At 39.9% G+C, this 72089-nt stretch overlaps 2 protein-coding genes and 1 pseudogene across 3 annotated transcripts; 2 read left to right on the forward strand and 1 right to left on the reverse strand.

Annotated features, from left to right (window-relative positions):
- Window positions 1-857: 857 nt before the first annotated feature.
- Window positions 858-34581, forward strand: DYNC1LI1 (dynein cytoplasmic 1 light intermediate chain 1). The gene is made up of 13 exons (XM_079795099.1): window positions 858-1108; window positions 1312-1385; window positions 14866-14982; window positions 15697-15927; window positions 17921-18090; window positions 20585-20678; window positions 23853-23988; window positions 24503-24614; window positions 25960-26019; window positions 26423-26467; window positions 28725-28845; window positions 29489-29644; window positions 31514-34581. Exons 1-13 carry the CDS (start codon window positions 963-965, stop codon window positions 31624-31626), a joined length of 1575 nt encoding a protein of 524 aa, XP_079651225.1. The 5' UTR covers window positions 858-962; the 3' UTR covers window positions 31627-34581.
- A 4514-nt stretch (window positions 34582-39095) lies between these two features.
- On the forward strand, window positions 39096-60897 carry CMTM6 (CKLF like MARVEL transmembrane domain containing 6). Its single transcript, XM_079795633.1, has 4 exons — window positions 39096-39342; window positions 51349-51525; window positions 55960-56058; window positions 58265-60897. The coding sequence occupies exons 1-4, from the start codon at window positions 39205-39207 to the stop codon at window positions 58397-58399; spliced, it is 549 nt and encodes a 182-aa protein (XP_079651759.1). The 5' UTR covers window positions 39096-39204; the 3' UTR covers window positions 58400-60897.
- LOC307113742 (large ribosomal subunit protein eL42-like) lies at window positions 46410-51338 on the reverse strand (annotated as a pseudogene). Its single transcript has one exon. The product of its transcript is annotated as a large ribosomal subunit protein eL42-like (transcript).
- Window positions 60898-72089: the final 11192 nt, after the last annotated feature.

Consider the following 72089-nt stretch of genomic DNA (forward strand, 5'->3'; position numbering starts at 1 on the left):
TCTTTGAGCCTTAAACCGACAACTCTTTCTGTACATGGGGCTCGACATTCAAATATTTTTAACCAGTCAAGTTTCGATAGAAAAGGGGGTTATTTTACAGCTATTTTAGGTCACTTCTTTTCCATCTGTGTATTCCCAGTACCAACTGCGCCTCCCATTATGTGTTGAATAAAACGTCTGTTGACTGGATGGATGAATAACTCACCTAGTGGATCTTTTCGAATCTCATCAGGAGCATCTCCTACAAAATCCTGGCCATTAAAACCAGTCTCGCCAACACACTTTTTTGTCATGCAGCTGCTTAGGAGCTGGGGGAATCTGCTCCTGATGGGGGACAAAGGCTTGAGGAATACGTTGCCACCTGAGAAGGCAGAGAGCCCAGAAATCGGGGACCAAATCAACACTGCAGACCCCGGGCTACACAACGGCGGCCTCTTTTGCAGCGGAGCGGCCCGTTTCCCTGTAGGCGCCGGTGAAGCCCAGGTGTAGGCTGGGACCCAGGCGCTGAGCCTGACCGGTGGAACGGCAAGGGCAGCGCAGGAATTCCAGGCCGGCTGCGGCGTTTGTGGACCCAACTGAAGACTGGGAGGGAGCACTGTTCACCTGACACACCCCATTCCGCCCGGATGCAGCCCAGGGCTGCGAGCGAGGAGGCGCGGAGCAGTTCAACGTGCTGAGCTCAGCGGAGCCGGGGCTGCAGCGCACCTCGGGCTCCGCGTCCGTACGCGGCGCACGCGCAGGCGCACGCACACCCTCTCTGCGCCCGCCAGCCTGTGGCGCACGCGCAGTCCGTGCTCGTAGCCTCCCTCAGTCCCTGCAGGGCCCGGACCCCGCCCCCACAGGCCACGCCCCGCTCCCGTGCGCCGAACGCTCCATATCCGGGTTCCCGCCGCCGCCTCCGCCGCCGAAGCGGCCGCCTCGCTCATTCAGCTTTGCCGGGAGTGGTGTGATTCCCGACCAAAATGGCGGCTGTGGGGCGAGTCAGCTCCTTCGGCTCTTCTCCGCCGGGATTAGCCTCGACTTACACGGGCGGCTCCTTGGCCAACGAGCTAACCTCGGGCAACGGCGGCGCCGCAGCAGGCGACGACGAGGACGGGCAGAACCTTTGGTAACGACCCCACCCCTCCCTGGGTCCCCGCTAGCACTCCCGGCCCTGCGGGCGCCTCGGGATCCGTGCCCGCCCGAGCTCGGCGCCGGGCCCAGGCCGCTGCGTCCTCCGCAGCCCCCGCCCAGGCGCGCCGAGGCCGTGTCCATCCCTCCCGCGCTGTGGCCTCAGCTCCCGGCCTCAGCGTGCGCCTTGCTCCCCGTTAGGTCCTGCATCCTCAGCGAGGTCTCCACCCGCTCGCGATCCAAGCTCCCCGCGGGGAAGAACGTCCTGCTGCTGGGTAAGTGTGCCCCCCCTGCACCCCCTCGCCTGGCCCCACCCCGCCCCGCCGGGGTCCGATCCGCCCGCCGCCCGCCGGCTCGCTTTGTGCGGACTGTGGACCCTGGCCCCGCCCCGCCCCGCCGCCGACCTGTGGCTGACAGCTGGGGGAGCCGGAGAACCCGGACCCCTGCCCTGGGACCTGCTGGGACCCGCCCTTCTACCTCCTCTTGATGTGGGGAGGCCCTAACCACCACCTCTGGCAAGGACAGCATCCGATAGCCTATCGGAGCGATTCTAGTTGGCTTGGGGTTTGTCTAGAAAAGAAGGACGTTTTTTTCCTTTCCTAACAAAAATCGGTAGCAGGAGGCTCTTCCTTAAAGAGCTCCAGTGCAAATGGCAATGCCATTAATATTTAATAGCCGACTCTTTGTATAATTGACAGAGAAGCTAGAAATGGGACCTGGTGCTCGGGGTAAATGTTCTTCTTCAGCTTTTCCACGTACAATGGGCTCATGTTGCAGCTGCCTTTTTAACTGTCACTTACACGATTGTGAAATTTATAAATGGCAGTGGAACACCTTTATGGTTCAGTCCCTCGGGCCAAATGGATGTACCGGGGAGAATGGTCTAATGTCTCCATTCTTCCGCTTATTCTGTATATCTTCTGTTCTCTGGAAGTTATGTATTTTGTTTCTTTACTGATTCTGGGGGTGGGGTAGAGGACAGCGAGGGACAACAATTCACAGGTTTATATTTTTTTTACAGGCGTGGCTCCTGAGTCATTTAAATGTGATATTTCTTCCCTATTTTATATTGGCTTATAAGATGATGGTTAAATTTTAAAAGCTTGGTAGTGAGGTCTCAAGACATTTTTGCTATGTACATCTAAAAATAGGAAACAAGTCAAATCTATTTGACAGGGTCTGCTTTTAATAGGTGTGTTTAGATAGAAGCACATTACTTCTTTTGCATGAACTGCTGCCAAGCTAGAATGTGAAGTTCTGTTCTTTAAGGGTTACACATAGCTAGTTGAAAAATTAGTTTTTACCCTACTGGCTGAGTGATCTTAAGCAAGTTTTTACATCTATAAACCTCAGTTTCTTCATCTTTAAAATGGATGTTGTAGAAATAATAATGCCATCCTCCTAGGGTCAGGTCAAATAATAACAGCACAGTGACTTTTAATGGTGGATTTGTTTTAACTGGGTTAGAAAATATTTTATCAGAACTCTTTTAAAAAAATTGAATTAGTGCCTGCATCAGTGATATTTATATGGCAAGGATAGATTAGGATCCAAAAGCAAAAATAAATAAATAATCCAGAAAATACTTTAAAATTTACTAATTTAAACAAATTACTATTGATCAATATATTAGAGTGGATTTAACGACTTCATTGGAGTGAATTATATTTAATTACTTTAAATAAGACTTCTTTTCAAATATTGCCATTGTAAAGATAAGATTCCTGAATTTTGTTTTCATTTTATAAGTTCCTCCCAGTTATTCCTGTGCATTAGATATTACTTGGATGGTTCTGTTTGTCATGAAACAAAAGTGACAGTTTTGTTCATTTCTTGATGTTTCTGATTTGCACTGAAGTTGCACCATGTTTGCTTTTTTTAGCATGCTTAAAAAAACACCTGCTTTTGACTCTGGGTCAGTGCATGGGACTGAGTGTATTTAGAGGCCCCAGACTCTTCCATTCCTCCATACTTAGGATAGATTAAATTTCCTTTTTTTGTGAGCTTAATAGTTTATAAAGCTCCATTTAGTATCAAGTTATACAAGCTTGAAATGCAAAATTTTTATTTGAGTACTATTGGGATTTTCATCAAAGTCTTTTTAGCTTTGGAAGAACCTAATAGGTTTGTATACTGATTGTAGAAATATGATTAATTACCTAAAATACCCCTAAAGATTTCTTAAAGACATTTTACTATCACATATTATGGTAGCATTCAGTCTGTGCTGGTTGAGGGAATAAATATATACATAGGGATTGTGGTTTTCTTTGTTATGAGTTTGAAGCTGTTAGGCAGGAGGAGGATTGACCCTAATATGGCTTTCATGAATTATGGGGAATCTCTGGAGTCCCATATTTAAAAAACCAAATCTGAGACTACAACAAGGTTTTACATTTCCAGAAACAACCTAGAATAGGAATGATGATCAAAGCTTAATGTATCCCAGACACAAATGGCAGTTTAACCTTAGCTTGCTACTTGTCCTCTTTTCCCATTGCCTATGGGAGAAAAGGGTCAGGATTGGCAATGTGTGAGCTATTCTCGAAGCATTTTCATATAAATCTTAGTTTACCTCCTCATTCTCCTTGTTCTCCCCCCCTCCCAAAGAAAGTCAGGGAGATAGATGTTAGCACCAGTTTTTGGATGAGGTAATGATTTTAGAGACCTTTAAGTGAGTGTTCCAAGGTCCCATAGCTATAAGATCTTGTGTTCTGTGACTCTGACATGACTTTCCAACTCGATAGAAGTTCCTGCAAGGGAGAGTGCTATGTACTCTTTCTACTGGATAACTTTAAAAGGCTGTCTTTGGCCCTGGCCAGTTTGCTCAGTGGTGAGAGCATTGGCCCTTGAACCAAAGGGGGTCGGGTTCGATTCTGGTCAAGGGCAGTACCTGGGTTACAGGTTTGATCCCAGGCCCCCAGTCAGGGTGTGTACGGGAGACAACCAACCGACGTGTCTCTCTAACATTGATGTTTCTCTCCCCCGCTTTCTCCCTCCCTTCCACTTTCTCTAAACATCAGTGGAAAAAATATCCTCAGGTGAGGATTTAAAAAAAAGGTTATCTTTGAGTGAAATTGAAATCCAAATATTTGTGGAATTCTAGGATGTAGCCTATTAAGGGACACCACTCTGGCTGTGTCACTTGTGTTTAAGCAGTCATTTAACTACCTAGGCCTGATCCCTATCAAAACCCCCAAACACTGTGACATTAGTGTTTAACCATTGAGAAAGAGCTTCAGCAAAGTTTGTTTTTGAACATTAAAGGCAAAACGTCTTCTGTATGTTTTTTGTGTGTTTGTGCATGTTTATTAAGTAGGATTTGACTTATAAATTGTCCTTTTAGGGATTTTTTTCAACTTTACCCTTCATGTTTAATCAATTTTTTACTACAGTGATTGTAATTACATTTTAATAGCTGCTTTTAAGAGTACTTTCTTCATATTTTGGTTACTTTCCCATGTTTTGATAAGAAAACTCCCTATGGGAAATAATAATAATAATAATGACTAATATTTATAGAATACGTACATGTACTAGCCATGTATGATTGTTTATATATTCTGATTTTTCCTTTAAACATCAGGAAGTAGACACAGAGCTATTAAGTAAATTGCCATAGGTTACACAGCCAGAAAGAGGCAACGTAAGAATTCTAAATTGTGCAGCCTGGACCCAGAGTCAGCATTCTTAACCTATACGCTGGACTATCTCCCTAGAGGAAAAGAGAGCTTTCTTTGTAGGAAATGTAAGAAGGTGTTTAGCAGTTATTAAGGAATTTAATCTGATTCTTCTGTTGTATCAGTTTCATTGTAAAAAATCTCATTGCTTTAGATTAATTGAATTCATTGTCTACTAAGATAACTTATGGAGACCTGGACCCCTGGCTTATAGATAGGACATTAATATCACTTTCTGAGTTGAGGTATCTGAATTAATGAAAACTAGCTGGCCCTTTGGTAAATCATGTAAGTTTTATCTTTATCATCTGTAAATTAAGATATTTAGATTTAAATCTGTAAAACTTTCAACAATAAAATTTTTAAAAAGATATTTGGATTTAGTGTTCTCTAACGTCTGATCTGACAGTCTATAATATTTTTAAATTCTAAAGCTTTTGAGTTATTAAATATATTTAAAGGGATATTTTGAAGAATTAATATATTATTTAATGAAGTATTTCCTTGTAGCTGTGGGCTGTTTGATTCCACCCAGGGAAGAAACCTAGAGTCTCCAGATTTTTCCCTGAAGGCACTAGTTCAGGATAGTGTGCAGCCAAAAATGCCACATAATGCTGAACATCATCAGGAAGTATGTTTGAAACAGTCTTCTTTCTTATTCAAGAATAAAACTAGCTTCTATTATGCTTGAAGTATTGCAAGTAGGAAACCTCAACATATACATACATGGTGGAACTAGAGATCTGTTTAGAGAAGTAACTTGTCAAGAAGTGGATGGTTGTTTTGTTTTTTTTTAATATATATTTTTTATTGATTTCTGAGAGGAAGGGAGAAGGAGAGAAACAATGATGAGAGAATCATTGATTGGCTGCCTCCTGCACGCCCTCTACTGGAGACCGAGCCCACAACCCAGGCATATGTCCTTGACCAGAATTGAACCCAGGACCCTTCACTCCCCAGGCCCACACTCTATCCACTGAACCAAACCAGCGAGGGAGAGAAGTGGATGGTTTTCTATGTGAGGCCTGACTCTAAAGATAATGAGATTGTTCAATCTGAAACTTAATCTTGTGAGAAACTGGGATTAAAGACCATCAAGGTAGGTAGAATGGTAATTCGGCTGGTGTGAAATCCACATGAGAGAATGTCAGCAAAAGAACTTTGAAAATGCAAAACTGAGAAGAGCTTCAGCATGGGACTCTATCTTTTATTAATTAGTGAGTGACCATGAACTAACCTTTTTGGGCTTTATTTTATTTGTAAAACCAGAGCAGTAGCTGTTAAAAAGACCTCACAGGTTACCTCTTTATTCATTTATTCATCAAACATTCATCAGAACGTGCTGTGCATAAAATACTTGGCTGAGTCATGTGGGGAAAACAGGGCTAGAACTTGGTCCCTACCCTCCAGGAGCTTATAAACTGTGGGAAAAGATTCAAAGTAGTAAAAATCAAATATGTCAGCATGAAATAATTGGTAAAAGGGTCACATGTTATTTTGATGAAATGGTGTTATCTGAATAAAATTTTGCTAAGTAGAATGGGGAGGAGAAAACACTGGAGGCTGTGGACAAGGGAACGTGCTGCAGTAAAAACTTGGAGAAAGGGACCGTGGCAGCTCAGGTTTGGTGGAGTCCTTACCTAGACTTACCGGGTCTGGTGGTCAGCCTTCTACCTTTTGAAGCTGGGGGATTGTGGGCAAATAACAACCTCCTGACTTGCTCATTGAGATTCTTTCATACTTCATGGGATTAAAAGAATTAAAAGAAAGTATGTCTAAAACATCTTCATCTCAAAATTAGGACTCATTATTTTAAATTATAAAAGTGTTACATATTTTTTGCTAGAGAGAAAAATTTGACAAATCAAAATAATGTATGATCCCATCATCTAGAGATAATCACTTCATTTTTTTTCCTATGTGTGTATTTATTTAAACAAAATAGGCTCATTCATACCTTATATACTGTTTTGAAATCAGATTTTTAAAATTTATGAATCAGGGTTTTTTTTTTTAAATGGCAGTAGATATGGATTTCTCCCTTCCGTTGACTGAATAACAACATTTATGGGTATACCATAATAATAATTGATTGGTAGATTATTATTGTTATACTTTATTTTCTATTTGCTCAGTATTCTTTGGGATAAATTCCTATAAGTTGAATTGCTAGGTTGAAAGTATATATCTTTTAAGCCATTATATATATTACCAAACAGTCCTCTGGGGATGTTGTACCATTTACATTCCTACCATCAGTAATTGAGAGTATTTGTTTGTCTAGCATAATTGCCAATACTGAGCATTATTCATTTTAATCTTTGCCTATCTGGTAGGTAGGTTAAAAATTGCCAACTTAATTTAAAGGCAATTTAATTGTAGAATATATATCAAATCTGTTGATTAAGCATTATTGCTTTAGTGTGACTTTGACCTTCGGGAGCATAGGAACTGTTAATAACCATTGGGATTAGCATTTATTGGCCTTTGTAAATGTTTGTTGAATTAAACAGTAGTTTCCAGTTCATGTCTAGTCAGTCTGTGAGACTGAGGGAAATGATATAGTACAAGTTCTTATTTTCTTAATGTAATGTGGATTGCTGAATGATGGTATTCAAAGGTAGGGCCTTGGCCAGCCAATGGGATGGAAACATGTATTATTCCTGTTACTTGGGTGTTCTGATAAGTGTTTTATTATATAGCATGTTCACTGTTTTACAGAAGAGGATTTTGAGCCCCAGCTGAGCTAGGATTCAAAATTGGGTTTGCCTAACTTTCCATTATACAGGCACTCCTTAACATATTGGAAGGATGTAGTCTTGAACAGCCATGCATAAATGTTTATCTGCAACCACTGGGTGCAGATGCTGCAGCTCGTTAACAACAGCCTCTCCCAGTCTTGCTGACTGACACAAAGGGAGGTGACACTCTTTGTGAAATGGGGAGCAGACCAAAGCCCCCACTTTGCCTGGGTCATCCGATAACCTATGGGAGGCCATGCAGAAGGTCTGAGTTCAAAAGTAGTTCCAGTGAAGACCCCTCATAGCTTTTGTTGTCAGAGTTTTCAGATAAAAGAGGATGATTTACTTTACGTCATGCAAGGCCAAATCAAAAATGTCAACTTTACAATGTTGATATCTCACTTGGATAAAGAAGGAATATGGCAGGGTAGAATTCTCTCTGTTCTGATTATGATTATCATGATGCTATGAATCATAATGTATCCAACAGAGGTATGGAAATGTGAATCAAAGCTCTGTGTAGAATGCAGGCATCAGGCACACAAACCTGTGTGGAGCAAGAAGAGTATAGTACTTTAGCCTCAGGACAACAGGGGAGGAAACGGAGAAAAGGAAGGCAGAGTACCGTTTAATTTTACCTTTGTCAGCCCTGCTAATCTTGAGCTGGTCAAGACTAGAAGCTGCTCTAGGAACAATGGTAGTGTCATAGGGTTTAGGAGCATTGCTGGATATAGATCATAACCTTTCTTTAGCAAGTTGCTTAATCTTTCAGACTATAATATTTACCTTTTAGGATTATCGTGAGGATTATATGAGATGTTTGTAAAACACTTCAAACAGTGGCATACATTGAAGTGTTCAAGATAACTATTATTAATGTATTGTATACTTAAGTGTTTTGCTTTGACTGCTCATTTTCACATGGTTAATGTTTTTATGTCTTTTTAAAACACTGTTTACTTGTAAAGGAATTTTATTTCTGATATATCACTGATCAAGAAGTAATGAATAATAATAGTTATAGAACTTTAAATCCATCACCATAGAGATTGTCTGGTTTTACCACCTCTATTTAGAACGGGGGTTGGGGGAGAACAAATGGAAATACCTGACTTGTCCAGGTTCATTCAAATAAGGGTACAATGTTGCAGTTAGAAATTATATCTTAATCTTCTTGTTTTTAATCTGTTTATAGTTATCATTGTAAAGTTTATGGACATTACATCCTGTTGTTGAATTAGAGATCTGTTGGGGAGATAAAACAGTATTATGAGCACACCTTTACTCCTACACTGTTTTGGTGACTGTTTAAGGAGATTTTCTTTTGTAATCAATTTGGCTTTCAAATTTGAGCGAAAAAGACGTGAGAATTGATGGCTGTTATTGCTTTATGGTAAAACTGAAGTACTTGGATCTTATACTTGGCTCCCAGAGAGTGACTAATTTGGACTGGGTTCAGACAAATTTGGAATACAGGTTTATTTGCTATGGAGAATTTCACTGTAATCTGATTAACAAGCCTTTCCTCCTTTGCTCTATCTACTGGGACAGGCTTTGGCCTGTATGCTGTTTTTATATGGCCAGCAAGCTAAGAATGGGGTTTGTTTATTCACATTTTTAAGAGTTGGGGGAAAACACAAAGATGAATATGTGACAGAGACCTTATGTAACCTGCAAAGCCTAAAATATTTGCTACCTGGTCCTTTATAGGAAAAATTTCCCAACACCGGGATGAGGGCGTGAAAAAAATGGCTTTATTAGAATAGAATTTGATCTAATGAAATGTTTTGATTTGTTTTAAAGATATCCTTTTTTAATTTTTAATAGATTTTATTGATTTTTTACAGAGAGGAAGGGAGAGGGAGAGAGAGTTAGAAACATCCATCAGCTGCCTTCTGCATGCCCCCCTACTGGGGATGTGCCTGAAACCAAGGTACATGCCCTTGACCAGAATCGAACCTGGGACCCTTCAGTCCGCAGGCCGAAGCTCTAGCCACTGAGCCAAAACGGTCAGGGCTAAAGATATCCTTCTTTAAGAAAATGTAATATAAGTGCAAATTTAGATAAAAATATTTAGAGAATAATTTTAACATCATCACTAAAGGGTTATTTGCTTTCTAGAAGGACTTTTACATTAGCTTGTGTAAGTAGGAACTCTCTGCTTGTGGAAGTGTATGTTTACAGATCATTAACTATTTGGCTGGCACATGTAAAGCTGGTATGTCTGTTTCACTGCCAGCTGAAGGCCCAGGAACTGAAGATAAAGCTTTCTTACAGTTGATTGACATTGGCTGATGAATTCTTTCATCAATGTTTGAAATCACTCAGTCTCCATTGCCCTACTTGCCACTTGAAAGGTATACTAATTGCATACAATGAAGTACATATGTAGTTTGTTGTTTTCTTTTAACCCCTCAAACTATTAGGTACTATGTGCTGTTCTATAAATAACTTGGAATTCAGTGACTTTTGTTTCTTAAATGGTTTGGCCATTAAAGCTGATTTAGTCACAGGCACTCTCTGGGCACTGGGGCTGAAGCAGCAAACAAAGCACAAAATGCCTGTTCCTCTGGAGCTTTTGGGGGTAGGGAGTTACTAAGTAAAATATGTATTATGTTCGTAAGTTCAATGGAAAAAAAAAATAAAACATATAGGAAGGCACATAGGAATGTTGGGCGGTTGTGATTTTAAATCAGGTGGTTAGGGACAGCCTGCCTGAGGAAGTGATGGTTGGGGGAAGGTAGGAAGAAGGTTAAACATATGAATTTCTGAAGAGAGCATGTTCTAGGTAGAGGAAACAATGGCTATAAAGGCCTTGAGGTTGGAGTCTTATGTTAGTAATTGTATAAGTGAGTGTGTTGGGGAAAGGTGGCAAGATAATGATACTGCTTTTGTGCATGTTGAGATTTTTAGGTATTTATGGGACATCCAAATAGTTACAGCTAGCAAGCAGTTCAGGAGAGGCTGGGGCTGGAGGGAAATCTGTGGGTCACTAGGTTATAGGTGGTATTGAAGTCATGCGTGGAGATTCTCCTGGAGTTACATGTGCAGCAAGAAGAGTAGAGGACTAAAGAAGGAACCCTGGGGAATACAAACGTGGGCTTGGGATGAAAGAGCAACGGGCAGGGAAGACTTAGGTCCAACCTCGTCAGAGGTAAGTGGTAGAATAGGAGAGGGCAGTGTTACTGAAGCTGTAACAATGGAGAGTCTGACTTCTATGCCTTTCTCATCTCTGCTAACACCCAATCAAGTCCGCCTTTGAGTGCTATCCCAGGCTAATACCTTGCCTACCTCATTTCTTGGTAGGACTCCAATAATAGTCTCTTATTTAGTCTCCTTCCTCCCAAACCTACCCTTGTCAGTCAGTTTTTCACACTTTTACCATAGTGGTCTTTCTAAAATATCAAAGCACTGCCAGTGGCTTCCCATTATCTCCAGGAGAAAGTTTAACCATCTCAGCTTGGCATAACATGCCCTTCATGATCTGCATCCCCTATTTGTCCTCACTTTCTGGCTTCTTTTCCCCTTACGTGCTAAATTTCAAGCATGCAAATTATTTGTCCTTTCTAGAAGGACACTTGTTTGCCTCTGTATATGCTTTCCTTACTTTCTAGAATGACTCTTCCATGGCTCATTAACACCACTACAAGATTTGGCTAAAGTGTTACCTTCTCTTCAAAGCCTTTTCTGAGTTCCAAGCAAAACCAGAATACTCCCTTAGGGCTGGCTTCCTAGTTTGTCGCTTATCTCTAGTGTGGTCCTAATGACAGTATCTTGAAATCATCTGTTTGTTTTCCCTCTCGAATTTATGAGCTCCTAGAGGACAGTGACTTTGACATATGGGTATTTGTATTCCTAGTGCTTGGCTTAGTGTAGTAATGTAATAGACATTGCACTGGTTCTCGACACTGGGAAGTTGTTAGAAATGGAGATTCTTTTTAAAAAATATATATATATTATTGATTTTTTTACAGAGAGGAAGGGAGAGGGATAGAGAGTTAGAAACATCGATCAGCTGCCTCCTGCATACCCCCTACTGGGAATATGCCCACAACCAAGGTACATGCCCTTGACCTGAATCGAACCTGGGACCCTTCCGTCTGCTCTATCCACTGAGCCAAACCGGTTAGGGCAGAAATGGAGATTCTTAGGTCCCATCCCAAGCTTATGAGTCAGAACCTCAGGAGGTGAGGCCCAGCAGTGTATGTTTTAACCAGCCCCCCAGGTGAGTCTGATACATTTTTGAGAACCATAAGTCCAGTGAAATGAATGATGAAAAACAAGCACTCTGGTCTCAAGAGTATCTTATATTCAGTCCATAGAAAAAGGAAATATCTATGTTCTAGTGCTGGTTGCAAGAACTTAAAATAGTGAGCATATGTGGTTAAGAATGACAATACTTTTGATGTCATGAATTTGGGCTCAGAATCTGTTCTGAGCCTATTAAACCTTTAAAATTGGAATTAGATCAACTAAAAGGTAGTTGCAAACTTGTTATTTAAAGAATCACTCATACTATCACCATCAGAAATAACCAAATTATCAATGATTATTTCTAGCTGATATTATGGTTTTTATTCTTTTGTTTACGTTTAAGATTATCAACAAGTATGTATTTTTATTTAGAAACCTTTATATTTGAGTCATTTTAAATATTAAAAATAAGTTGAAATACACTGATCTGATTTTTTTGCCCCTGATGTGTATACTAGTACTTATTCTCTTTCTTTTTTTATTGAAGTACATTAGTTTCAGATGTGCAACATGGTGATTCGACATTTATGTACCTTACGAAGTGATCACCATGATAAGTATAGTAACCATCTATCACCATACAAAATTATTACAATATTATTGACTATATTCCATATGCTGTACATTATATCCCAGGACTTAATTATTTTATAACTGGAAATTTACATCTCTTTACCTCCTTCACCTATTTTGTCCATCCCAGGGTCCCCACTTCATCTGAAGTTTTTTTTATTGTTTTTATGGTATCTTTTTACTTTCTAATATCTAAACTGAGAATTAAAGAAATAAGGTAAATCTTGTATCAAATTAAATGAAATTTCATGTAATTACTGCCTATTTTTATGGCTCTATATATACTTTAGAAAATTCTTGTTGAACATTGTATTGTTGATGTAAGCTTCTATCATAAGTGTGGGCACTAAGTTTTTGCTTACAGTACATAACATTGTTTCTGTGGGATAATCATTTTTCAATTGGTGTCATTTTAACTCAGAGGATTCCTTCCAGGAAAGTAACCTGCCATAAGAAAAATCTTGATTCTTTTTTTTTTCTAGAACAGGCTCAGGTACTTTTTTAAGTTAATAAACTTTATTTTTTTAGAGCAGGGTTAGGTTCACAGGAAAATTGAGTGGGAAGCACAGAGAGTTTCTGAATATTCCCTGTTCCCACATTTGCAAAACTTCCCCCATTATCGACATCCCACACAGTGTCGCATTTATTACATTTATCACAATCAATGAACTGACATTGACACGTTATTGTTAGACAGAACCTATCCACTTTAACTTTTCAGTTATCACCTGCAGTCCATAGTTTACAAGAGAGTTCTCTCATGGTGTTGTACATTATATAGGTTTTCACAAATGTATAATGACATGTATCTAACATTATAGTCCATACAGAATAGTGAAACTATTAGAGGTCACAAGGAGCCTCTACTCTGCCTAGTTAGACTCTCTTTAAAAGGTTTTCATAGACCTCCTTACCCAGTGATTTAAATTATTTTTATGTCTAATTTTCATGCCTATTGAGGTGAATAGATATAAATTCTTTAAATTCTTTTTGGTTATAGTTCTTGAACAATTACAAAACTAAAATGAATTATAAATTAAATGCCATTAAAACTATAGAGCTGTTGCTGAAACCGGTTTGGCTCAGTGGTTAGAGCATCAGCCTGCACACTGGATGGTCTCAGGTTTGATTCTCAGTCAAGGACATGTACCTGGGTTACAGGTTCTATCCCTACCCCTAGTCGGGGAGGCAACTGATCCCATATCAATGTTTCTCTCTCTTCCCCTCAGTGTTCTCTTCCACTCTCTAAAAATCGATGGAAAAAATAATCCCCACTCCTTGGGTGAGGATTAAAAAAAATACATATATATATACATACACACACATACATATATATATATATATATATATATGTAAAACATATATATATATAAAACAAATGATGTTTTACTGAAATTAAATGCCATTTGGGTTTAATAGTAGACATAAATACTTATGTATTTTACTTTTCCCTGATTTACTTTATTATTTCCATTTTTAAGCATTATGGATCATCATAGGAATCATTGTCATTATCATGCATATTAATGTTTACAACCCAATCTATTATTTTGATGGGCCATTTTAATAGTACACTGCAATAATAGTGCTAAAAAATAAGTACTCATTTAATGAAAAGTTCTTTATTGTCTATTTAAAGCTATTTATTGCTATGAAGTGTTGGAAAATGGTTCATAAAAAGAACCAGTCTGGCCAGTACAACTGAATATAGAACTGACAGCCCTATGACACTTTTTTTTAGTTTGGCATACTTGTTCTGTCTCAGCTTGGCACAGTAGGGTTATAAATACCAGTGCAGAGGAGGGTACTGCAGTCTTGTTGGAGCATTTAGATTTAAAGATGGTCATTCAGAAGATCTAAGATACATATAATTAAAAAAAAAACTTAACATAAAAATGAAAACAATTTTTAAATTCTCAGAGAACTCATGAATCTCCAGGAATAAGTCCTTAGATCCAAGAAACTACTATTAACATAATATTGCTAATAACTAAATAAGTTTATGAAACAGTAACATGTAGTATTTAAATAAATTCACAATTTAAAAAAATCCTTACCAAAATATTGGATAGCTAGCCTAGTTTTAAACTTTTCAAACTTGTGCCAAGTTTAAATCATATGAGTGTTTTGTTATTAATATTTTTAAGAGTATTTACCCGAGATTCTTCAAACTGAAAGCCTGAAAGAGAGTATTTTGTTCCTTGTAGATTAAACTGTGATGACATAAGAGTTGAACTTCCTGAAAAATACCCACAGAGGAAGCCATTTGTAATAGGATAGAACTAGAGACTTAACAAGAGGAACAGAGACACTGGGAGAGAAAATCCTGGAGGCAACGTCTGCCTCTTCAACTTATAGTTTCCTGATTATTTTCCATTAAATTACCTTTCTGGTTGAAGCTAGTTCCAATTAGGTTTTTCACTTAGCACTAGAAAGCATGTGTGTGTGTGTGTGTGTGTGTGTGTGTGTGTGTATTATAATTTAAAAGATTTGTTCTTTTTTTACAGGTGAAGATGGAGCTGGGAAAACAAGCTTAATAAGAAAAATTCAGGGAATAGAGGAGTACAAGAAAGGAAGAGGATTGGAATATTTGTACTTAAATGTTCATGATGAAGACAGGGATGGTGAATATCATCTATTTGTAACCTAAGTTTTCTGAAGTCTTTCCAAGGTGCACTGCTGCTCATATTAGTCTTGAGTGTGCTATTTTTCACTAAGAGTCCTACTATGTCATGCCAATCAGCAAATAGTTATGTTTAGGCATATGTTTATTGGTTTGGGATTGGGAGTCATAGAGTCATACTTTTAAACATCTTAATGTATTCTAGTGTGCAGACCAGCTTTCTTGCTATCATTGAAGAATATCAATTTTCAGTTCATTTTCCCTCAGATGATGAAATAATAGTATCCCATGATTGTTTGCTGGCCCCTTTATCTCCTTTTCATTTTTTGACATAAAAATGTCATCTCCCCAGCTTTTCTTATCTGATCAACCATTTTTTTCTTCTATAGATCACTTGCCTTCTCATTTTTATATATAATATCTTGAATATGCATGGCTCTATCTGCTGATGGTAAGAATAGCAACATGTTATTCAGTCTGTGGTTTGGGATTAAGAAATATGAAGTAGAGGATGCTGATGTTCCATATTGGCAGTTAAATCATTTCACTGAATATTTGATAGGCCTTTACTAAATTGGTAGATGTGACCTAAGTAGTTGAACTTTGTCGAAAGAGGCATCTCCTGTGGAGATGATCTAAAATACCAAGTATTGTTAGTTGGATGATGAAATAACTTAATCCTATTGCCTTGGTAACTTTCCTTTGTATATTGTAGATCAAACAAGATGTAATGTGTGGATCTTAGATGGAGATCTGTATCACAAGGGCCTCCTTAAATTTTCACTGGATGCCATTTCTCTGAAGGACACTCTGATTATGCTGGTTGTTGATATGTCAAAGCCTTGGACTGCTTTGGATTCTTTACAGAAATGGGCAAGTGTTGTTAGAGAACATATAGACAAATTGAAGATTCCTCCTGAAGAAATGAAAGAAATGGAACAAAAGTGTGAGTAGTCTAGAAATACTAATATAGATTTCAAAAACAAATTTCCTAACTGGCAATCATAATTGTTGGGAATTTTTTACTTTGAATAAAGTTTAATGAAAGAAATACAATGTGAGTTCTGTTTTTGAAATTCAGCTTAAATGCTATGCTAGATTTTAAAATAGTTTTAAATTGGAAATGTCTACATAATGGCAGACTCTTTCGTAGAGGTGCCTTAGCTCCTTTGCCAAAAGGCCATATGTGTTCATTTTGAAAAGTTGTTTTCAAGATTTAAAAATTTGAATCTTTCTTCAGCTGCTCATTTTCAGCAGTTCACTTCTTGATAAGCAGAACAATCTTATCAACCTTGTCAAAATGAAATATGTCCAAAAAGATGTTAACCTAAATATAGGGTGTCCCAAAAAAGTATACACACACTATCTGTAGATTCTATTACATCTTGAAAATGAAATGTATTTTAATAAACATTGCCTTTACAATTATTCAAAGTGAATATACTTTTTTTTGGGGGGGGGGTACCTTGTATAAAGATGTTAAGCTGGTTTTATTCAGAAAAGTACATAATATATTTTGTACATGCCCATGTAAATTGGAAGTTTTCATGGATATTATGGAAATTACGTCATTTCTAACTGTAAACCAGTTGCTACAGTTCTGAATTTCAAATTTCACCAAGAGCACTTCATTTGTCAATGTTGTACTTTGCTTAAAAAATATACAGATGGAATACTGCTTTTCTTTGTTATTGTTAGTTCATAATAACTTTTTGGGGAGAATTGACACTTATTGTAATTTATATGCAAGGAAACAAAAAACTGAGAGAATATATGTCCTAAATCATTGAAAAAGATGTCTAGCTGTTCTTAATCTATACCTTTCTTTCCTGGTGGCCATTGCCTTGGGTTTTCGTCCCCCTCTCTAAATGTATACTATAGCAGTGTTCCCAGGACTACGAGCATCAGTATCAGTGCAGCTGGGAGCTAGTCAAAAAATACACATTCTTAGGCCCCACCCCAGACTACTAAATCAGAAACTCAAGTGCATGCTAAAAACTTGAGAAGCACTGTTAGATTTCACCCTTTGGTTTAAAGGGTAGTAGCTACCAGAGCTGCTAAGGGTAAATGCATATTCCTTTGTTCTTGGAGGAACTGCACTCAAGTGTTCAGGATTCCCTCTTCCTTGACACCATGTAAATTTAAGATACTTTCTTCCTTTATATCTCTGTATAATATTCCCTCATATACTGTTTTAATCCTATGCTATGGATAATTTGTTTTGCTTTTAAACATGAGAAGCAGTCTTATATGGGAATCCCAGTCTTATATAGGAATCACTGGTTGTTTCTTTGAGAATTCCTCAAAGAATAATTACTGAGTCAAAGTATATATTGTTTAGGCTCTTGATACATTCACCTTGTTTTTAGTGAAGATTTTGACAACCTTGCAAATGAGTTGTAAAACTTTATCAGTGTTGGTAATACCTCATTAATTCTCACCAGGGTTAAAGAGTGAATGTGGCCCAAGATTGCACCTATGTAAAAAGGAGAAGATCTGAATAAAGGGTTTAGAGAAGGAAGCTAATATTTAGAAAATCATCTAGGATTGTCATTTAAATTGTGGAATTCTTCCTGCCCCCTGTCGTCCCCAGTCCTCACACATATATTTTTCTTTTATCCTTTCTCAATACTCATTGTGAATAAGAGAAGATAGAGAGACAAAGCTAGATTGTGACTTGCCTAAAGTAATTTGTGCAAACTAAACTATGCCTACGTTGAATCCCACTCTTTAGAGCCATTCAGTGTTGTACTCTGCCTCCTAATAATTAATGTGGGATCAGTGTTTCTGTACTGTCCTTGAAATAGTTTTCACAAATCCTTTTTGTTCTTTTACACAAACTCTAGTAACATATATATTTAGATTATGGTAGAAAAAGCTACCTGCTGAAATAAAGCAATTTCTAAACTATGTATTAAATTATTTACTTTGATTTTCAGTGATTAGAGACTTTCAAGAATATGTAGAGCCAGGAGAAGATTTCCCAGCCTCTCCTCAGAGAAGAAATACCATGTCACAGGAAGACAAAGACGACAGTGTGGTTTTACCCCTGGGTGCGGATACACTTACACACAACTTGGGCATTCCAGTACTAGTAGTTTGCACAAAGGTTAGTTTGCTTCCTAGAGATTCTGTTACTGATATTAACCAAGGATGAACAACTGTTTTGTTTCCCAGACTCCTTTTGGAGTTGACACATTATTTTTTCGTAGATAATTTTTCTTAAATATAAATAATAGTTTAAAATAATTGAGTGATATTTACATGTTGGTTTTATGATCTTGATCATAGTTTCTTTGAAAGAAAATGTTACTTTGGATATTCTCTTTGTAATTGAATATCATTTTCCAAATTCCAATTAGACTTCATTATACAGTCAGTTTAAAGAAATAAACACAGGTAAGATGGTAAGTTAATTATTAATTTTTATAAATTTTCCACATTAAATGTTGGAATACTAATATCCTAATATGAGATTATATACTTAAAAAAAAACAGACTTTTAAACATCTACTTTTAACACCTAAAATAAAATAGGCTTTTAAGCACTCATTATGTGAAGTTAATATGCAGTTATCAGGGGCTTTTTACTTATTTAATAAAGAGGTTCTGAGAGGATTGCTAAAATCAAAATTCTGTTCATTTAATCTGTCACTATATACACTTTATAATAAATCACATTTCCTTTAAAAATGATTTATATATCAAGTTTGTCTTCTCTGTAAGTCATGGAATAGTTAAGAAAATGACAGAACAAATAAACCCTTTCGAGATCTAAAATTAGTAATATTTTTTGTAATACATAAAATTTGCATATATAATTGAAGGAGGGTATGGAATTTATTCATCTTAGGGATAAAAATGATAAAAAAATTTTAATCTAGCTTAAATTTTACTTTAAACACTACAGAATTTATCAATAACAATTGCAGAAGGGTAGCATTTAAATCAAGTCTGTTATCTGCTTTTCAGATGATGATCCTGCTTTTGTTAATTGTTACTTATACCTTTTCTTTAAGACTATTTTTAAACTGTCACACTAGAATCCTCTTGTGTGTGGTTTGTTTTTGTTTTGTTTGGCAAAGAGTTATTCATTGGCAGATATTTTCCTGCCAATTACGTAACAATTTGCTTCATAAATTTCCAAAGGAGAAAACTGTTAAGCTTAAAGGAATCTGAATCATTAAATAATGTTATAGATGCATAAAACTTTCAAGCCAGAAGAGATCATCTACTATATTTCACAGAATCTAAAGCACCATCAGGTGTTCTTCAGTTTAAGAGCTTTTAAAATGTGTAGGGGGATGGGAGAATGTGTATGCCGGGGTGGATGAAGAATGGTAGTTCCACAGGGCTTAAAAACTAGTAATTGAGATTCAGAGAGACTGAGCTTCTTTCTTAGGTCCAGATCCTCTTATTTCATGTAAAGATTTCTTTACATAGCAAATTTGACCCCAAACTAATCTATCTATATAATAGAGGAATATGCAATTAGCCCAGACGCCATAATGTCACGACCGAACAGCAGGGACCTGAGGCTGCATGGCACCTGGCTGGGGCGAGGGACCTCAGGCCGCACTCCCCCCCAATGCGGGACTTGACAGGGGACCTGAGACTGCGCCCCCCCACCCGGAAGGGCTTGATGGAAGTGGGGCCAGAGGGGTCTGGGTCTCATCCAATGGGGGTGGGGCCAGCCGGGTCTGGGTCTCCTGCATTTTCAAAGTGCATGTGGGTGGTGGGCGGGGACTTGACTCTAGGTCCTACGGCGAGCCCCAGACTCTGACAGGACGGAGATTTTCATATACATTTTACTAATTTTCTTTCATCTCTGACACTTATATTATAGAGAAAGGGCAAATAGCAATATTAAAATATTTCCTCTAATTAATTCCCTTTTAATGTGCACGAATTTCGTGCACCGGGCCACTAGTATTAGGTATAATGAACATTATTGAGAGTTTATTTTTAGATTTTATACCTTCAGTTCAGAAAGGTTTTGGTGAAATATTTGAACATGCCTTTTTTTCTGTAACATTTTTCTGTAGCAAGTAGAATTTAGAATTTGTTTCATTGATTGTACAGGTGACATTTTAAAAATAGCCTGTAATCCCCCCATTTTTTGCTATTGGTGAAATTGTAGTGAGAGTGAAAAGGCACCAGAAGAGAAATGAAGGTCAACAGAGTTATCAGATAAACAGAGGAACAAAGAGGAAATAGTGAGAGATGCAGACTCCCTGGGAACACAGTGTTTTATAGAACTAGAATAGATTTTAGATCTTAAAAACTTTGTTCTAGGACATAAATAGTTGAATTAGCAAGTATTTTAAGCTTGTCTTGTTCTGTACTAAAACTTTCTCTTTAGTGTTTTCGCCACATTCAGTATAATTTTGAATTTAATGCCTTTTAAAGAAATAAAATTATTTATTAGTCTTAAGATTCCAACTAAATGTCTCTAGACAAATAGGAGTAATTGATATTCTAGGTCCTTTGGTTCAAAGTGGTAGTTTTCTGATATTCCCCCACCCAAAATTGAACTGTTTAAATCATTATATTTAAACTTGAATATTTAATGTATTGTTTTTTAAATTATTTTAACCCAACAGTGTGATGCCATTAGTGTATTGGAGAAAGAACATGACTACAAAGATGAACATTTTGATTTTATTCAGTCACATATCCGGAAGTTTTGTTTACAGTGTATCCTTTTAATACATTGATTAGTGCAATGCACCTTAATGTACCTTACCTGTTTGTTTGTTTGTTTGTTTGTTTTTAAGGAAAGGAATTAAATTGATGGGACTTTAGAAATTCCATAAGCTTTGTTCCTTCTGTCTCTGGCTGGAAATATCATTTTAGTTCTCAAATCTTTATATCTGGGTATTTTGAGATATAAAAGCAAATATTGAAGTATATAAACTTGATTTGCTGTGTTTAAAGTACTAAAGAAAAATAAATATTAGTCTTATTTGGAAAGTTTTAATGAGTATGCATTGTAATCATTCTGATTAAAAAGTTGTATTCATACCACCAATGTGTTTATATCCTAAAATGCTGAGATGAAACTGTTATGAAACCTAGTTATGTATTATTATCTTTTTTTAAAGTTCAGTTCCCAGTTATAAATAGAATAATTCAATATTCTTAGTATAATTAATAATCTTTTAACTAGCCATTACACTACTGACATTCTGTTTTAGAGTCTGAATAAATGAAACCAGTCCCCCCTCCTGCCCCTAAAGTGGTATTCATTTATTGGGTGGATGGTGGGGCAAGATCAACATTTAGGTTCGTGTGTTCTTATCCTATATAATAAAACCCTAATATGCAAATCGACCAAAAGGCGAAACAGCTGGTCGCTATGACATGCACTGACCACCAGGGGGCAGATGCTCAACGCAGGAGCTGCCCCCTGGTGGTCAGTGCACTCCCACAGGGGGAGCACTGCTCAGCCAGAAGTTGGGCTCACAGCTGGGGAGTGCAGCGGCGCTGGTGGGAGCCTCTTCCACCTCTGCAGCAGCACTAAGGACCCCTTGGGGGTCCCGGACTGCAATAGGCCTCAGGCCAGGCTGAGGGACTCCCCCAGTGCATGAATGTCATGCACCAGGCCTCTAGTTTTTAATATGTTTGGTATGTTATCTCCACATATAATCTAAAGTAGTGGTTTCAAAATCTGGCTGTGCCATCTAAGACTTACTAAATGGGGAACATTACAAGGTCAGCTAGAGAATCTACACTCTTGAAAAGCTTTCTGGGTGATTTTGATGATTACAAGGTTAGAAAACATATCATAAGGAATCTTGTCTAGTCTGGGTTACAAGGATTAGATGAGCCAATTAATAACATGTACAACTAAAAGAAGGATAAAGTGAGGGTTAGGAGTGAATGCTTTTAAGAGAATTTACTGTCAAAAACTTCACCACAGTTTGAGTGCACCGAAGGGAGAGAGTTGTGCACCAGCTAGTTTGTGGTTTCATTCCGCAACCAAAGCTTTTGGGTCTGAAAAGTGAAGAAATGATATTAGGAGTAGGTAGGAATGATAAATAATATACACGTATTTATAGTATCAGTAGTTTTTCATTTTCATTAATGGACATTTAATTTAAGGACCACTTAATAGGAAGCCCAGCTGAATAATGAATAAGATCACTCTGCACTGGTAGTTTCCCTTTCCTTTTTCCTTCAGTACTTTGTTCTCTCCATGGCCCTTTCTCATGTCACATAATGGTTGAGTCAGGTTGAATGAAAGGGCATTAGTCTATATAAAGAGTCTTTAAAAAGAGAACAAAAAGTGAAAGTAATTGAAGTAGGTATATAAAGCCCTTTTTATCTTTGAAGATTACAAAATTTGAGAACAGCCTCTTTTAAGATGTATTAATGCTTTACTTGAAAATGTACATACAGAAATGTAATCAGGAAGTAAACTGTCCACTGAGATAATTACAGACCTTTTAGTAGAGCTAGTTGACTTTAAAAGAATACAGAATGTGACAAGTCACTTCAAGATAGTGAGGTGTGTGTGTATCAGTGAGTGAGGGCAACAGTTCAGAATCATCTTTATTTTAAAAATTTTAATTGCAATGTGTATTTTTCAGCTGTAGACATCTTTCAAATTATAAATTGGTTCACATGAGAAAGATCATTGATGAAAAATTTACACAATTAAGCTTTTACTTAAGACTATGATATTTATTTCTACCAAGATTTATGCTAAGTAGTATTTAGCAATACAACTTTTAGGTTCATGTCCTAGCAAATATGCATGTCCCAGATCAGAAGTCAGCCCATTCCCAGCATTTCCTTGGGCTTAAGTTACCGTCTCTTTTAGGACACTATGGCCAGTGTCATAGAATTTCTGATAGCCTCTCTGACCACATTGTCAGTAGTCACACTGACCCTTTTTTCACAGGCCTCTTTTGATTTATCATGTTGTTTGGGTAAAAGTTAGGATCAGCTTTAATTAATATATCATGTGATACTGTCTTAGCTCAAGTTTTGGCCATGAAATTTACTTTACCTTGGATCATTTCTGAAAGCTTCCTGGTAATACCTGTTGGTTCATCTTCTCTTTTTTGTGGGTCTCTGGAGCTTTGTCCCCAAAGTCCTCATTCCTGGAACTAGTAAAAATCATAAGAGGTACTTGTGCAAACCATTTTTGTTGAAAAGGCAAACAAAACAATTGTTGATAAATAATACCCCTCCATGAAGTTTAACAAAGCAATTGCCTCTTCATGTGCTTTAAATATAGGTAGTAGTAGTGTCAGTATTACTAAATTTACCTTTTCTTTTTTGGCTTAATGAGACTTTCGGTTTTATTTTATTACTAGAGGCCCGATGCATGAAATTCGTGTATGGGTAAGGTCCCTAGGTCTGGCTGGCGTCAGGGCCAATCTGTGGGGCGATTCGGGGGGCCCCCTGCTGGCACCTGCCTTGGCCAGCCTGGTGCTGCCTGCTCGCCGCCACCGCAGCCGGTCGCCTCCCTCTGCAGAGGCGACCAGCAGGGCAATCGGGGAGCCCCTGCTGGCACCTGCCTTGGCTGGCCTGGGGCCTGCGGGCTGGGGGCAGCTCCTGCATTGAGCATCTGCCCCCTGGTGGTCAGTGCATGTCATTCCACTGGTAGTTCTGCCATTCGGTCAATTTGCATATTAGGCTTTTATTATATAGGATAGCTTATTATAAAATGTTTTATTTGCCTTTTAGCCTGCATTTAAATATTTTATACTTTTGAAATATTCGATGACTATATATAATATACCTTTAGACATTATTTTTGAAATGAATAAGTTATGTAGCTGTGAATGTTAGGCTGAGAACAAGAACTTTATGACCTATTTGTGGAATTTGTCCAGAAATTTCTTTAATGGTTCTATTCAGATGGTGCAGCACTTATTTACACGTCAGTAAAAGAAAACAAAAATATAGATTTAGTATATAAATACATCGTTCAGAAACTATATGGATTTCCGTATAAGATTCCTGCTGTTGTGGTGGAAAAAGATGCAGTATTTATGTAAGTATGCTCTTAAATATATTATTTTATCACGTATTGTTGCTACAGTTTGATGGTGAGTCATCATTTTCAGTTTTGAGGTGAGACCAGTAGAGACCTTTCCATGATGAGTAGGTGAGAATCTGTCCCTAGACTGTTTTATTTATAACCTGCCCTGACATATTTATCATTGTCTTTTAGATTTACTGCTGGCCTGAGCCCTCTTCGAAAGGCCATGTTATTGCTATCTATTGAGTGTATATATCAGTATATCTACTTACTCTTTAAATGGTTATAATATAACATAAAGCACCCAATGTATAATTTAGACATGATTTTAAAAAGTTACCTGAATAAAATTGGGAGGTGATTTAGTAAACCATAACTTGAGCCCTATAATTTAAAAAGGTGATTAGTTTTCCATAATTGGACAAATTTATTTTCATAAAAATGTTCCTTTTAAGCTGATCATGGCTTAAATGAAAAGAATGACTACATAAATGCTTGAAAATTTCTCATGTGTGTTTCTTTCCAGTCCAGCGGGGTGGGATAATGATAAGAAAATAGGAATATTACACGAAAATTTTCAAACATTAAAAGCAGAAGATAATTTTGAAGACATTATAACTAAACCACCTGTTCGAAAGGTAACAGTTTTAGTATATACACATATAGTCTCAATACTTATGCCTTTAAACTGAGGGGGAAGTCCATAATTTTAAGATTGTAAGGTAGAAAGATAAAAGTGTTTTATCCTTTCAGAGGGGTTTCTAGGTGTAATTTGGGTTTGGTAATGTATCATTCAAAATAAAGATCTGTTTTATCAGAACATAAAGCAGCTATTCAGTTACTGAATCATGCCTTAGCCTTTGGCATATTTGTATTAGAAAATATTAGTTCAGAGTTCATATTTTAATGGAAATCACAGATTAGTATGAGTGAGTATATGGATCTTAAACAGTTTGAATAGGTAGAAGCTGTGAACTTTCTAACCTAGAGCTCAGATTCAGTCTTGACTATTACATGTCACTCTTATGACTGTTAAATTGGGTTCCAGAAGGTACTTTTTCTTCATATATCTTAATTTCATGTTAAGCAGTTCATGGTGTTCTATAGTTAGGTATTACAGACATTTCTGAAAAGTTGTATATAGTACTTCTCACTAATTTTGAATTTGTATGTTTGAAGAAAAAGTAATTTTGATCTAACATACATTAAGAGTCTTAAGAATCCACTTACATTCAGCAGCTGTCTTCTGTTTGTGGATAATCAGAAAAAAGAAAAGTAATGTCAAATGAAAAATCAGTTGATGTGGTATTTGGTTTGGATGTCTATTAAAGAAATGCACACATCAAAAAGCAATGGTTTCCCCCAGTTTTTCTTTTACCAACAAATTGGGCTTTTAGTTGTCTTGATCGAGCCATGTTTAGGCACTAGGTGCTAACTAGGAGGGTGTGAGGTAACAGTAAATCAATACATGGGCCATTTCTCAAGTGGTCAGAAGTGCTATGCAAGTGAAGCAAGGGGAGAAACAAGACAGGGACCAGAGCATGCTGTGGTTGAAATGGTTAGGGAATGTCCGTGGTAAGAGGGGAGAGTGGTGAAGGCAGAGGGAACCGGAAGTGCACGTGCCCAGAGGCAGGAATGCCCAAGGGGTTAGGAGATGAAAGGCAGAGTTAAGGTCTTTTGGGGCCTCACTGGGGCTGCAGAAAGGACTTTGGATTTCATTCTTAGAGGGATGGAAAGTGCTTGGAGGGGGCGTTTGAGTAGAGGAGTGATGTAATCTGATATAACCTTTTAAAAGGATCACTCTGGCAACTGGTGGAAAATAGACCAAGTGTGCATGAAAAGCCACTGGCTCCTGGTTTCCCTGAAATAAAAATGTGATGGCTCTTCTGTCTGCTGTATAATTAGGAAAAATGAGTTGCAAATGTCCCCGCTTCTACTGTTTCTAGACTTGCTCATTTATGCATTGCTCATTGCTCATTTCAGTTTGTGCATGAGAAGGAAATTATGGCAGAAGATGACCAAGTATTTCTTATGAAGCTACAGGTATGAAATTACATCATAAACAGACTTAGTGTGGTTTATGGGTAAACTGTTATTGTATATAGTTTCTTTAAAAATACAATACAGCCCTAGCCAGTTTGGCTTAGTGGATAAGCGTTGGCCTGCTGACCGAAGGGTCCCGGGTTCGATTCTGGTCAAGGGCACATACCTGGGTTGCAGGCTCCTCCCCGGCCCGGGCCCTGGTCAGGACGCGTGGAGGAGGCAACCAATAGATGTACTTCTCTCACATCAATGCTTCTCTCTGTCTTTCCTTCTCTCTTCCACTCTTTCTAAAATCATTGAAAAAATATCCTCGGGTGAGTATTAAAAAAAAAAAAAGAAGAAGAAGAAAATACAATACATGTTATATGAGTATCTAACCTAGAATTCTGTTGTATTTTTTCAGACCCTTTTAGCAAAGCAACCACCAACTGCAGCTGGGCGGCCTGTGGTCAGTATTACAGATTTTGACAAAATTATTAAAATGCAGTGCATACTGCTTTAGTTCTTTATTTCTTAAAGCATATACATGTCTCATATGGGTGTGTTTTAATATAAACTTGAATTAAAAATTCTTCTGGAATTTGTGAGATTTTTTAAAGATAAATTTTACTCCCTTTTAGATGACTTAAATGGTAAAGATCTATTTTGCAGTGTTTGTCATGCATCAGTTTTGAACCATTTATATGTGTTATTTTATAAATCCTCACAACAGCCCTATGCGGCAGGAACTATTTTTTTTTTATTTTATTTATTTATTTATTTATTTATTTATTTATTTATTTTTTTATTGAGGTATTATATGTGTACATATCTTACCATTACCCCCCCACCCCACCCCCACACATGCCCTCACCCCCCAGAGTTTTGTGTCCATTGTTTATGCTTATATGCATGCATACAAGTCCTTCGTTTGATTTCTTATCTACCCCCCCTCTCCCTAACTTTCCCCCTGTAATTTGAAAGTCTATTTGTTGCTTTAATGTCTCTGTAACTATCTTTTTGTGGCAGGAACTATTATTAGCCCCATTTTGTACTGGGGGAAATGGAAGCTTTGAAGGACATTGGCTTCCCTAAGATTATGCAGCTGGTAGGGTATAAGTCCACATTGGAACCCAGATCTGACTCTCAAACTTATGCTAGTAACCACCCTTCATTACTCAATACGTTTTCTTTTTTCATTGAAGGTAAAATTAGTATTCTAAAATGTGAAGGGTCTTTGGTATTTTCTAATAATGAAGATGTTAGGGTTTGGCCAGTGAATGAATTTACAACCGAAAGAAGAGATGCAGAGAGGAAGTTTATTTCACTTTCCCAGAAGGGAAAGGCCTGGTGCACTGCTAATCAATACAGGGCAAGAAATAAAAAGCACCTTCCCATTTTAAAGAGTAATGGCTGCTGTTGCTAGGTGACAAGAAAGGGAGGAGGATTTGGGGTTGAAGTTGAGCAGACATCAAGGAGGTTGTCTTGAAAATATAGTTTGTTTTTCAGGAGATGGGGACAGATGCCCTAGGGAGGTGTCTTATTAGTATTTTTCTTAAGCCCATAAAATGGTGGTTCTCAACCTTTTTTTGGCCATGCCCCACCTAAGCATCTCTAAACTCCTGATGCCCGCCCTGTGACATATAATTCTTCTTATTCAAAAAGTGAACTCTTGCTCACGTGGAGGAAGCCTAAAAGGCCATTAACTTGGTCTAAACAAGCTTCCAAAGAACATGGCACCCATGAAAGAGAAAAATAAAAGAATGAAAGGACAGTTGAAGTACTGAGGAAGAAATCACTAAGAAATTGTTAAAAAATAATAATATGAAGTGATATGAAAAAATAGCAAATAAAGTTTCAAAACATAGATAACTGAAATGCATAAATATGTCACTATATATATGTGTGTATATATATATACACACACATACACATACACACACACACACACACACACACACACACACACTGTATATGAGGCTCCTAGAACCATAAGAAATGCAAAAAATTCACTGTTAATAATTCATTCTCAAATTGCCCCCTTAACAATCAAATTGTCCCCTTGTAGAGCATGTGCCCCACATTGGGAGCTACTGTTGTAAAGCATGCTTAGAGGAAAAGTTATGAAAAGTTCAAAAGAGGCTTGTTTGAAGGGGAAGAGGCGAGGGAACTGTCTACTAACTAGAGACTCCTTGGTGTGAATTATCCCTGAGTTGTAAAAACAGCAGGGAGGAGGGGGAAGGCAAGAATATAGCCTTGAGAGTAGCTTATCTTGTCTTGCAGTTTGAACAGAGGGGCTGTTTGAATCAAAGGAGCTAAAAATACTGTGATTTCATTACCAGGTGCTTTTCATAAATTGTGGAAGGCCACAGCAAAGAAAAAGGCCTTTTTTTCTGTCCTTAACAGAGTACATGATTGCTAAATAGTTTTGTCAGTGGTTTGCAGTGTAAAAGAACAGATGGGATACAGTAATTTCTTCTATAATAATAAAAGCATAATATGCTAATTAGACCAGACGTCCTTCTGGATGTCCTTCCTTCCAGACAAAGCTGTAGCAGGCGGGGGCCGTGGGAGAGGCCCCCGGCCGAGGCAGCAGAGATGGTGGGCAGGGGCCAGGGCCAAGGCCCTTGCATGAATTTGGTGCATTGGGCCTCTAGTTTATAATAAGAACTTTTGTGAAGTTGAAAGTTTCCAGTTTTTATAATTATGGCTTTCCTATTACATAGGATGCTTCACCAAGAGTCCCAGGAGGCTCCCCTCGAACACCAAACAGATCAGTGTCATCCAATGTTGCCAGCGTGTCACCCATCCCGGCTGGGTCAAAAAAAATTGATCCGAACATGAAAGGTACATTTCTTCTTTTTATTGGAGAAAACAACAATACGTTTTCAGTAGAAAGAAATCTACATAGAATCCCCTTTTACCATAGCAGTTTTTGTGCAATAGCTTCTAATCTTTGTCTCTATAGATATGATCTCATAGTTAATCAGACTGAAAACCATTTTACAGTATAGTCTTAATATGTTATTTCTATGATGGAAGCTTTATGATAGCTTTGTGTTTATTTAATCATTCTCCTATGGTAGGTCATTGAAGAAATTCATATTTTTATAATAATAGTTTACCTGCAATCAACATGAAAAGCTATATGCATAATCATATAGGGGTATTAGATATTTTTTTATAATACTTGAGGCAGATATTTTTCAACATTATATTTTTTAAGAACTCCTTTCAAAGCAGAGATATATAGCAACTAATATCTGTTTAATATGCCTTTGGTCTTTTAAAAATAACATTCTAATATTTTGTTCTATATGAGTAGATTAGAGAAGTTACCCAGCCTCTAAGATCATAGTAGACTTGAATTTGGAACATACAGCTCTTAAATTTCAAGTCTATTATTCATCTTCTGTGTGTGATTACTAAAATAATAATTTGTAGAAAAACCTGATGTTTTGATTGAAAGTTTCTGTTTTTTGTTCTATAGCTGGAGCTACAAGTGAAGGTGTCCTGGCAAATTTCTTCAATAGTTTGCTGAGTAAAAAGACTGGTTCTCCGGGAAGCCCCAGTGTTGGTGGTGGCAGCCCTGGGGCTGGGGCTGGAGGTGGAAGCAGTGGTTTACCACCATCTGCCAAAAAGTCAGGTATAGTTACTGGAACTTTTTTTTTTTTTTAATAAAACAGCTTTATGGAGGTATAATTTACATACTGTGAAGTGAAGTTCACTCATTTAAAGTATACAGTTCAATAGTGTTAGTATAATTACAGAGTTATGCAAACCATCACTATAATCTAATTTTAGAATATTTTCATCTCCCCAGAAAGAAACCTCCAACCTATTAGCAGTTACTCCTTCCCTCCCCTGGAGCCCCTAGTCCTAGGTAACACTAATCTGATTCTGTTTTTGTGGACTTGCTGATCAGGAGATTTCATATGAATATGGCTTCTTTAACAATGTTTTCAAGGTCCTTTTATGTTTCGATATTTCAATATTTTATTTCTTTTTTACTGCTGAATAAAATTCCATTTTATGGATATGCCACACTTTATCCATTCATCAGTTGATGGACATTTATATTGTTTCCACTTTGGGGCTATTATGAATAATACTGCTATGAATGTACATTCCCCAAAGCAAGGTATGAGGGTCCCAATTTCTACACATTCTCTTCAACATTTGTTATTGTCCATCTTTTTTATTAGAACAGTCCCAGTGTTTGTGAAGATGCCAGTGTGTGTGAAGTCCTGTCTCATTGTGATTTTGATTTGCATTTCCCTGATGGCTAATGATGTTGAGAACCTTTTCATGTGTTTCCGACCATTTGTATACCTTCTTTGGAGAAATTTCTGTTTAAATCCTTTGCCCATTTTTAAATGGGGTTATGTGTCATTTTACTGTTGAAGTTTAAGTGTTCTTTAAGTATCTGTGTACTAGACCCTTATCAGATAAAGGATGTGCCAATGTTTCCCCCCACTGAATTGGTTGTCCTTTTACTTTCTTGATAGTGTCCTTTGTAGCACAAAAGTTTTTGATTTTGATGAAGTTAAGTTTCTTTTTATTTTGTTCCTCTTTAAACAGACTTTTTAACCCATTCTCCTTTTTTAATCCCACCTCCTTGCCAAACTTGTCACAAATGCCTGCAACTATCATATTATTGAACCTTTTACAGGTTTCTGGGTATAAATTGAATTACTCTTTGGCTTTTCTTTTGGACAATGTAAAAGATTAAGTTTCTCAGTACTGCTAATTTAGTTACCACTAATCGGTCTTCTTTCTGGATTTCAAAATTTTATTTTTTATTTTACTGTTCTTATTGTCCTATGCCTTTTTTGAAAATATCTTTATGAGATTAACTGATAGGTGATACTTTTTACTTCCATTCAGACTCCACAATTTTAAAATGAGGGAATTTATTTTTAAATTAGGATGTTTATGCCACTTAATGTTAACCTAAAAATAAAAGACCAAATGAGAGACAATAGCATTTATTTGAGATCCAAAAGAATAGCTAGTCAGGAAGCACTGATTCAGTCAGAAACCTAAATAGTTTTAGGAGACAAAGGCCAGGGGGAATCAGGAATATTTATGAGAAAGGGAAGGGGAACAATTCCATCAACTACTCAATTATGTCAGCTTCTAGAAGAAGGCAATTCTATAAATACAGACAAGCTAACATAGTGATGCTAATTCTAAAGAATGTTTTTAATTTTCAGTCCTGTAGCTATAACAGTCTGATTTCTTGTTGTCTTTGCACACAGTTGTTTGGGATACAGTGCTGCTTTAGGCCCAGTCAAAGATTATTTTGCCCTGTTTTAACATTCCCAAGGTTGGAGATATCCTCTGGGACCGAAGCTCTGACTCCATTTTAAAGTGGCTTCGTTTATATATGTTTTTTACTTTAGTATGCTACATAAAATTAATGAAACCATTGGCAGTTTCTTTAATGAAGAGACATTGCTATAAAAGATACTATTAGTTATATCTAAATCTCATTTTTTTTTCTTCAACGTAGGCCAGAAGCCTGTCCTATCAGATGTTCATGCGGAACTGGACAGAATTACACGAAAACCAGTCACAGTTTCTCCTACATCACCAACATCTCCTACGGAAGGAGAAGCTTCTTGAAGATACCAAATAAAGCCATTTATTCAGTTTTCTGGGATAATGTAAACTTGCCTCTGCCTTTTCCTTCAAGAGTGGAATTAGGGAGCTACAGTGCTTTGTCAGATGGACTAAACTTACTTTTTTTTTTTTTGGTGGTTGCCCATTTTTATGAAAGGAAGCTATACAGAAGAAAAATTATTCTTCACTATGTAGGATTGCTATTTGCATTGCCACTTTGCATAAGGAAGTAAGTTTGGATTTTAAAAACCTCAAAATTTATAGGTCTGAAATTCAACCATGTGATCCTATTCTAAAGGCTACTTACAACATACAGGAAGGCTTAGGGAAGGGCAGAAAACAGTATGCTTTGGGCATTTGACTGACTTGGAAGTCCAAGCTTATTTTAGTTAAGACTATTCAAAATCATTTTTTAAAATTATGTGTTAGCTTTACTGGAAAAAAGGTGATTATCAAATTTTACACACCAACATAAATATACCACCACAAATGCAATATGCCGAGAAAACTATCCAGATAGCATTTGATACACTAGTCATTGTCTAAATCAATGATCCTGAAAGTTGTTATCAAAATACAATTTAAAATATTGGTCAAGATTCGTTTCTTTGAGAAGAAAAGAAAGCACACTGCCTAAATGTGTAAAAGAAAAATGCAGAGGTTATTAATGTAAAGCGGTAACAGTCTTTGGATTTGTCTATATATATATGTCATATATATGTATGTCATATATATATATGTATATATATATGGCTCTGCCTTAATACACCCCTTTTTTGTTTGTGACTTTCAATTGTAATCAGTTAATAAAGTATTTATTCTCTGCATTCAGGTTCAAATAACTTGTTGCATTCTCTTATATTTAAATTTGTTTTTTTAAAGTGTTTGACTAATTAGGATTATTAAGCATTCTGATTTTTCTACCTGTTTCTAAGAGACTGAGTACATGAGATTCAGTATCCTGGTAAGTTTGCTTAAATTGGGAGTTTACTTTGATCAACAAATCTTCCCCACATGTCTTGAACTGCAGAATCCTGTGTCAGCATTCCTAGTAGATAAAAATACAGCCTTTTATCATTAATTAATGCACAGAAGCTGTTTTTAAAAGTTTGTCAAATGCACTGACACATAGCTACTCTCGTAGAGGTGAGAACACCTGTTAGTAGTTCTACTTTTTCAATATTTAGTTTTCAGTGCTTGTTTTAGAACCTTCATAAGAACAATTTCATCTTAATTGAAGTTCACCTAAAGAACAGTTATACATTTGACCTTTGAGTCATTTCAGATAATTGGAAAATGTGGTTACTATACTTTAAATTGGGCTTTGTTAGCACTTTAAAATACATATTCCAAAGATTTTTTTTTTCCAGCAAAATGTTGAAGGATACCAGTTCACATAATACTTTCATTAGAACCTTAAAGTCTTTAGTTTTATAATAGTATTTGGCTCCTAATAGTTGAGTATAAATGCTAAAAATATATGAGAGTAATAATTTGTTTCAATGTGGAAAAAATTTAATTTGTTCAGGGCATGGAAAAACATATGCTTGATAAACATGAGATGAAAAATGCCATTGATAAAGTTTTTAGTCCAGAAAGTGTTGTATATCATGGTGTTGTAAAGACCAATTTTTCTAAACTAGTACTTGATAAAGTAAGTGAAACTGATGAAGGAAAGAAAATTGTAGACTGTATATCGAGCTCTGCTTTGCTATGGCTGCTATGTTTGCTTGTTTAGACCAACTCATTTTTTCTGTATGACATTGGAGTTGTATTAGAAAATCCTTGAAATTAATAATTGAGTTGTTACTTGAAATAACTGTAATTGTTCCCTTTATATGAGATTCCCTTTTAACTAATCTAAAACCTTGTGTTTACCATATTTAAGCCTAAAACCTATGTCCCAATTTTGCAAGGAAATTGTTTTTAAGTTTTTTTTAAGCACTTTTTATTGAAGTATACATTACAGAGAAGTAGAAGTTACAGGAGTATAGCGTGAAATACCATACAGTGATCACATATAACCAACACCATGATCAAGAAAAACAACATTACTGGCACCCCAGTTGTTCCCTGTGTGCCTCGTGAAAACGCTCACTCACCAACCAACCAACCACTGTCCAAAGCCGTAGGTAAGTTAAGTTTTTTTTGTGTGTACCTCTTTGTATGTTTTTTCACTTCTGGAACCTTTATCAATGTTTCACATTTCAAAAAATAATATTTAATCAACTGATGAAAAATTGAAGACTTTTCTATATATAGAAATGACAAAACTCTGTGTTAGGGTTGCCTGGTGACAGGATTCCCTGTCATCCAGATACCAAACTCGGCCCCACCCTCACTTCCCCAAGAAATCAGAAGATCCCACCTTTCTTTATTACATCGCTCACACATAATGAGACTGTTTGGACTAAAGGACAGCTAACATTATAGAAGCAAGGAGACTAAGTGACCCATAGTCTTTCCCTACTCCCAAATACCACTTAAGAATGAACGCGAACCAAGTGCAGAAACCCTAGGACAAAAGGCATTATGAACATTCTTTTGCCATTGTGGCCCTCTGGTGGTATAAATGAAATGAGATTGATGATTTTGTTTGCTTATCCTCAAGGCTAATTTAGTTAGGAGAGGAGCTTTGGTAAACTAACCCCTGGAAAAAATCTGATCCAAACTTCTCTTTGTTTCCCTGGCACCCTTGTCCATTCTGAGTTGTTTGGAAATGTTGACAAAGAAAACAAGACTTTTTTTTGGCCTTACATCACACATCCTGTGTTCTCCTTCAGCTCTGTGAAGTTATAAGTGAGCATAAATGAGATGGAGGATGTGGGGTGCTCTCTAAACTGTAAAGTGTTACAAAAATGTGTTTATAGCCACCAGGGAAGGAATTTTAATTTACATACAGGTAATTTTAATACCAGTATTTAAATACTAGTCCCATGAGTAAATTATTGAGGCAGGCACACTGTCGATGTAAAAAAGGTCCAAACCTGCCCTGGCTGGTGTGGCTCAGTTGGTTGTCAGTTGGTTTGGTGTAGTCCCATGCACTTGAAAGATTGCTCGTTCGATTCCTGGTCAGGGCACATGCACAGGTTTTGGGCTTAATTCCCCCCTACCCACATAAGGGGGCCTGTAAGAGGCAGCCCATCGATGTTTCTCTCCCTCTTCCTCTCTCTTTCTCTCTCTCTCTCAAAAATCAATTTAAAAAATCTTAAAAAAAACAACAAACAAAAAACATCCAAACCAGTGTAGAGAAAATGAGTTTATTTGGGCCAAATAGCATAAGCTTTGAGGATAAGCTTGTTACAAAAGAGTTTCAAGCAAGATCTCAAATGCTCTGGAGAATAGCAATTTTGCAGCTTCTGTTATGCATTTGAAATTGAGGGGACAACGAAGATTACATGAGAGTGGGAGGAAATAAGATGGAGATTGGATTATAGGTTAGTTAAGATGATATGCTCTTTTGAGGGTGGTTATTTCAAAGATGTGTTAACCCAGGTGCACAGAAACAATGGGCACGGTTTACTAAAAAGTTATATGCCTGTGGCATGACTACCCACCATGACATGCCCAGTTAGGAATTCATGATCAGATCGATCTGTGAGATTCCATGGAAACCCCCCCCTCCATACTCAGCTATCTACTCTAAATCTATGAGTGTAGTTAGACTACTGAAAAGCCTGCTACCTTGTGTGCTGCTTCTCCAGCCCTCTAAACACTCTTATTTCTCTGTCCCCTCTTCACTTCTCTCCCACACCCACAAAGTTCTAGCTAAATCCTCTTCTTTCTGAAGGTCATCCCTTTCACGTTTGTATGGCCCACATGCTTCATCTCCTCCAATGCTCCGGGTGATATTTGAAATTGTTTACCAAGGACTCCCCTTGAAGCCCTCTGTCACTGCACCCTCAGTGAGTCCTAATCTTGGTTCTCCATCTTCCCTCTATTAAGACAAATGGTTCAAACCTGGGGTTAAGGTGAAGGATTACTGAGTGGTATTTTGATGTCCTATGTCATACCAGAGTAGTGGTTCTCAAAATGTGGTCCTAAACCCAGCAGCACTTGGGAACTTGATAGGAATGCAATTTTTCAGGTTCCATCAGAGATCTATTGAGTCAGAAACTCAGGGGGTGAGGTCCAGAAATCTATGGTTTCACAGGCCTGCCATGTGATTCAGATGATCAAACAAACTAGTCCAATCTCACTGATTTTATCACCCACAGCTTTTCTTGGAACCATCCCCTCTGTTTCCATGACTAAAGCCTAAATTTAAACCCCTATGCCCTCTTTCCTGAATTTTTACAACCCTACCTGGCTCTTTGTAATCAATCCAGTCTACACAAGTCTGCTGGAAAATATCCCCAAGGAAGATCTCGGGCCATTTCACTTTCCTACACAAAACCTGTTCAGCTGCAAAGGAAAGCCTTCCAAAGTTTGACCCTAATCGTATCTTCCCTTCTTGTACTTAACAATAATCTCCATAATCTGTGCCTATATGCACTTGCATTACCTTCCTTCATGTTGCCCCTCTGCCTGTAATACCCCTTCCTGTTTCTGCATGTCCAAACCATTCCTTAACTCCCAGTTTGAAGATCTCCCCGCCCCCCTCATGCTGATCCTCTTATCCTAAATCATTTCTTTCTGCTGAGAGATACAAACACATTTAGTTTGTATCTCTCTTATGGTACACATCACTTTCTATTTTGAGACATAGTCCTTTAGGGAAGTTTCTATGGTCTCATTGTCGACAGTCGTTAGGACCCAACTTTGTATCCACATTGTTACCTATCTGTGCTAATATTGCTAAGAGCCAGTGAAATTTTTGAGTAGGAGCCATTGAAAAATTAAAATCTCAACTGAAAAAGTAGTACCAAATTATTTTTTGAATGTATAAAATCTCATCATATTTTCCTAAGCTTTTTGTGACTTTTCTTTCTCACATTTAACAATATTAGTTATTTAATATTAAAAGAGAAAAATGAATGTTCTTCAAAACTTAAGTGAATCTTTCTTCTATTTGATGTATCTTTTCTCCATAAACAAGGTTTCTCATTTCACTGTGGCAAGTCCCAGCGTTTAATTATTCAGTGTTGTTTATTCATTAGTGAAGATGACAGTTTTCTGTGTGGACACATCCATCAAAAGGGCTCCTTGATACAAGTGTTTTGTTCATGAAGCCCTACAGTCTTTATTTGGCCTTTTATTTCATTAAAAAAATAAGTGATGCATACTTTTTTTTTTAACTGGGAGGGATATTAGTGTCTACATTTTGGGTACCCCAAATCAATCAAGGCAAAGGAAGTTATGGTACATCTGCTGTCTCCTACCTACTGGCTTTCATTCCGATCACATTAAAATATAGTGTTCCTTCATATGAATGGATTTCTCACGAATATCATCTAGAGAGCTTGTTACAAAAGAGTTTCAAGCCCTACCCAAATTCAGACCCTTTGGAATTGGGTTTCTTTCTATCTTTTTTAAAATATATTTTTATCGATTTCAGAGAGGAAGGGGGAGAGTGAGAGGGAGAGAGAGAGAAACATCAATGATGAGAGAGTAAGGAATTGGCTGCTTCCTCTGCACCTCACACTGGGGAATGAGTCTGCAACCTGGGCATGTGCCCTGACTGGGAATCCAACCGTGACCTCCTGGTTCATAGGTCAACGCTCAACCACTGAGCCACAACGGCCAGGCTGGAGCTGGATTTCTAAGAATCTTTTTTTAGTTAAACTCCTAGATGATTCTTATACACCCTGAAGTTTGTAAATTTTTTCCCCTCTTCTAAATTCAAACAAAAGCAGAGACCCCCTATAGGAATTGCCCAAGTGTACCTTAAACCAAGAGGGTTGAGAGACTTTGATTATCTTCTCTCCTGACTCAGTTTCCCTTTTCTTTATAACTTTCACTCGATGTTTTATTTTGACAATGTTCAAACACTCAGAAAAGCTATTGCTTTACCACAAGTCTATCCTTTTATCTCTCTATTCATCAACCCATCTGATTTTTAAAAAATATATTTTATTGATTTTTTACAGAGAGAAAGGGAAAGGGATAGAGAGCCAGAAACATCGATAAGAGAGAAATGTTGATCAGCTGCCTCCTGCACACCTCCCACTGGGGATGTGCCAGCAACCAAGGTACATGCCCTTGACCAGAATCGAACCTGGGACCTTTCAGCCCGCAGGCTGACACTCTATCCACTGAGCCAAATCAGTTAGGGCCCATCTGATTTTTTGGGGGTAAATTTCAGGTGTCAGTAGTGTCTCATTTGGGATGGTGGTGACTTGAAGAATAGGACAGTGAGTCCTTGCAGCCTTGGTGAAAACACAGTGGCCTCATTTTATTGGACAAAATCAGTGACTGCTTGGCCTCACAGCATATTCAGAATGCATTTAATCAAAGACAGAAGGATAGTTTTGGCGGCTGTAGACAACCCCTGCAAAGTAATGTCTACTTGTCTCTTCATTTGAATGAGAGCTTTTGTTTCTTTTCTGGAAGAAAAAAGGGAGGTTTGGGCGAGAAGATAAACGTGGAGGCAGGTGGCAGCAGTTACCCCTCCCCTCTTCCATGGATTTTGATTCTCTAATGGAAGGATGGGTTAGAAGTTGAGGTTTGCTGGCTTAATTGTCAACCGCAAGATTCCAAGTACCTAGTCTTTCATTCCCACTGCCCCTGGATGTTTGATCTGGGACATGATCCTCAGACTTTTGGCCTCACTTATTTATTTCATCTGTAAAATGGAAGCAATGATAGTACCTACATTATATTGGCATGGAGAAAATATGTGTGCCTCTCATGTAATTTAATCAGTTTCAGGTGCTAAAATATAATTACATTCCTTGATGAGTTGCCATAAATTCACAGAAAATTAACGTGATTGCAGCAGCTGAACAAGAAAAACTAAACTAAATGATGTTGATGAATAAACCTAAAAGAAATTAAGAGATGCAGAAGGTAACATGCCTCAAAGTCCTTCCAGACAACACATTTCACTTAAAATCAAATTCAATTTCTTCACTTGCCCTTTAGGGTCCCCTACAGGCCCCTATATTATCTGGCCTTTGCCCACATCTCCAATTTCATCTCCTCTCCCTTCTCCCTGGCTTAATCTTTGGTTTCAGAATGAGCCAAGCTCATTTGGTTCTCAGGACCTGTGTACCTGCTATTCCTGTGAAAGCCTCTGCCAAGATCTTTTTTTTTCTCTCCCCCGATCTTTTGTTTATTTGTATTTTTTAATTGAGTTTTGAGAGAGAGAGAAACATTGATTTGTTGTTCCTCTTATGCATTCATTGTTTGATTCTTGTACATGCCCGGCTGGGGATCAAACCCACAACCTTGGCCTGTGGAGCCGCTGCTCTCAGCTGAGCCACCCAGCCGGGGATCCCCAGAGCTTTACGGGGCGCGTGACGAGGTGGGAAAGGCCTATCGGCGACAGGGGGCGGGGCCAGGGAAAGGGGCGGGGGCGGGGCGGAGCCCGCCGGATGTCCAGGCGGAGGCCCAGGAAGTGACGGCTCCGCCCGGGGACGCCTGGAGTCGGTGAAGTCCGCACCGCCACCGCCGTGGTCGCTGTGCTCCCCGGCCTGGGCGATGGAGAACGGAGCCGTGTACCGCCCCACCACCGAGGAGGACCCGGGCCCGGCCAGGGGCGCCCGGAGCGGCCTCGCCGCCTACTGCCACCTGGGCCGGCTCCCCCTGCCCCGGCGCGTGCTCAAGGGCTTGCAGCTGGTAAGTCCCGGCCGGGGTGGGCGCGGCGGGCGGGGCGGGGCTCCGGTCCTGGGCCCCGGTCCTGGGCCCTCGGCCTGTGGGCTGGGGAGGCCGCCCAGCCGCCTCTCCTCAGCCCGGTGGTTCAGGAAGCGGCGTTTCCACACCCCGGTTCCTGCGGCCGCCACCCCTCCCGCTGGGCGGCCCCTGGCCCCCAGGTGGGTCCCCGACGGCGACGGAGGGCCGCTGAACGGGTGAGGTGGGCCCAGGAAAGAATTCATATTAATCGGAAGCACTCTTACTGCTTAAAAGACGTCAGCGATATTCATCTGTTGCCCATTAAATCTATTTTCAGTTGCCTTTATTTTTGTTCTTCCTAATCAGAAATAGCAAAGCTCAAGTAAAGTCTTTCATTGCCTTGTTTATAGTGTAACAAACTATAGTGGTGTATGTTCCGAATAGAATACAGCTAGAAATGTTGGTGATAGACTTACCCCGGACTTCTCCTTTACTCTGTAGCCACCTTGGTTTCTCCTCCCCGCTGTTCCTCTGCATTATCTCCCAAAGGACCTGTATTTAGACTGCGAAGTGCTTTTTATCTTTCCCTGGTTCTTGCGGTTTTCCTGGTGCGAGCCCATGGGGCCAGTTTAATCTGATGGACACGCACTGGCATTGAGATGTGTGTGTTCAGAAAACTTGCCTCCCAAAAGTTTTCTGTTGATTGGAAAAGAACTGCTTCTGCATGGGCAACAGGTGTGAACGAAGCACAAAGTCAAAAGGACAGCTTTTTGTGTGTGAGGGCAGGGGGCAGAACTAGGGCACGGTGTTTTCGATTTCATCGAATTTTAGTTTACTGCAGGCAGTGAAGGTAACCTTAAACCTATTAGTGAAAATACCAAAACGCCTTTGCGATTTAAATTTTGATTCCGCTTACATACATTGAGCTCCTGTGTTTTGTTTTAACCAACGGCGAGCAACGTTTTCTGCAAGACAGAAAAACCAGGCTGCTTAGAATGCTGACAGGTTGGTTTGTGTGTGTTTTTTTCTAAAACCATCCCAAGTAAAAATAGCCATTAGTTTCTTTGGGAGGAACTTAAATTCTTAGAACTCAGATAACCAGAGCTTATGTTCTTAGAAGTCAGGTGACCTGCTTTTATTGAATAGAATAGCAGGAAACGGGCACTGCAGTAATTGGGAAATCACTTAGAGGCAGGTGCTAGTTTGGCCTATGGATCCCTAGAGGTTCTGGCTCTGTCTCTCCAGCCTCCTCAGTAGGTAGGCCTTTTAGGTTCTTCAAGCCGCAGGGCTCCCTATTTCTTGCATCAGCTATTCAGTCCTTCTACCCAGAAGTGCTTCCTTCTGCTCTTCCTCTTGTCAGCTCTCACATGCCTTTCAGATTTCAGCTGTTTCTCTGCAGTAGAGCTACTTGAGTAGAACTCGTTAGAGCAGAAAAGAATGAATATTAATCTGAAGCATTCTTACTGCTTACAAGACACCATCGATACTCATCTGTTGCCCATGATTAAATCTATTTTCAGTTGCCTTTATTTATTTTTTCTTCCTAATCAGAAATAACAAAGCTCAAGTAAAGTTTTTCATTACCGTATTTATAGTGTAACAAACTGTAGTTGTGTATCTTCGGAATAGAATACAGCTAGAAATTTTGGTGATAGACTTACCCTGGACTTACAGAAGAGGGGAAGATGAATTTGCCTTGCCAGGTTGTTAGACTATTCCTGCTTGTTCTCCATCATCCACGAGGAGAAAGAGGAAAATAAAAACTAATGTCTCTTTTGAACTCTATTAGTTTGTTTATGGGGAACTGGTAATATTGTAAGAATGCTTTCTTTAATATACATTTTAAACAATATTTCTTAATTTCATTTTTATGGTTGTCTTTTGGTTCCTGCTTTTGTTTATTTTAATAATGTCTTATCTCTTCCCAACAGTATATTACAGGAGTCACACAGAAAGTCCCAAGTAAATTAAAACTGTCATCCAGCCTGGGGCAGCAAGCAAAGTCTTATTTGCCTTAACGCAAATTCTGTGTTTAGGTTGTTTTATTTTAGACAAGAGGCCCGGCGCATGAAATTCGTGCACGGAGAGTCCCTAGGCCTGGCTGGTGATCAAGGCTGATCTATGGGGTGACTGGGAGGGCGATTGGGGCCAGCGCTGCTCTGACGCCTGCCATGTTCTGTGCCACCCCCTGGTGGTCTAACTCCCGGTCGGTGGAACTCCTGCCCATGGGGACAATTTGCTTATTAGCCTTTTATTATATAGGATGATTTATTTTTTAAAATTAAATAGAATTTCGTGCCCTAGCCGGTTTGGATCAGTGGATAGAGTGTTGGTCTACGGACCCAAGGGTCCTGGCCGATTCCGGTCAAGGGCATGTACCTCGGTTGCAGGCTCTTCCCCGGCCGGGGGTGGAGGGGGTGGCGTGCAGGAGGCAACCAATCGATGTGTTTCTCTCTGTCTCTCCCTCTCTCTTCCACTCTCTCTAAAAATCAATGGAAAAATATCCTCAGGTGAGGATTAAAAAAAATAATAATTTCAGAGTTCCAATAACCAAACACGGTAATGGAGAAATTCATAATCAGAAGAGGAGATACTTTAATAAGGGACCTGCATGCCCTATAACATTTTAGTCAAAATGTAGTGCATTTTTGTGTTTGGGTATGTGATTCTGAACTCATACATCTTATCAGATTCTCAAAGACCTCAAAGAGAAAGGAACCTTGCTTAAAACTTAAAAGCCAGAGGCTGTTTACTTAGGAATCCTTAGATTAGAGTCCTAGGAGATTGAAATGGATATCCTTTGAGATTCTTTCCACTCCTTAAGATTTTTTTTTTACAAATTTCTGAGGCTCTGTGGGGCATGCTGGTACAGAACTGAACCCCCTAGGGGTAGAGAGTGGAGCCTGCATGCAAACACAGAAGGGGAGTTTAGAGACAGAAGAGTGTGACTAGCCCTGACCCATTTGGCTCAGTGCATAGAGCATTGGCCTGTCTGTGGACTGAAAGGTCCCAGGTTCGAGGGCATGTACCTTGGTTGCAGGCACATCCCCAGTAGGAGGTGTGCAGGAGGCAGCTGATCGATGTTTCTCTCTCATCGATGTTTCTAACTCTCTATCCCTCTCCCTTCCTCTCTGTAAAAAATCAATAAAAAATATATTTAAAAAAAAGAAGTGTGACTAGCTCTTGAGTTATATGGATGTAACTCCTGAGTTGGAGTTGTACTGCTTTGTCTAGCATTCAAGTATGTCCTTAATTTTGTCAAAGACTTGTTCAAAACATAAGCATCCTCCAGAGCCGAAGAATAAAGGTTCAGCTAGGAATTCACTATAAGGTGTCATTGCAGACATACATTTATGCATTGAGTTTATTACCAGTTTATTCTATCTTTAGATGGGTCCTTATACCCATGTATTTTATTTTGTGAGGTTTTTGGTTGTTATTGTTACTTTTGAAAGAGTTTGTTTTTGTTTTAAGGGGTGAATTGGCCTTTGACAACCTAATTCCTGTCTAGTAAGCTGGTGCAGTGACCTAAATATGTGTAATATTCTCTCTGCAACAAGCTGACATTGTGTTTATGGTACCAGTTCAATGTCCTAAGGGCTGCACAGTACTGTGATTATAATGACTCTTCAAGCAAGCAGTTTGATTGGGAATTCACCAGTGATTTAAATTTATTAAGTTATAAATAATGTTACTCTGTAAGCGCCCAGACAAATCACTTAGAAGCAATTTATCTTACACTAGTGCTCTTTTCGTTATCTAAATGTGAAAATGGTATGTACCCAATTTAAATGCTCCATTTTTACCTGAGGAAGATCCATAATGTCAACAAATTTTATCTTTGAACCTTTGTGAGAGTAAATGTTTGCATAAGGCAGGGGTGGGAACCTTCTTTCTGCCGAGGGCCATTTGGATATTTCTAACATCTTTCACGTAATATAAATTTACGTTGCTATGCATAAAACTCCTAGATTTATCGAATTTCGAGTCCGACTGGCGGTTGCGTTGGCAGGGCCAGACCAAATGATTGCGAGAGCCTTATATGGCCCCCGGGCTGGTTGTCCCCACCTGGCCTAAGGCAGGGGAAGCCTAGCTTAACTTCAGGCTGACAGATTTGTTTACTTGAACCTTGCATATGACTATAAGCTCATTAATTCACAAATTAACATAATTTTGTAGATGGAGTTTTATAATTAGTGGCAAACATTAAAAAGCTTTTTTTATAAGAAAATTTTTTTTATAATCCACTTTAAACAAATGATGGAGAATTAATACTTAATGCCATGACTTAATTTTAAGGAAGACTTGAAGTTTCAGAAAAGGTAGTGAAATTGAAATGGAGAGAGGCACAGGGTAGTAATTATCTGAATGTTTAAATCTCTAGAACTGTAAGACCATATTTTAGTCACGAAGACTTCCCAGATGTGCTGACCTTGGGAAATTATGTGTGATTGAACAGCAAAAGGGGAAATGCACAAGACTATGGTTGTAACCTCAAAAACCCAACCTTCAGGAGAAACCTACACAAACATACTTAGTCATTAAATGAACTTAACAAATAGTGTTTTATGGGGGGAACAAGTACAGAGTAGGAGTCAGGAGACCTGGGTTCTTGTCTGTGCCTGGCTAACTTGGGACTTAACCTGTCAGAGATTAATTCCATCATTTGTAAACATGAGGGTGGGAGACCACATGCTCTCCAAAGGCCCTCCCAACTCCCAAAGCTTGATAATTCCCTTAAATATATTTGGGTAAAATTTTATGTCATTAGAAGGAGCAGCATTAGTGTCCTGTCGTTAGGGGGTTAGCTTCATATTTAGTAAGCAATACTTTGTATGACGTCTTCGTGCTGTTGAGAGTAAAACTGTTCACCAGACAATAATAATTGAGCCTTTTAACTTATGGGTTGCATTCACTACTATTTCCTTGTCCAGTTCAGTGACCTTATTTCTTTTTATTGTCCTTTACCACTTTGGTATTTAGTGTTGGTGACGACCCACTTTTAGAAATTCTTCCTTCCCTTAACTCTCACTTAAAAAAAAAACTTAATTGTCTGCTTAGAAAAAACACCAACTAAAAATATGACTAAAATAAAACAAGCCACACTACCCCCCTCACACCCTCACAGTACCCAGCATCACTGCTTTCAAAGGAGTTTTCCTAAGAAGTGCAGACTGTCCTGTGACTTGCTTGTCTGGTGTTCTTGCTTTCCCTCAGACTCTGGGACTGTGCTGTTCCCGCAGGCCCCGCCCAGTCTCTGTTCCTTTTGTTTTCTATCCAGCCGAACCAGGCAGGCAGCCCCTGTGTCTTTATCTAGAAGTCCGTGCTCCCTGGTATGATTTTCACATAACCACACCCAGCACCTTAACCTTTTTTCTCAGCACTCCCCATCCAGTTAGGTCAGTTGCCTTATTATCCTTTTGGGATTACCATGCTAATTCTTTTTTTTTTTTTTAAATATATTTTTATTGATTTCAGAGAGGAAGGGGGAGAGAGACTCATTGATTGGCTGCCTCCTGCACTCCCCCTACTGGGGATTGAGCCCACAACCCAGGCATGTGCCCTGACCAGGAATCAACAGTGACCTCCTGGTTCCTAGGTCGATCCTCAAGCACTGAGCCACACCGGCTGGGCAAATTCTTGCTTTCCTGAATCTGTTCTTGTTTATCCCCCTCCTGGACCCTGTGTGTCTCTTGGCTCTGGTCTGAGTCTTGCTTTTCTACCCATCCTTCTTGAGCTACTCTTAGTCCGGGTGAACATTTTCCTGATATTTCCTGAACTTAGATATAATGAACACTCAGTTGTGAGATACAAAATATATCGTGTTCTTATTGACTTGAACATTGATCTTATTGCTCTGTCATCACATGTTCCTATGCATATTATAGTGCTGCATACATAATACTCAAATACACTTTATTTTTTATATTTTTATTGAGCTATAATTGAAATGTAACATATTTGCTTCAGGTGTCCAACATAATGATTCATTATATGTACATATTGTGAAATGATCATTTTATTTTGTACTACAGACTGTATAGTGCTGTGGGGGATATCAAGGAAGCTTAATAGCATTAGAGATGGGGAGTCAGGAGTAAATTTCAAACTGAATATAGCTCATAGTGCTAATCCCTTGTCCTTTACATGGGAACCGGCATTAGGAAACGCCCAAACTTGATATTGTACCCCTTCAGTCTCTTAGGACACCCGTGCAGAACCCGCCTCTTAATACTGCTCTGAGGCTTAAGGTTAGTAAGAAAGACTTCTGATGATAAGTTTGGAACAGGACTTGTAATTACTTGACACTGATTGCTTCTGGCCACGCTGGATCCTGCCCTTTTCTTCCTAAGACTTAGGTAAGCAGTCTGTATTGATACTACAGAAAAGATTTCTTTTTTGGTCAGCCTACACAGATGAGTGATCCTGATAATCTAGTTATTGTAATAAACATGCTTCAACTATTCTAAAACCCCAATTAGAGTTTTAGGCTATCTTCTCATGGAGAAACTCCTAAGATAGAGGCAAGAGTAGGGCATAAGGAATATTATACAGTATTTTATTATACTCTAGACCTGTAAAGACTCATCCTGTAACTATAATTACAGGAGACGAAGGAAGTACCTTTACACAATGACCTTCTGGGGTTTGTCTTGGTGTGGCCTTTATATCCTGTGGTTTAGTGATTGGAAATACCTCACCTAACATCTGTGTGAAGGAGGTTGTTTGGGATATACTGGATGGTTTTATACTTCACTAACAGGAAATATAGCAGTAGGATCTATTTTTGTCTTTCTATAGTTCTTTGAAGTTGTGGGGATATATGAATTTTGTATTGCTCAGTAGAAGGGGGGAAATCCCAGTGGTTCTCAACCTTTCTAATGCCGCGACCCTTTAATACAGTTCCTCATGTTGTGGTGACTCCCAACCATAAAATTATTTTCGTTGCTACTTCATAACTGTAATTTTGCAACTGTTATGAATCGTAATGTAATGGTCTTAGGCTCTACAGTCGTGACCCACAGGTTGAGAACCGCTGCTGTAGAGCCTAAGACCATCGGAAAACACAGATATTTACATTACGATTCATAACAGTAGCAAAATTACAGTTATGAAGTAGCAACGAAAATAATTTTATGGTTGGGAGTCACCACAACATGAGGAACTGTATTAAAGGGTTGTGGCATTAGAAAGGTTGAGAACCACTGCCTTAGACACTTAGATACCAATTTAGATTTGACCTTTTAAAGAAAAACTTTTATTTTAAAGTAACTATAGATTCACAGGAACTTGCAAAAAATGTACAGGGAGGTCCTGTATGTGTGCATGTGTGTGTGTGTGTGTGCGTGCATTACTCTTACGCAATTTTATTACGTGTGTAGCTTCCTGTAAGCACTGCTGCAATCAAGATCTAGAACTGTCCATCACCACGGGGTTCCCTCATGCTTCCACTTTAGCCACACCACTCCTCTCTCCCCTGGGCACCACAAACTTGTTCTTCATCTCTATGATCTTTGTTTTTTGTGGAATGCTATATAAACAGAACCATGCAGTCTATAACCTTTTGAAATTAGATTTTTTTCACTTTGCATAATTCTCTGGAGATTCATCTAGGTTGTGGCATATGTCAAACTTGTTCCTTTTTGTTGCTAAGTAGTATTCTGTAGTATGGATGTACCTACCACAGTTTGCTTAACCGTTGAAGGACATCTGGATTGTTTCCAGTTTGGGGCTATTGTGAATAAAATTGTTATGAACCTTCATGCAGTATTTTTGCACTAACGTAAGTTTTCATTTCTCTTGGTTGCATGCAAGATGCAGAAATACAGTTGTTGGGTTCATGGCAGGTGCATGCTTAGTTTTTTAAAGAAACTGCTAAACTGTTTTCCAACTGTACCATTGACTTCTTTTGTATGGAAATGTTTTATAGGTTAAATTTTTTATTATACCCTATGAAATGTATCTGTTGACTTTGGTAGCAGTTTTGTTGCCCTTAATATATCTGGTTGCTTCTATTGGCCTGACTTGGGTGAGATGGCATTTCCCGATAGGCATCTACTTGGGTCATCAGTTATTTTGATAGTTTTAACGCTCAGGAGGAAACTCCCTCAGCGTCCCCCAAACCCACACAAACAGCCCAAGTAAAACTCCCTTCACTTTCTTCCCTCTTATTTCTGGAGAGGAGCTAGTCCCACACCTGAGCTCTGAATCCTACCTCTGAAGAGCCTCTTTCCTTCCTGTCTTTAGACACACCCATCTTACTGATTTCTGCTGAAGAGGCATTTACACACACCCAGTTCTCTCCCATCTTGTAATTCCCTTCCCTTTGACCTCATCTACTACTACCCTCTCTGGCCACTCTTGAAACCACACATCTTGCCTGTGCTGTCTGTGTTCCACTGCCTTGTCTTCCCCTTCCTTCCCACTGTGCAGTACTGCAGGCTCAGCTTCCCGGTCTGACTACCCTGGAGTTGTCTTGCTGATGTCACCAGCAACCTTCTGGCAGCTCAGTCTAATGTAAGTGTTTCAGTTTTGTCCTTACCTGACTCCTAAGTAGCATTCAGCACTCTGGATCCCTTTCTCTTCATAGAAACACTTTTTTCTTGGTCTGCTACCTCTGGGACTACTCCTCCTAATTGTCCTTTGTTGGTGTCTCCCCCGCTGCATATCCCTTCAATCTTTGGGTTCTTCAGAGTTCTCCTCATTCTAGGTGATCTCACTGGCTGACTCCCACATCTCTTTTTTTATGAGAGAGAGAAAGAGACAGACACCAATTTGTCGTTTCCCTTATTTAGGTATTATTGGTTGCTTCTTGTGTGTGCCCTGACGAGGGATGGAGCCCTCAACATTGGCGTATTGGGATGATACTCTAACCAACTCAGCTACCTGGCCAAGGTCCCACATCTTTATCTCCACCTCACACCTCTCCTCTGAGCTGTATATCCTAACTCTTCTACAGAGCCCTCAGACACAGTATAATTAAAACTGAATTTATTCTCTTCCCAACAGCCTTGCCTCTTAAAAAGTAAAACAAAACTCTTCTTTCTGCAGTGAAGCATCAGTATGTTAATACTACCTGTACAACAGTGGGAACACTGTTAAAACCCACTTCCATTTCATTGAGTTGCCAAATCAACCAGAGTTAACCATTCTTCATTCAGTGCAAAAAGTCATTCTGACCCATTCCTGTCTATCCTGGACAGCCATGGGGCTTACTGGCCCCTCTGGATCACTCTTCACTCTGTTTTCTTTAATTGTTATTTAAACATTTTTTTTTGTTTAGGGAGAGGAAGAGAGAAACATTGATCAGCTGCCTTCTGTATGCGCCCCAACTGAGTATGGAGCCCGAAACTCTGGCGTGCGCCCTGACTGGGAATCAAACTGGCAACCTTTCAGTGCATTGGACGATGCCCAACCAACTGAGCCACACTGGCCGGGGCACTCTTTACTCTTAACCTCTGCCATCAGTTGACTTATGTTATTCCCGAAATGGTTTGTACTACTTATAATTTTTATGGTCAGACTGAAGGGTCCTGGGTTCAATTCTGGTCAGGGGCACATGCCCAGGTTGTGGGCTCGATCCCCAGTAGGAGGCAGCCGGTCAATGATTCTCATCATTGATGTTTCTATCTCTCTCTCTCCCCCTTTCTCTCTGAAATCAATAAAAATATATTTTAAAATATGATTTGGAAAGACGGAAAAATAAATTACTAAAATATTTGCTGTGGAATTAAGAGCAAGACAACTGTGAAAGGCTGGTCCAACTCTGGAAAGATTCTGTACTCTGATTATCAGTGTCCAAGATCTTGCTCCCCTTCAAATACTATCATTCTGGGAGTGGTTGTCATAAATGATGAAAGGGATTAATGCAAAAAACACAATGTGGAATTCCAATTTTGTAGGCTCATACTCAAGAGACAAGGCCCACTTCAGATGATTGGTGAATAAATGTTTTGTGTTAAGTTCAAATGTTTTAGTACATATGTTTCAGTATTATCTTGTTTCTTACTCTGTTGTTATTCATCCTGTTTAATAAGGGCTCCTATTGCACTTTTCAGTGATTAGCCATTCTTCTCCATTATTTTTGTTGTTGTTGTTTTTTAATATATTTTATTGATTTTTTACAGAGAGGAAGGGAGAGGGATAGAGTGTTAGAAACATCGATGAGAGAGAAACATCGACCAGCTGCCTCCTGCACACCCCCTACCGGGGATGTGCCCGAAACCAATGTACATGCCCTTGACCGGAATCAAACCTGGGACCTTTCAGTCCACAGACCGACGCTCTATCCACTGAGCCAAACCGGTTTCAGCCATTCTTCTCCATTATTACTGCTAGCTGCCCTGGGTGCTCTCTTTTCCTGAACGTCATACATCAGTTTGCTCAAGTTTGGTCCTTCCTCCAGTCCCATCTCCATATTGCAGCTCGTGAGAACTATTAAAAGCAAGAACCTGACCATGTTACCCTTTGCTTTAAATCCCTTAGAATCCAGAGTCCTTAAACTAAAGAGGACATTTGGATCTGGCCTCTGCGTACCTCCTGTCTCATTGAATCATTTTCGTGCTGCTATCTTCTTCCTTCACACTGGACACTTTAGTCATGGTGACTCAGCTCGCTTTCACAGTTGAGTTGTGGTTGGTGGGATATGTGTGTGTGCCATGGGAAGGAGGGTGCCATGCTCTCTCACCTCTTAGGTCTTTGTATGTCTTGCTTCTCTGCCTGGGACTTCTCTGCTATCTTTAACCCCCCAAATGGACTCTACTGCCCTTCAGGCCTCAGCTTTTCTTCAGGAAGCCTTTCCTGGCCTCCCAAGTTTCATGGCTCTTCTGTGTGTTTTAATTGGGAGCCAGCAGTCCTGGATTGTGAGAGGAATGTCCAACATCCTTCAAGGCGTCCCAGATTGGAGAGGGTGCAGGCTGGGCTGAGGGACTCCCCCCCCCCCCCCCCGTGCACGAATTTTGTGCACCGGGCCTCTAGTTGTCATATAATAAAGCAAAATATGATGCTCTAGAACTGGATCACTTGACCCTTTCTCTTCTTATCTCCTCCCATTTCAAAAGGCTTGCATCTCTTAATAGCCAGCATTCTCTTAGATCTGCAGTTAGGCTTAACGCATTCAAGCCTCAGCACAATCTTCTTTGTAGTTTTAGCCTTTCTTTTTTCGGAAAATAGGCTTCGTCTGCCCACCATAGCCACTTTGCTTCCTGTCGTAACGCCGCTCTCACTGCACATACAGAGAATCCTTGCCCTTGTACTGTGTTACTTTGTGGGGTTGATGCTTGCCACACTTCTTACAGAAAGTTTGGCGGTTTTTAGGAATGTTCACCATGTTTTTGAGCGCTATCAGCAGTGAAAGCTAATTTTTTTTTTAAATCCTCACTGGAGGACATGCTTTTTAAAAAATATATATTTTATTGATTTTTACAGAGAGGAAGGGAGAGGAATAGAGAGTTAGAAACATCAATGAGAGAGAAACATCGATCAGCTGCCTCCCGCACACTCCCCACTGGAGATGTGCCCGCAACCAAGGTACGTGCCCCCGACCGGAATCGAACCCGGGACCCTTGAGTCCACAGGCCGACGCTCTATCCACTGAGCCAAACTGGTTTCGGCGAGGACGTGCTTAGAGAGAGGAAGGGAGAGAGAAACATCCATGTGAGAAAGAAACATCGATCCATTGCCTTCCATAGGTGCCCCAACCAGGGATCAAACCCACAACCCAGGTATGTGCCCTGACTGGGAATTGAACCAGCAACCTTTCGGTGCACAGGGTGACACTCAGCCACCTGGGCTGGACTTCTGTATTCTGTAGCACGTGGTAATTGATTAATCATTTGTGTACCTATCTTCCCTTCAAAGCAACCACACTGTAAGTTCTGTGTAGGTCAGCCATTCGGTGAGCTGGTTGCCACGGTCTCCACTTTGTAAATATTTGAGGGAACAGACGGTGTTTTCGGAACACTGAAGGCTTCTCTGAAAACACTGGAGTGAAACGCTGTGTTTCTTTGGCAGTTGCTGTCTTTGCTGGCCTTCATCTGTGAAGAAGTCGTGTCACAGTGCACTCTGTGTGGCGGACTTTACTTTTTTGAATTTGTGAGCAGCAGTGCCTTTCTCCTTTGCCTCCTCATACTGATAGTGTACTGCACGCCCGTTTATGACAGAGTCGATGCCGGAAAAGTCAAGTCCTCGGTAAGCATGAAAAATACCATCTCTGTACTAACAACATAGCTGTTTGGGAATCTGTATAGTTTTATTCTACAAAGTAGTAACGCTTTCAAAACTCAGTCACATGAGAACTCAGTTTTCTCTGCCAAATGGGATGATAGGAGGGGAAAGTGGAATTAGAATGAAAGTGACAAACACTACCCATAGTTTACAATGACTGGTGGTTTAACCTAATTCACTATACACACACACACACACATATTAATATTTTTATTGATTTCAGGGAGGAAGAGAGAGAGAAATAGCAATGATGAAAGAGAATTGGAGAATTGATCAGCTGCCTCTTGCATGCTCCCTACTGGGGATCGAGCCCAAAACCCAGGCATGTGCCTTGACTGAGAATCAAACTGTAACCTGGTTCATGGATCAACACTCAACCACTGAGCCACACTCGCCGGGCTGTTTTGATTTTATTATGGGGAAAAAAGTTGTCTGTAAGTGAATTAAGAAGGTTCTTATTAGAGATGCAGAACTTTCTAAAGACTTAGTCTGCTGACCCTGTGTTTTTATTTGGGTATAATATAAGGATTTTTGAGATAAGACAGATGAGCTAATTCTCATAGGTACTGCATTAAAGAAAGAAAGAATTGAGTAATTTACTTCTGCAATATCATTTGAATCATCAGTAGTGGTTCATTAAGAATTAATTGTACATATGAAAGATTTCATATCTCTGAGAGAAATGATAAAAATTAGGATAAATTTGTAACTATTAAGGATAAAAGGTAATAGAATAAATACAAAGCAGTATGATTATGTTTTTGTTTAAATTAATGAGAAGCAAGCATTGGGTCATATGTTATTATACACCTAAGATATTTAGTTTTTTTCTGTATACCTTTTTGTACCTCAAATTTTGTGCTGTAGGAGTCTATTACTTTCTTTCCAAATAATTATTTTAGATTTAATTTTTTTAAAAGAGTTGTACCAAACAGTTAAAAAATAACTTTGAAAAACTACAGGTAGAATCTGAGTCAAATCCAGCAAGTCTTTGAGCTCCTACACACAGTGCTTGGTAGGCCAGTGTATGACTGCTTTGTGCTGCTGCTGTCAGTGCAGACTATGTGCCAGGCACGTTCTGTGCAGCGTGGTTTAGAGTCCTCAGACCTGAATGCTCCATTTTGCTGTTGAGGAAACTTACTAGTAGGTGCAGGTGGTTTAGTAACTTGACCAAAATTACATAGCTACAGTGGAAATAAACTGAGATTTGACCCCAGTAAAGCTCTCACACTCTGCATTCTATTATGTGGCCTAAGCAGAACCTTACTACAACCAAGGCCCTACCTAGCATAGCAACGTTTTTTTTTAAATGAGACTTTACTTTTGACTTTTTTTTAGAGAGAAAGGTTTATTTGTTGCTCCACTTATTTATGAATTCATTGGTTAATTCTTGTATGTGCTCTGACTAGGGATAGAACCCATACCTTGGTGTATCGGGACGATGCTCTAACCATCTGAACTATCCGGCCAGGGTAGCCATAGAAACTTGAGATGCTGTCAGGGCAAATATCACCACAGGAGTTTCTATATAACAATGACAACGGCACCACTCATTTTATGAAATACATATTAAAAAGAGAATGGAGAGAATACCTTAGAATTTTTGTTTATGGTATGCTTATTACAGATATGATGAGAGTTGGACAAGAGAAAAGTTCACTAATATCTGAGTTGATTGATTTGTTGTTTGTATAAATCTATATTTTAAACATTAAAGATTAAAAACATCGCCTGACCAGTGTAGCCCAATGGATGAGTGTCAACCTATGAATCAGGAGGTCACTGTTCAATTCCCAGTCAAGTGCCCTGACTGGTTGCAAGCTCGATCCCCAGTAGGGGGCGTGCAGGAGGCAGCGGTTCAGTGATTCTCTCTCATCATTGATGTTTCTATCTCTCTTCCTCTCCCTTCCTCTCTGAAATCAATATAAACATAAAAAACAAACACACCCTACATCATTTTCATTTCTTATCTCTCAACAGCAAAACAGTATCACTATCCATAAGAATCTTTTTAGAAATGTTAGTTTTTACTTTAGTGCTGTATCAGTAGTATTTAAGAACATTAATCTTTTTGACAAGAAACAATAGTATAATGTGTTCCATTTAGTGTAATGATCTAACTAAACTAAACTAAATGTAAAACATTTATTACATCAAACTTGATTTTAAAAGTTATTTTCTAGTAAATACTGACTTAAAAAATACTAGGGAATAAAAAATAATTCAATTATTTTATCTTAAAACAGCTTTTGTAAATATTTTACTATCTTTTGGGTCTTTTGTTTCCTTTAGTAGGTGATTTTTAAAATTTAAAATATGTTATTGCAGAAAGTTTAAGTGGCTAAAAAACGTACTATTGACATGATTTTATTTAGTAAATGATGGGTAGTTCTTTTGATTCTCTCTTTTCCAAAATTTAATAGGTAATCATTGAGTTATATACATTCTGCTTTTTTCCTAACTACGTAAGGATTTCATGTTTGCTTCAATGGTTTAAAAATCACTTTTACTGTGTGCATATTAATGTACTTAAATTTTAAATATATTTTTATGTAAGGGAGGTTTTCTGTTTTAGAGAAAATGTTTTGAGTTGGGTGGTGGTGGTGTCTAGGGTAGAAGGGTAATCTTTTACAAGAAAGAATCTTCTGTATCCCATGCTATTGTGGGTCAGATTCTATGGGACATTTACTATGTGCCTGGCACTCATCTAAGCCCTTCCAATGGATTAACACTAATCTTTAGAATCATCTACTGAAGAAGATACTGTTGTTTCCTCCATTTGCAGATGAAGAGACAAAGGCACACAGATGTTAAGTAACTAATTTAAAGCCATATACCTGGGAGGCAGTGTAACTAGGGTTTGAACTCAGATAGTCTGGCTCTAGAACCCATGCTTATTGAATAGTACATTATTCTGTCTCAAAATGACTGTCTTGTTTAAATACCTCCCTGAATGTAATCCAAATATTAGTGAATAGGGTTTTATATATGTTTGTAGATTTGAAATAATATTCAAGGGGATAGAAATAACAAAATACTGCAGAAAAACACCTATTTTGTTTATTTTTAAAACCTTTATTGTTGAAAGTATTACATAGTCCCCCTTTTTCTCCCATTGACCCCTTAGTGCCCACCTCTACCCCCTGCCCCAGAAAAACACTTTTTTTAGAAGAGAAAACCTCTTTAATTTTTTACAAATGTTAAGTGAACAAATTGACAATGGGATATGAATACTCTGTTGGATAGTTTTATCGATATTAGGTTTAGTGGAGATTGCATTTCCGAAAACTCAAAGTATCAGACTTAAGCACTTTGGAGTGGTTATCATTTACGTTTCTCCTCTGAATCAAGTATGTATGTCGAGCAGTTTTCAGCTGGCATATGAGAGGGAGGGAGAGAGAGCATTATGAGGTGATGCTGAGAGAGCACTTGGAAATCCATGAAGAACCTCATTGTAAGCTTCATTGTGATGAGATATGGAAGCTTTTATGGTAGTGGATAGTCCATTATACAAGCTCATTTTGGATTACCCACCCACTTGGAATAATTGAAAACAGTATGTTATTACAGAAAGTTTAAGTGGCTAAAAAACCTATTGACATGATTTTAGTTAACGATGGGTAGTTCTTTTGATTCTCTCTTTTCCAAAGTGCTTTCAAAGCACCACAGTCCTCTCAGGCTATCCTCGCACAGAATACGTTGAAAGGAAAGAAAAATGCTTTCTTTTGCTGGAAGTAAGATGTAGAATTTAATAAATCTTTTGGCTTTGATAAATTTTAAAAATTGGTTTTAGAGAGAGAGGAAGGGAAGGAATAGAGAGAGAACCATCCATTGGCTGCCTCCTGCACAATCCCTATGGGGGTCAAGCATAAAACTCAGGGTCACACACACCCACGCACCCACAAACCCCGCCTTTGGGGAACTGTTTCATAAAAAGATTATTTTGTAACGTATTCTCTGAATATGCCCTGTCCAAAGCATAGATGATATTCCTTTACAGGGTGTTTATTGAATGTCAGGCTTTTTGAAAAGTTAGAAGTCTCACCCTAGCCAGTTTGGCTCAGTGGATAGAGCATCAGCCTGTGGACTGAAGGGTCCTAGGTTCTATTCCAGTCAAGGGCACATGCTTGGGCTGCGGGCTCAATCCCCAGTGGTGGGGGCATGCAGGAGGCAGCCAATCAATGATTTTCTCTCATCACTGATGTTTCTATCTTTCTCTCTCCTTTCCTCTCTGAAATCAATAAAAATATATTAAAAAAAAAGAAGTCTCAAAGTATGTAAATTTGGGTTGTGTGAAGGAAAATAAATCACTAAATTTTTTTAAGAGTAAAAAACTAAAATATTTGTTTCTATCAACCTAACCTTACTGTATTCCTTATGTGTTTTTTATATGTATAGGATTTTTACATTACTTTGGGGATAGGATGTGTGTTTTTGTTGGCGTCCATCATTTTCGTTGCCACGCATGACCATACCTCAGCTGAAATGGCTGCAATTGTAAGTACCTAGTATTTTTATCTTTGCTTATTTTCATTTCATTAGAAATATGGAATCTGGAAAGTACTTGACAAGTTATACAATATGGGAGAGTAGTTTGTCTTTTAACATTTTTTATTGTGATTTTGAATAGGAAACGTAAAAGTAAATAATGATAGCTTTAAATATGATAGCCTGAAAAGCCTAGAACCTGTCTTTAGAACTTGAGTTTTGCTAACAAAAAGCCCATTTACTCCACATATGACTATGTTATTGTTAATGCAAGTGGTAAAATCGACTTTATTATCTTATTCTCTACTTTTTGGTTCAACAAAAACACATCTGCATGCCAGGTGTAGAGACTACACAGGAGAAATGATCCAAAAGTTGAGCCTAATAAAAGATAAGATTTTTATATGAAATCCTTGGCAGGGGGAAGCAGATTTTTTTTAGAATTCAGAATATTTTGGATTTTTTTAAATTTCAGAATTGCAACTCAAGGATCATGGACCTGAATTGGTACCAGTGCTCTGAATGTGAACAGTTTCCAGTAGTCAGCTAATAGATAATTAAAACTACTTTTTTTGATAGAACAACTTAAAAGGAGTTCAAGAATTGCATGGCTCTACCTACCTATTCACGGTTTCTTAGCACTTACATGGGTAAAAACAAAATAAAATTAATGCAGCACTGTGACTCATTCTAGCAGTACTAATATTTATCCATGAAGACATGAACCAATTAAAGAGGAAACCAAATGTTTTAATAGAGCCTTATGGCCAATTTCAGTTTACATACATATTTTTGTAGCGGAGAACGATGATAGGATGGTCAGGAAAATATTTTCAAGTATAGAAATATGTTATTATAAATCCTGTGGAGGAAGTGAAATGGAAGTTGAGGAAAAGTTGAGTTTAGCCCTAACCGGTTTGGTTTGGCTCAGTGGCTAGAGCATCCGCCTTTGGACTCAAGGGTCCCAGGTTTGATTCCAGTCAAGGGCATGTACCTTGGGTGCAGGCACATACCCCGTAGGGAGTGTGCAGGAGGCAGCTGATTGATGTTTCTCACTTAATCAATGTTTCTAACTCTTTATCCCTCTCCCTTCCTCTCGGTAAAAAAAAAAATCAATAAAAAAAAAAAAAAGTTGAGTTTGAAGGGGGGGGGGAAGCATGGCATAAAATCCCAGCTATTAAAAATGAGCTATTTATTTAAATTAGATGATATGTCAGATTGTTACAGTATTTAGATTTCATTTGGATTAAGAATGACTGGCAGTTTAAAGACTCTATAATGTGCTGAAAGTTACCTTTTGCACTTTAAATTATGAAACATTTTGTAGAATTAAATGAGTGAGGGAATCCATTAAAAATGTTTTTGTGGGTGAATTAAGTCAGCAAAAGAGCTGGCAGGTCACCTACCTGGATGCTACGGCATAGGGGGCTCTGCATGGACTGGGGGCTCCGGGATCAGCGATGGCCTCTCAGACAAAGTGACATCTGTCAACCTTGAGTCCTGAATCGGCCAGGCCAGAGAGGGGGCAGGTGCCACCAGGCGAGAAAGCACCGTGGAGATGTGGTGCTGGAGTTGGCAGGGACGTTCGCCATGACCTACACCAATTCTCTCTCTCTCACAGAGCACTTTGGCTCCCAGTTCCCTCGTGGTTTCCCTAGTGAAGAGCTAAATTTGAACCAGGTCTTCTGTCTCTTGACGGAATTCTCGGAATGTGGATCAGAGAAGTGCAATAATGAGGAAGTGGTTTAAGGAAGAGGAAGTAAATAGTGGCATCATGTTGCTGTGTCATTAGAGAGTGACAATTAACTGGAAAATACATTTTTTAGATAATTCTATTCAAAATAGAATTTTTTTTGACATTAATAACTTTTTCCAGTTTTACCTAGGCTCAGCTGCCTACTATGTCCCTTATCTCCTCTGTGGGTCCATTCAACCATTGCTGATAATCCTGTGTTTGTATCATTTTATAGGATTTTGTTTTTCATCTATTAACCTTAGTTTCATAGATTGGCACCCCACAAGTGAACATGTACTTTATAAGACAGGGCATTTGTGAGGTTTTGACTAATAGCTATGACCTTACACATTTCTTTACCACTGAAGTTAAGATAAAATTGATGAATCATCTTGCTCGTATGAAACACTCTCAAAGTAGGAAATGTGAGATTATATTATAAAATTCCTCATATAACTTTTGTCACTTTTTCCTCCTCAGGTGTTTGGCTTTCTAGCAAGTTTTATGTTCCTGGGCGACTTTGCCATTATGGTGTGTGAGAAACGACAGGAGTCCCGGATGAGAAAGCCTGACCCTGGTAGGGCAGAGCCCCTCACCGAACCACTCAATGCTTGAAGACTCTACGGAGCAGGTGTCACGCAGGGAGGCGGCTGCGTGGTGCCCGAGCCCAGCAGCAGCCCTCGTACTGTCTGCGTAATTGCTAAACCACTTCTGAAGAGCAAGGGGAAGTGCCAGAAGGCAATTTTACCAATATTGGACAGTGAGTCAGTCACCACAGGTTAGGCCAGAGGGGTTTTTTATATATAACATCTGAAACTTGTATCAATGAAGTTTATTTTTTTGGGGGGGAGGGCAGTTTCTTTAAATCACAGCTCACTGATGATAAATTATTCTGTCATTGTTACTAGGCTTAGCTATATAAATAGCATGATTAAGTTAATCCATTTAGATATTGTTTCATTTTTAAGGTAATTTGCTTAGCTATGAGCTTGTTTTTTGATGATTAGATAAAATTTAATGTATATTTAGATTTTTAAATTTAAAATTTTAAATGTTGGTCTAGGTTTTTTCCTTAAAGTATAATTACTTAAGCTTTGCTGATTCTCCCTTGGCCTTAAAATTATATTGTAACATTTTAAGATAATTGTTATAAGCTCTTTTGTTGCCTAATAGAAAATGTATGGGAGATGTTGGTATTTTATATGTATAAAAGCAACATCAGCAACCCAATATTTATACTGCACTTTGGTGGTTGTTGATATCAAGTGAAAAAAAAAAGATTTTTATCTAACACATAGAAGAATGGAAGAAACTGATATCACACCTAAGGACCAAAGATAATAAAGACATTTTTTGTGCAATACAGTGAAATTGTAAGAGCAGGCTTCAGCCACTTACCAAGTGTCCGAAGAGGCGAGTTCATACTGTGAGTGAGAGAGGTTCGTTCTCCTATTGGCACATGATTATTTCTCCTGAACCTGAAGCGGCTCTGCAGGCCCTCCTCGGCGTGTTCTGTGGAGCCAGTCTCCTTTTTCAAACCCCAGCCTGCGATTTTCCATCCGTTTGAGTGCTCGCGTTTGTGTCCCGGCCCGGAATGGCCCGCACGCTGCTTCCCCGTCCAGCAGAGGTGGGCCTCTGGCTCTTCCTTGTGGGCAGTGCCTTCGGTGGCCCAGGATCTTGGGCTCTTTTATTGCCTCGAGTGTTAGCGTGATCCTTAGGGCTTTGTTCCCACAGAGGCACTGCTCTAGTTTCTCTTTGGAGGAGACCTCAAAGTGATTCTCTAGAGAATCTTGCCCAGGTTAATACTGTTGATGGTGGAGGGAGTAGTCACACCATTCTCAAGAGACACTTCATAACCAGTTCTGATAATCGGGAAGAATTGTCTGCTGCTGGGACCCAGACTAGATCTTTCTTGTCCTCCTCCTGGATTTCTGACTCAAGACTTTGGTGCTAAGGTGCTGAGCCTTTGCGTCAGGTCCTGAAGGACTTTGGCGGAGATCTCCCCTGCTAGGCATCCTAGGTTTTCTGTCTGAAAAAGGGGAATCGTGTTTCCAATGAGGCAGTTTAATCCCATCCTTTCTTAACTTCTCATCTGCCTTTTGTAGATAGATTTTAGCTGCATAAATATGGCTCATGTGGTTCTCAAAAATTAGTCCTGACAGCCAGGCACAGCTTCTGCTCTGGCTTAGTGACTCGGGCTTACCTGTTTGAATCAGAGTTTGGATGCTAGTGCTAGTGGTGATGTCACCAACACCTGCTCAGGAGATAATGAAATCAATCATGGATGCTGATATGACTGGGCGTGCCATCTAAGGGAGGAGAAATAACCTGGGTCTTGGGCTCAAGAATAAAGACTGGTTCAAAAATAACCAGCTTATGGTAGGCAAGTTCTGGAATTTCACATCAAACTACTGTACCATTGCCATTGTAAATATCACCTCTATCCAGCTAGGGGTGACAGCAAACCACCTGGACTACCTCAGGGTTCCCACCCATGCATTGGGTTTGGTGGCCTTGTCCTCAGCTGGCTTCACACACAGAGCTGGCATGAGCTTAAGCCCTGGTTGTTATGACGGTTCATTTCTCTTTGTTTTCTTGGCATGGGGCCACTTAATCTTTGCCTTTTTCAGAAGGATAATATATTCACTGGCATTTTTGGTCTCTCTGGAACCTTTCTTCACATTGATTTTTATGGGACTTATGACTGATTATCCTCCCTCTTCTATTGTAGAAGAAATTAGGAGTAAAAAGACCATTGTAAATAAAGTTCAAGGAGAACTTGAGACCAAAACCACTGTTATGTACAGGAAAAGGCAGACTCAGTAAACTCAAGGTTAAAATAATTATTAACACCTATGATAAATTTAATTTGTTATATTTTATACAAATAAACTGTTTAGAATGGTTTTAAAAAATCATAAGGGAAATGCACTTACAACATAAACATTTTATAATTGCTTAAAGTATATTCTGTTTTGGGACTGGGAAATGTATTTTTACATTGTTTATAGCCAATCATTTTTGTATTTATCAATTGAAATTCTGTGGGTCTTTTTTATCTCTCTTCATGTCAAATTTTGTAGTCTTTTAAAATAAATCCATCTTATTATCCCTGCCTTTGTACTTGTTTAATTATTACAGAAGGGGGCATTTAGAAGAAAGCTTTCTCCAGAGCTGTAGGAGTCGGCACCTCTATCCTCACTATGGTACAGTGAGTGGGTCTGCACAGGGGTGGGCACAAGTAGAAAAGAAACACACCCAGTTCCTACCCATGGGCTGTGCCTCTTGTTGGAAAGTTGGAAAACACATTCAAAGAAGATTTTTAGGGAGCTAAGGGTGAAGAGTTATAAAGGAATGTTATAGCCTTTAGATCCTACCAAAGAAGCAAATGTGGACTCATCACATTTCTCAACATGGCTATCAATGCAAAAAGCAAAATCGGCACATTCTCTCTCGGACTGTCCAACGATTAGGAAAGTGTGAAGCAGAACTAGGGTGCGTCTGTACAGCTGCAACTATTTGTGTAGTTTGCAAAATCTCGGCCTCCAGCTCGTATGAGAATAACAAGGTCTTTATAGCCATCAAGAACTCACTGGAATTTGTGCATTCGTCAGAGTTTTGTGTTTTGTTTTGTTAAAGAGCAATTAAATGGGTCTTAAAACAGTAAGAAAAATAGGTTTCACAAGAAGTCTGGGCAGGACAATAACGAGACTGGTGAATTCGGCTGCTCAGTGGTGTGCGCAGGGACCCAGGCTCATTCTTTCCATGTTTTTCTGCCCACCCAGCTGCTGCTGCTTCCTTTTTTTAAAATTTAAATTTTCATTGTTTAAAGTATGACATGTCCCCCTCCCCCCCAATTGACCTCTCCCCAGCCATTACCACCACCACCACCCCTACCCCCCAAGGATGGACCCTTTTTGGTGTAGCAAGGCTGTATCAACATCTCCAGGCATCTCCACTTGCACAACAATGTCCAAAGACCAGAGGGGAGAGATTGTGTATTATTCTGTGTCTCTCTAAGATGTTCCTTTTCCACAGAGGCGCCTTGGTGGACTTCACCTACTTGCGCACTACAAGACATTGCTAATCACTTCTTGACACGGAGAATGGAATTCGGGCCCTGGCTGTTGAGGTTTGGTTGAGGGTTGTTCCATGCACCAAGAGAATGGAATTACTGTAATCGCCTTAAAAGAATTAAGATTCCTCCCCTTTGGTTGTGGAAACCCTTTGAACCTGGACAGAATTGGTTCTGGAGGCAAGAGAAAGGGCCATTGGGTTGGGGATCAGGAGTGTCTGTCATTGCCCTAGCCGGTTTGGCTCAGTGGATAGAGCATCAGTCTGTGGACTCCAGGGTTCCGGGTTTGGTTCCGGCCAAGGGCACATGCCTGGGTTGTGGGTTCGATTCCCAGCGAGGGGCGTGCAGGAGGCAGCCAATCAATGATTCCCTCTCATCATTGATGTTTCTATCTCTTCCTCTCCCTTCCTCTCTGAAATTAAATATATTAAAAAAGAAAAAAGAGTGTCTGTCATAGGGTATGTAAGGAATGTGCCCCAGTTAGGAGAAAAAAATTCCCAATTTAAGTAATTTTTTGTGGGCCTGACTACCCCAAAACAATTTAAAAATAGAAAAACTAAGTTTTATTTTTTTTAAAATGTTTTTATTGATTTCAGAGATGAAGAGGGAGAGAGAGAGAGAGAGAGAGAGAGAGAGAGAGAGAGAGAGAGAGAGAGAAACATCAATGATGAGAATCATTGACTGGCTGCCTCCTGCACACCCCACACTGGGGATTGAGCCCATAACCCCGGGCATATACCCTGACTGGGAATTGAACTGTGACCTCCTGGTTAATAGGCTGATGCTCAACCACTGAGCCACCCTGGCTGGGCCTAAGTTTTATTTTTTACTGAATTATAATTCTACAAGTAATTTGTGTCATAAAAAAATGGTTTACTAAAAGGTGGGAAGCATTGTTTCCCCCCTGATATCTTTGCATTTGGCTACCTTTATTTTTAATTTTTAAAATAGGTCAGGCACTGCCCTGGCTGGTGTGCTCAGTGGTTAGAGCGTTGGTCCACACACCAAAGGGTCTTGGGTTTGATTCCTGGACAAGGTCATGTACCTGGGTTACAGGTGTGATCCCTGGCCCTGATGGGGGCATGTGCAGAAGATAACTAATTGATGTGTCTCTTTCACATCAATGTTTCTCTCCTTCCATACCCCTCCCTCCTTCCCACTCTCTAAAAAGCAATGAAAAAAATACCCTCTGGTGAGGATTAACAAAAAAAAAAAACACAACAAAAAATAGGTCAGGCACTGAAAGTACCTCAGAAGATAATTTCTGTTGTAAATACACCCAACTTTACTTCATTAATTTTTAAAAAAATATATTTTTATTGATTTCAGAGAGGAAGGGAGAGGGGGGAGAGAGAGAGACTGAGGAGAGAGAGAGAAACATCAGTGAGAATCATTGATCAGCTGCTGCCTATACGTCCCCTACTGGGGATCGAGCCCACAACCTGGGCATGTGCCCTGAACGGGAATCGAACCGTGACTCGACCACTGAGCCACGCCAGCTGGGCAACACCACCAGCCTTAGATCATAACATTTGCTATATTTGCTTTAAGGTTCATATACAGGTGTATCTATAAACAAATTACATGGTAGTTGTGCTGTATGTATCCGTTTACAGCTTGCTTTTTCCCTTAGTATTTTGAAATGTATCTGATGCATGTAAATCTAATTCATTCCTTTTAAGTGCTGTTTGTTATTCCACTGTATGAATATGCCACAATTTACTTCTAGTTGCCCTGTTGTTAGGAAAATTTTAATGTGGTTTTCTTTTTGACCATTTCAACCAATGTTACAGTGAACAAACATATTTCAGCATCTCGTGCTCATGTGCAAGTTTATGTGCTGAGTGTGTATTCAGAAATAAAATTAGTGGGTCAGAGGGTATGCGCAATTTCAGCGTACCTGAATACTTCCAAACGGGTCTCCCAAGTGGTAGAACCAGTTCATCTTCTCATCAGCAGTGTAGCAGAGTGCCTATTCCCCCACATTTCTCTTGTACTTAATATTAGTTCAACTTTTGCCAATGTGAACTGAAGTGGTCTTTCATTTTATTTTATTATTTCCAGTGAGACTGATCACCTTTTCATTTGTATGTTGAACTTTTAGGCTTCCACACATCTGTGAGTTATTTGTTTATATCCTTTTTCTTTTTCTTTTTCTTTTCTTTTCTTTTTTTTTTTTTTTTTGGTATTGAGGTCTTCTGCATTTGAGAGTTCTCAACATATTATGGATTTTTTTAAAAAATATTTTTATTGACTTTTTTACAGAGAGGAAGGGAGAGGGTTAGAGAGTTAGAAACATCAATCAGCTGCCTCCTGCACGCCCCCCAACTGGGGATGGAGCCTGCAACCAAGGTACATGCCCTTGACCAGAATCGAACCCGGGACCTTTCAGTCCACGGCCCGACTGCTCAGGGCTATCGGGCCAAACTGCTCAGGACTATCCTTGGTTAGTAATATGCCTTGGAAATACTTTCTCGCAGTCTGTGATTTATATTTTAACTTTGCTTCACTGGCTACCTCAAGGTCAAAGATATTCTCTGTTTTCTGAAATGTTGAAAGATTTGCATTTTATATCTAGTACTTGATTCTACCTTAAATTTTTATAAGTTCCTCATACCACCTGATTTCTTGCTTCAGCAAGTGACTTCTTAGGGCTGAAAGACAGGGCTGATAGACAGGGCTGCCTCTATCCTTTACCAAGTTTTTGTATGTGCATGGGTCTGGTGCTGGCTTTCTTGGGCTATTTTTCTATATTTGATTTAAAAAAAAAAATCTATCTGCTAGGGCAAGTTCAAAATTGCTTGTTCTATTCCTGGAACTTAATTTTTTTTTTACTTTAAAGACCGTTTTTTAGGGCAGTTTTATAGTTAAAATGAAATCAAGAGGAAGCTATACATTTTTAAGATGGGGTTGGTGAGTTCCATAAAATGCCCTTACTGACTTTTTTTTTCTTCAAGTTGCATTGAATTTATAGATTAATTTGAGAAAATGTGACTTATGACTGAACTTTACAGTCATTAACATAGGATCTCCACTGATTTAAGTCTTTATTGTTTTTTTCGATAAAGTTTTATGGCTTTCTTTATAAAAGTCCTGCACATCTTTTTGTCATAAAGTATCCCAGATACTTTATTTTTATAGCTACCCAGGATGGGATCCTTATTAAACATTTTCATCTTCTGATTAGAATAGTCCAATGTGATTGATGTTTACTGATCCTGGATACAGCAATGTTGCTGGAATCGTTTGTTCACTGCTAATAGTTTGTCTATGGATTCCTGTAAGCCATCTCACGGGGTTTAGCTGTTGTGTCCTCGTGTTATTTAACTTGTTCCTCTAGTCCCATTATTCTCTCCAAATGGAAAGAAAGCTCTAAAAGGCTTGATTAAATTCAGGTTCAGCCCTAACCGGTTTGGCTCAGTGAATAGAGCGTCAGCCTGCAGACTCAAGGGTCCTAGGTTCAATTCCGGTCAAGGGCATGTACCTTGGTTGCGGGCACATACCCAGTAGGGAGTGTGCAGGAGGCAGCTGATCGATGTTTCTCTCTCATCGATGTTTCTAACTCTCTATTCCTCTCCCTTCCTCTCTGTAAAAATCAATAAAACATATTTTTTTAAAATTCAGATTTGTCGCCCCCCCCCCCCCCTCAAGGTTTTCTTGCGGGGGATGCTGTGTACTTTACCTGGCTGGGCGTCCTCTCGAGAAGGACCACACTGCATGCGCACTTAGTGGGTTCAGGTCTTGCAGCCTGATCCCTCCTGCTGTAAAGTTTCCCATCAATGATTTAACTAAAGGTCGCACTCATTGATTTTTGTCTAAATCTGTTATTTGATCAGAGGTCACAAAATGGTGACTTTATAATTCTGTAATTCCTGACACCTTTATTAGCTAAAATTCTTCAGTGAATTCTTGTTACATTTTTAGCATGCATATTCGACTTTATAAAAACTTATAAAGTTCTAAGATTTGGAAACAGCCCAGGTGCCCATCAGAAGACGAATGGATAAAAAAGCTGTGGGGCATTTACATTGTGGAATACTATGCAACTGTAAAAAAGAGGGATCGCCTAGCTTTGGGACAACATGGATGGATCCGGAAAATAGTATGCTAAGTGAAATAAGCCAAACTAAGAAAGACAAATATCACGTGATCTCACTTATTTGTGGAATCTAATGAACAAAATGAATGGACCAACAAAATAAGACCCAAACCATGGAACAGACTGACATACCTCGATGTGGGTTTGGGGGGATGAGAAGAGATAAACCAAAGAACTTGTATACTTATATGCATAGCCCATGGATATGGGCCATAGGGTAGTGAAGACCTAGGGAGGAGGGTAGGGGCTGGGAGAAGAGGAGGAAAGGGGGGGGGGGGGAGGACTGGGAGAGATAGCTGTAATACTACCAATGATAAAAAATATTTTAAAAATAGAAAAAAACACACATAAAGTTAATCAGTACTCCTAACCCTCTATTGTGTTGTTATTGCCTAGTAGTTTAAATTTATCTTGTGTTAACACCTCCCTGAAGTTAGCTATTATTGTTTGTGCATTCATTGCTTTTTTAGATTTGCCAATATATATTTTTCTTTGCCCATCATTGCTTCCTTGCATTCTACTTATTTTTGCACTCCATTTTCTTCTGACTCAAGTGTTAGTTGCCACTAGCCAGATGTAGAATTCTAGATCGGCAGTTATTTTTCTCTATTACTTCAAAGATATTATTCCATTGTCATCTGGCCTCTGCCATTACAAAAAAGTCTCCATTCCTAGTACATCATTTTTGGTTCTTTTAAGATTTTACTTTTGTATTTGATATTGAGTTTTACTGGAAGATGAGTAGGTGGATTTCTATTCATTTAACTTGCTGTGGAGGAAAGACTGATCCATAATAATGTAACTATTGAGTCTATAATTAAATAGTTCTATGTTTCCATGAGAGATGTACCCAATACTAGTACTTGGTGTGTCCTTACTAGTCCAGTCCTGGGTGGCCCAAAGACCTGACCATACAGATAGGCCATTAGTGACAGCATGTGAGCCTCTGTACAGATATTGCTCAGTAAATCTCAGGGTGGTGCACTCTGGCTAGAAGCCCCACGTGTTCAGCCCTACCTAGGCTGCAAACCAAGAACCAGGTATAATGCATGGAGTGACCTGCTGTGGGCCACCGGCCGTTTGCCGTCACTGGATGGCGGTAGCTTGCAGGGGACCGGCTCACCTTGGAGGTGGGCGGGCTCTTTTCATCAGTGATCCTTGTCAGCTGGTCTCTTGCAGGTGAGACCTCATTAGACCAGCAGTTCGTTAGGGAAGACACACTGTTTCTGTCTAACGAGTGGGCAACCCACTGTTGGGGAAGATGATTCAAGGCTGGTTTGGGTCCTTTATTTGAAGATTCATCTTCCCACGGTTGGAGCGTGTCCCGCCTGTGGCATTTAGTTCAGGCTTACACAACGAGAGTGACAACTTGGAGACAGTTTCGAGCAGAGCTCCAGGTGCCTCTCACAGCCCGAGGAAGTCCTCAAACGAAAACACGCCGTGTCCCAGAAGAAGCGGAGGAGTGTTTGTTGGGAAAGGCCCCAGTCAATTGTGTAACCAGTCATGGGCGCTTGCAGTTCCAGGAAATCTGAAGGAGGCGAGCTGTAGGATAAGGCCGCTTCTACTGCCTGAACCGCTTCCGAGATGGTTACTGAGGTGCTCACTCAAACGTGGCCACGTGTCTGGGGTGGAGGCTGCAGGAATATTCCCAGGCTCAGGATGTACTGCCTCCAATAGCCAAGACAGAAAGGAGCTGATTTTGGCGTGGGGCCCCTTTCTGTAGTTGGTGGCGACTACAATGTTTGCCCTTCATTGATTGTGAAATATTTCTCTGAGCTGTGACATAGTTCCCAAGGTGGTTCCTGGGGAGGCAAGTCACTTGGATTTCGTCCTCATTCAGGGCCCATCTGTCTTTCCTGAGCGGCGCCTGGGTGGCATGTCATGGGGCCACTGTGCAAATACCTGCACGTCCACCAACCGTTCACTTTCTACCCGGTGTGTCTAAACCACGGATGCTCTATCACTAGGGAATTCAGGGCCATGAATGTGTACTATCTATCCTGTGTCACGTGAAGGCCAGCTGATCCCCCCCACCCCAGAGCTCTCAAAAAGTGTTAGCAATTCCCCACCTAGGCTGCAAACCAAGAACCAGGTATAATGGTGGCTTGTTTAAGCTTCCATCATCCACAGCAAAGCCCCCAGCTTCCACGGGCCCAACAGCAGTGCTCAACGGACAGGAAGTTATGGAGCTGTGCCTAGCACACCCCGCTGCCTGGCCGCAGGAAACACTGTGTGAGGAGACCACGGACTTTTCCTTCTTCTCCCAGGAAGAGGAATTGTTTCAGTTGTTATGCTTGGCAAGCTTCATGGGCAAATGCCCGTTCTTGTTTCTGCCTGTGACTGACCCTTAATGTGAGCTACCAATGCATGTGCCCCACGAGTAGGTTCTTGAAAAAGCAGTCAACACAGTCCAGGCCAAAAAATCCCCCAAACAATCAAAAACAGCACCCACCCCCACCCCCACGCCCCGAAACCACAGCCAGTATCTAGTAAGTGTAGGAATATTTGGGGCTTTCTGGGGGAGCAGGGGGTGAATCTGGAGACCCAACCCCATACCTGATTCTTGTCCCTGCTGGTCCCATTGCTGGAATTTGTCCAGCTGAGTGGCATCATCTCAGACGTAGGTCTTTGCTTCACAGGAGTGGTGAAATGTACTCCAGATTTTTGCATCTGCTGTTCTGTGCACCCTCAGCCCCCAGCCAGTCCTTTAATTCTATCAGTCCCCTGGCTTTCAGACATAAATATCTGCATATGTGCAGGGCTTTTTTTTCTGGGGTACCTTTATTTATTTATTTTAAATATATTTTTATATATCAGAGAGGAAGGGAGAGGGAAGAGAGATAGAAACATCAATGATGAGAGAGGATCATTGATCGGCCCGCCTCCTGCACGTCCCCCCCCCCCCACACACACACTGGGGATCGAGTCTGCATGTGCCCTTGATCAGAATCGAACCTAGGACCCCTCAGTCCTCATGCTGTCGCTCTATCCACTGAGCCAAACCATCCAAGGCATGGGATACCTTTTATTTTAAAAAAAATATTTTTTTTTAATTGATTTCAGAGAGGAAGGGAAAGGGAGAAGAGAGATAGAAACATCAATGATGAGAGAGAATTATTAATTGGCTGTTTCCTGCATGCCCCCTACTGGGGATCGAGCCAGCAACCTGGGCATGTGCCCTGACCAGGAATCAAACCATGGCCTCCTGGTTCATAGGTCAACACTCAACCACTGGGCCACACCGGCCAGGCCTGGGGTACCTTTTTACCAGCATCCAGTGGCCTCATTACCCAGGATTTTTATTTTGTAGGAAACACACTTTTTTTTTCAAGTCACTTGGTCATTTGAGGACTTCAGTGGCTTTCTGCCCCAGCGACCCCGGGGACCTACAGGTCTTTCTCTTTCCAGCCCCTGTCCATGCACCAGTCCCCCAAGGCTGTGCTTGGCCCATTGGGGACATTTTCCTTCTGAGGTCACCCAAGTGAGTGAGGCCGTTCAGTTGCACATGTGTTTGGCATGTCCCTACAGCTACAGCTGGGAAGGAGAGAGGGCAGGTACACAAGGATGACTCACTGAGAGATCATTTGCCTGGTCCCACGAGGCTGTCCTTGGAGAACTATATGAAACCAGCCTTGGGACTGTCCCGGGAGTGAAGGAGTACAAGTGAATCCACTGATTGGTGTGTCCCCTTGGCCAATACTACCCTGCAGGGCAGACTCTGCAGGTGGCCACATGTGTGGGTGCTGAGTGGGTTCCCTGGCAGTGTCTACAGGAAAGCTCCAGCATCAAGAGATAGGCCAAGGGCAAGAGGATGTACAGTGTTGCATAAAGGGGGGCGGGGGTGTCTGTTACAGCAGCGATTTTCAACAGCTGTGCCGCAGTAAATGTTTAAGACACACAATACCTGACACGGTGCCCTCAGTGGTCCCGCAGCGGCTTTTCCATAGGAATGGCCTGTCCTGGCTCAGGCTTCAGACATCGCTAACATCTCTCAAACAAGCAGCAGCTGGTGTCAGCATGCCCCAAACCCATCAGTAAAAGGCCCAAGGCCCGGCACTAGCACCAGCCTGCCTTGCTTCATAGCTGGGCCTCACCTGAGCACTTCCAAGCCCAATACAAGTAGCAGCTGCAGACCTCTCCGAAGCTCCTGTCGAGTGGCCCCAGGCAGTGGCTGACTTTGCACCTCCTGGGAGGCCCCAGAGCCAGTGCACCCGGTGGACAGATTCAGACCATTCCAGATTACAACTCTACACATCCACAGTGACACACTCATTGAGCACCAAAGCCCCACCGAAGCAAGGCCGGCTCCACAGCGGCGTCTCCTGCACAGCAGCTCTCCCACTGTAGTCGCAGCTGGTCCTCACAGCCAACTGGCCTGGAGGTCAACTCCTCCCAGTAACGCCAACAACAATCAAGGCTCAACTACAAAAAGCCTGTGCTCTCAGCCCACACAGGGGCGCAACTAGAGTGCCCAGCTCAGGTGACTGGGGAGGCTGAGCTACTAGCACGCAAAGGGCCAACAAGAGGAACCCAAAGAGGCCCACACCAAGACACATCATCATTAAAATGCCAAGGGTTAAAGACAGTATCTTAAAAAGCAGCAAGAGAAAAGCAGTTAGTTACCTACAAGGGAGCGTCCATTTGACTGTCAGCTGATTTCTCATCAGCAATTTTGCAGGCCAGAAGGGAGTGGCAAGAAATATTCAAAGTGATGGATCGTAAGGACCTACAACCAAGATCACTCTACCCAGCAAAGCTATCATTTAAATTGAAGGTCCGATCAAGAGCTTCACAGACAAGAAAAAGCTCGAGTTCATCCCCACCAAACCAGGATTACATGAAATGTTGAAGGGGTATTCTTTAAAAAGAGGAGGAAGAAGAAGAGATAACATATCTGAACAATAAAATGTCAACAAATACATATCAACAATTGAATCTAAAAATCAAAATAAGTGAACAAGAAATGTAATGAACAAAATAAACTGCTGAATAAAATACCATCAGAGGCATGGAAGCATGGAGCAGACTTACGCATCTCAGAGGGAAGGGGGTGGGAGTGGGAAGAGATTAACCAAAGACCTTACCTGTGGACACAGACAATAGGGTGGTGAAGGCCTGGGTTGGGGCGGGAACCAGGTGGAGGGGGGCAATGGGAGAAAAAAAGGGGGATATCTGTAATACTCAACAATAAAGATTTTTAAAAAAACACACAAAACAGTGTTTGGATAGAACAGACCCAGGGACACCCCTTCTCTCAGCCTCTGACCACTCTCCAACGTCTTAGCCAGTCACCTCCTTCAGAACCACCTCCGAGACCCACCAACACACCGTTTTCTTTCTATCTTAACTCCTTATTGCCAAACAACCACGAGCTCCCAAATTCGTCAGAATTTACTCCCCTGAGGTAGAAGCTGCCGCCAACCACCTGGCCAGCCTGCACCTGCAGGCCTCCGCACCTACCTCTCTCTGGGCTTCGAGTTCCACCGCTGGGATGTGGCCCTCCAGGGCGTGGGCCACTTCTTCCACGAGTTGGGGCGCTGAGTGTCTCTTAAAGTTGCAAAACCAGCGTGGTGGCTGCATCCTCTCCCAGGACGTGCTGAAGCCTCCCAGGATGAGTGGGCAAAACCCAGGACGCCATGGAAGCCGCCCTGGCCTGGAGAGGAACTGAGCCAGGCCCTTGTGGAGCTGCAGGCCCTGGGTTCTGCCTGCGCAGACCCTCATCTCCGTGACTTCCTGGAGAACCACTTCCGGGGTGAGGAGGTGAAACTCATTAAGAAGATGGGCCACACCTGGCTCACCTCCGCAGGCTGGCCGGCCTCCCGAGCTGGGCTGGGCGAGTATCTCTTCAAGAGACTCACCCTCAAGCACGACTAGGAGCCTTTGGAGCCCAGTGGCCTTTGAGGGGCCCCTCTGCATTCCCCTGGTGTCTGGCTTTTGTCTGAGCCTCTCCGGGAAACACTAGCCGTTCTTTTAACCACCCTGAAGCCCTCTCCCAAGTATTGGGACCAAATGGAAACAATAAAGCTTTTTGCACCAAAGCAGCCAACAATAGCCGTCTGGTGTGAATGAATCAAAATTACACCTGTTTTTTGTTATCAGGCCGGCAAAAAAAGTAATATTTGTGTGTGTGT

The sequence above is a fragment of the Cnephaeus nilssonii genome (genome assembly GCF_951640355.1).
Source record: "Cnephaeus nilssonii genome assembly, chromosome: 17".
Lineage (NCBI taxonomy): Eukaryota > Metazoa > Chordata > Mammalia > Chiroptera > Vespertilionidae > Cnephaeus > Cnephaeus nilssonii.

Bases quoted from the DNA above. Each gene is read 5' to 3' on its own strand.
- DYNC1LI1 (XM_079795099.1), top strand. From the start codon at position 963: ATGGCGGCTGTGGGGCGAGTCAGCTCCTTCGGCTCTTCTCCGCCGGGA. The intron at 1,386-14,865 runs GTAAGTGTGCCC...CTTTTTTTACAG, and splicing joins GAAGAACGTCCTGCTGCTGG to GTGAAGATGGAGCTGGGAAA. The intron at 23,989-24,502 runs GTAAGTATGCTC...GTTTCTTTCCAG, and splicing joins GAAAAAGATGCAGTATTTAT to TCCAGCGGGGTGGGATAATG.
- CMTM6 (XM_079795633.1), top strand. From the start codon at position 39,205: ATGGAGAACGGAGCCGTGTACCGCCCCACCACCGAGGAGGACCCGGGC. The intron at 39,343-51,348 runs GTAAGTCCCGGC...TTTCTTTGGCAG, and splicing joins TGCTCAAGGGCTTGCAGCTG to TTGCTGTCTTTGCTGGCCTT. The intron at 56,059-58,264 runs GTAAGTACCTAG...TTTCCTCCTCAG, and splicing joins CAGCTGAAATGGCTGCAATT to GTGTTTGGCTTTCTAGCAAG.